Source organism: Dipodomys merriami, unplaced genomic scaffold (genome assembly GCF_024711535.1).
Source record: "Dipodomys merriami isolate MVZ:Mamm:240054 unplaced genomic scaffold, mDipMer1.0.p SCAF_3, whole genome shotgun sequence".
NCBI classification, from domain to species: domain Eukaryota; kingdom Metazoa; phylum Chordata; class Mammalia; order Rodentia; family Heteromyidae; genus Dipodomys; species Dipodomys merriami.
Genome location: NW_027204492.1, coordinates 12,827,329 through 12,899,417, shown reverse-complemented (window position 1 = coordinate 12,899,417; position 72,089 = coordinate 12,827,329). Strand labels below are relative to the sequence as shown.

Here is a 72,089-nt window from a genome sequence, read left to right as displayed (position 1 = left end):
AAGATGCAGCCTTAATTCTCTTGAATATGTTTTTGTTCTTTAATTCAGCCAGATATGTGATTCATTAGCTCCCTGTCATGTTTTGATATGTGGATCAGGAATTGATCAATAGCTGGCAAAATTTAATAAAAGGAGTTCATTTCTGGAGCAACAAGCTTGTTGCCATGTCAACTATCGATCTTCCACTCAGCTGTCAATCACAAAATGGGCCCTGTTAGGCAGGCCCTACTGTCAGCCCATAGGAAACTACTGAGTCTCCATCCTCAAATGAGTTCCTAAAGAGTGGCTTCAGATTTTTATTTGAGAGAATTGCGCTATTACTATTTATAGGAAAGACTGTGCCTCCTCATTTTGTGGGCAACATCTAGTCCATTAAACCTCTGAGAATCTTGTCACATAGCCAGATATGGAATGAAACCCTATTAAAATACAGCATTAGCTGGGCACTAGTGGCTCACACCTATACTTCTAATTGCTCAGAAGGCTGAGACCTGAGGATTGTGATTTGAAGGCAGCCCAGACAAGAAAGTCTGTGAGACTCATCACCAATTAACCACCAAATAAAACCCCTAAAAGTGGAGTTGTGGAGGTGTAGCTTAAGTAGTAGTGTACCAGATAAAGCTAAGAAACAGTACTCAGCCTCTGAGTTCAAGCACCAGAACTGGCACACACATGTGCGTACACACACACACACACACACACACACACACACACACACACACACACACACACACACACACCACAATATTTTATTGCATTCTTTTTGAGTAGGGTTAGGCATATTATAGACTTGGAAAAAGAATGAACAACTTTATTACTATATCATATTTGTGAAGTGTAAATGCGAGAAATTTGTTTACTCTGTGTCATTATGTAGTCACTTCCTAAGTGCGAGAAAGATTAATAGCAGTTATATCAAAGAGTGATCTGGGTCTGTAGTGGGTTGTATAGCATGAAGGCTAAAGGAAAAAGAGGGAGGGGAGCGAATCATAATCAAAGAACTCTTTGAACTTTATGAAATTCTGAAAACTGCTTTAAAGTTAGGAAGTTATCAGAATATTTGAAAATGTCACCAATTCTAATTTGAGGAGTTGCTCTTGCTTTTATTCGAATGGAGACATCAAACAGAGAAATTTTGTTTTCCCATATTGTTACCAAGAGCATAAAGTGCTTTTAATATTTGTTCAAGAAATACATTCTCAAGCACTCATAATTTACATGGCGGAGCTCAGGAATTAGGTGCTACAAACAGAAAATGGTTTTCGAGTCAAACATCTTTCATCTCTCATTAACATAAAGTTACCCTGAACCCATATGCTACAGAAATCTTTGGACATCATCTCTCTCTACCCAGGCAAGACACTCAAGAACCAGGTCACTGGGCTGGGAAGGTGGCCTAGTGGTAGAGTGCTTGCCTAGCATGCATGAAGCCCTGGGTTCCATTCCTCAGTACCACATACACAGAAAAAGCCGGAAGTGGAGCTGTGGCTCAAGTGGTAGAGTGCTAGCCTTGAGCACAGAGGGGCTCAGGGACAGTGCCCTGGCTGTGAGTTTAAGCTCCAGGACAGGCAAAAACAAAGAACCAGGTCACTGTGATTAGAGGTGTACACATTCCAAACAGAACTAGCTCATGTATACAGTCAACTATCATTTTTGTTATTCTTTGGGACAAAGTCTTGACTGGCCTTAATCTCACCATCCTCCTGAATCAATGTCCCAAATCTTGGTATTACAGGTGCACACCATTACATCTAGTCACAATAACTTTTTCACAAAGGTGGCAAAGCCATTCAAGGGGGGAAATGATACCCTTGTAACTAACTGGTGCAGAGGAAGTATTTACTCATATGTAAAAGAGTGGAATTAGAACCTTATTTCATGATGTAGACAAAAATTAACTCAAAACGGATCCAAAGTGTACAGCATTATGTTTCAATATACATATGCCTGAAGAAATTATTACTAAAACTGAGCACCAGTGGCTCACGCCTGTAATCCTAGCTACTCAGGAGGTTGAGATCTGAGGATCGAGGTTCAAAGCCAGCCCAGGCAAGAAAGTTCGTGAGACTCTTATCTCCAATAAACCACTCGGAAAACTGGAAATGGTGCTGTGGCTCAAGTGGTAGAGTGCTCACCTTGAGCTGAAGAGCTGAGGGACAGCGCCCAGGCCCAGAGTTCAAGCCCCACGACCGACAAAAAAAAAAAAAGGAAGAAAGAAATGATTACTATAATCAACCAAATTAATATTTTCATCATCTTTTTCTTTCTTTTTTCCCTCTAGTGTTATGAATTGAACCCAGCCTTCCTCATATCCCTTCTAGGGGGTTTTGGTTTTGGTTTTATTTTTGGTTGGTTGTGAGGCTTGAACTCGAAGGCTGGGGCCTGTCCCTGAGCTTGTTTTGCTCACAGCTAGCACTCTACCACTTAAGCCACAACACCACTTCTGGTTTTTTGGTGGTTAAGTGGAGATAAGAGTTTCACACACTTTACTGCCCAGGTTGGTTTCAAACCGTGATCTTCAGTCTCAGCCTCTAGGATTACAGATGTGAGCCACCCAGCACCTGACTTCCTTCTGTTAGTTTTTTTGTTTTGTTGTTGTTATTGTCAATATCTCTATTCTATTCTCTTAACAAATTTCTACTATGGATACAATATTAATAACTATAAAATTATAATTACATGGTCAACTATATCATTTTATATTACATCATAAAAGCTATATATAATGTACTATTATAACTATAAGATTAGTTATAATCCTCATGCTTTTCATTAGATATGTAGACATATTCATTCTATATAACCTTAACTTTGTGCCCTTTGATCTATGCCCATTTCCTTCTCTCTTGGCTTTTTTTTTTTTAATTTTATTTTATTTGTGAACATCCTGTACAGAGGGGTTACAATTACATGGGCAGGATAATGCATACATTTCTTACCAAGCATTGCAGCCTCCTCCTTTGTTTACCCTTCACATCCCTTCCCAGCCTCCCCCCTCCCCCCCAATCCTCCCCCTCCCCTCCCCCACACCGACATTGTAAAGCTCTTTTTCAACATGACAACTTGTACTTCTCATTGTTGCAACAGGTCCACATGTATCCTTAAACGACTTGTTTTTCCCCACCTCCTCCACAAGTTATACTGACATCACCACCATTCTATTCCATATTTCTTTGCATTTAATCATTATATACAATAAAGATCTTAAATTTTAAAGTCATGTATGTATAAAATGAAACTGTAGAGTATGTCAATAGTCTTATAATTATTTTTTGTACATAGTATATTTCAAGCGCTTAAATCTCTTTATTATTATGAACATATTATTATATGTTACCACCTTAAAATTGGTTCAAAAGCTGGTATGGCTATGCATACCAGTATCTGCAGCACAAGGGAGGCTGAGATAAGAGGTGTGAGAGTTGGAGGACAGCCTGAACTGCATAATAAGTTCAAGGTCTTCTTTTTTTTTTTTTTTTTTTTTTTGTCGGTCGTGGGGCTTGAACTCTGGGCCTGGGTGCTGTCCCTCAGCTCTTCAGCTCAAGGCGAGCGCTCTACTGCTTGAGCCACAGCGCCACTTCCGGTTTTCTGGTGGTTTATTGGAGATAGGAGTCTCATGGTCTTTCTTGCCCGGGCTGGCTTTGAACCGCGATCCTCAGATCTCAGCCTCCTGAGTAGCTAGGATTACAGGCGTGAGCCACCAGCGCCCGGCTTCAAGGTCTTCTTGAGGCATATAGTCAGACTATTACAACAAAACAAAACAAGATACAAAAAATTTAAAAATGGTACTCATTATCTTGCCCATGTAATTGTAACCCTTCTATACAGTATTTTCACAATAAAAATTTTTTTTTAATGTTCAAGGACCTAAACGGAGCAGCTAGGAGTATAAACCTCTTGAAAGAAAATATTGAACTAAAACTTTATGATGTCTAATTTATCAGTAACCTCATGAATATCACCAAAAACAAGGCAACATAAAATAGATAAATTGAAATTCACCACATTAAGAATAAATGTGCTTCACAAGATTCAATCAAGAAAGCAAAATAGAAAATGTACAAAGAGGGAGAAAATGTTTGTAAATTAGGTATTTTATAAGACATTAATATTTACAATATAAATAAGTCTTAAGCTAGATGTATGGCACCAGCCTATAATCCTAACAATTGGGAAGGAGAATGCTGAAGGACTAAAGAGTTCCTGGCTAGCCTGGGCCACATTGCTAAACCCTATCTCAAAAGAACAAATAAACAAAAAGAATTCCAATAATTCAACAACAAGAAACAAACAATCCAATTAAAGAAATAAGGTAAGGCCGAGCACTGGTAGCTCATGCCTGTAATTCTAGTTAGTCCGGAGGCTGAGATCTGAGGATCATGTTTCAAAGCCAGCCTGGGCAAGAAATTCTATGAAACTCTTATCTCCAGTTAACCACCAGAAAACTGGAAGTAGGGCTGGGAAGGTGGCTAAATTGTAGAGCGCTTGCTTTGCATGCATGAGGCCCTGGGTTCGATTCCTCAGCACCACATAAGCAGAAAAAGCCGGAAGTGGCGCTGTGGCTCAAGTGGTAGAGCGCTAGCCTTGAGCTGAAAAGCTGAGGAACAACGCCCAGGCCCAGAGTTCAGGCCCCATGACTGACAAAAAGAATGCAAATTCAAACCACAATATGATACCACTTCATACACTCACACGGGCACATTTTAGTTTTAAAAATAGAGACAAAAAGACCAACTGATGGTAAGGAGTTGAGAAGTTCTTCATAGAATTTTGCAGGGACAGTGCAAAACCTTCTTTCACTGCCAGTGAGAACATAATGTAGTGCAGCCACTGTGGAAAAATAGGTGGGTTCTCAAATGATTAAACCTAGCCAGGCAACTGTAGCTCATACCTATAATCCTGCCTACTAAAGACAGTGAGATCTGAGGATTGCCATTTGAAGCCAACTTGTAGAAGACAAATGTTGTAGATTCTTATCTTCAATTAAGCAGCAAAAAGCTGGACTGGAGATGTGTTTCAAGTAGTGGAGCACCATCCATGATCAAGAGCTCAAGTTGCTAATTTCAAGCCCTAATACCAGCACACACGTACCACCCCCACCACCATCACCACCACCACCAGGACCACCAGTACCACCACCAGCACCACCAGTACCACCCCATCACAATTAAACCTAAAACTATCAAATTGCCTAGTAATTCCACTCTTAAGTATATCCTCAAAAGACTTGAATGAAGGAACTCATTGTTATTTATACATAATGGCATTATTTTCCCTAGCCAAAAAGTACAAAGAGATCAAGTATCCATATCAAGTCATACAACAGAATTTCATTTAGGTTTCTTTATTTTGTCATTCGTAGGGCTTGAACTCTGGGCTTGGGCACTGTCACTCAACTCTTCAGCTCAAGGCTAGTGCTCTCCCACTTGAGCCACAGCACCACTTCTGGTTTTCTGGTGGTTAATTAGAGATAAGAGTCTCATGGCCTTTCCTGCCAGGCTGGCTTTGAACCATGATTCTCAGATCTCAGCCTCCTGAGTAGCTAGGATTATAGGCATGAGCCACTAGCGCCCAGCTCATTTGGCTTTCTTAAGGAAATTTTTATATACACTAAAATATAAATTTGAAGCATTAAACTTTGATTGGAAGAGAAAATAAGCTAATACTGTATAATTAATGATTTCCCTTCTATGATATACCTAGAATAATCAGAATACAGTTTAAAGATAGAGAGAGAAGAGTGGTTTGCAAGGATGAAGGAGAGGGAAATGGAGTGGTTATTATGTAATGAGTACATAGTTTCTGTTTGAGATGATGAAAATTTTCTGTGAATTTATTTCCTATCACTAAATTGTACACTTAAAATTGTTATAATGCATTAGGTTATGCATCTTTTATCATTTAAAAAAACACAATAAATTTGAACACTTGATCTTGAAAAAACAACCGGAGTCATCTGTTACCATGCTATTTTTAATTAATACCTTCAGCAAAGACATATTTCTCCACTTGGCTCCTAGTATCCCATGGTGTTATAATTACCTGTTTCCTTCTCTGTCTTCCCCACTACTATGAGCATCTTGAGGACAAAGGCTATTATTTATGATAATGGAGTGGATTGTGGGCTTTGGAAACACACAGACCTTAGAGCTTATGTCTAAATCTTCTAGTGACTAGTCAGGGAACCTTAAGAAAGTAGCTGAATCTCCTTGTGACTTTCCCCACCTGAAATCAAAGCAATGTTTTAAATGAGGTGATATATGTAACATGCCTGGAGTCATAAATATTTTTTAATCTTAGTTATAATAAATATACTACATTTAATTATAAAGATGAAATGATTCCAATGTATGATAATGAATTTAACAAATACAATTATCTAATGTAATTATCACATTCATCACCTCACACATAATAATTGTGTAGTGGTTGGTAGGTTGCACAGCATGTATGCATTTACCATTTGATAATAGCCAATTTTAATTGACTCTTCCTCACTATATTGGTTGTTCTTTGAGAGATGAAATAGTATCTTAGTAACTGGCCATCAAATATAATAACTAATTCACAGAAGAAACTATACCTATGTGAGGTGATTAAAAAATAAAAAATAAATAAATTAGCCAGGCACCGGTGGCTCACACCTGTAATCTTAGCTACCCAGGAGGCTGAGATCTAAGGATTGGTGTCCAAAGCCAGTCCGGGCAGGAAAGTACGTGAGACTCTTAACTCCACAGGAAGTGGCGTTGTGGCTCAAAGTGGTAGAGGGCTAGCCTTGAGCTGAAGAGCTAAGGGACAGCGTCCAGGTCGAGTTCAAGCCCCACAACCGACTAATTAATTGATTGATTGGTTGATTAATTGGGAACTAGTGGTATTGAAAAAGCAAATGAGAAACTCCCCCAAAAGGAGAGGAGGAAGGAGGAAGGAGATGCAGTCTGGGAGGTGCAGTCTGTTTGTGTGGCCGTTGCCATTAGTCTGGAACTTTTCCTACATGTTTCCTAAAGATTAAAGAAGTCTCGTGTTATTCTGTAGTTAGCAATGGCATTTCCTGTCTAGGTTTCAGAATTTGATTATAGCAATACAGAACGTTGTCTTGGATTTGTCTATTTCTTTGTCTCTCTCCTCTAGACTGTGAGCTCCAGAACAAAAGAGTCTGTCCATTTATCTATGCTTCCCAGCATCTTTAGATGTTTTAACAGAGTTTGGCAGTGCATGTTTAGTAATCTATAGAAGAATTAGTAATAGAATTGGATGCGATGTTGACATTTTACTTTAGGAAAAGATGTTTACCTGGTCGGATGTGCTAATGCAGTGCTTGACTGAGTAGGAATTTGGTGATGTTCAATGTTAGCTATGAGTTCTCTCTGAGAAGAAATCTATAACAAATCACTTCTTATTCAATACCATTTTTATTGCTGTTGTTCGTGGGCCTTGAACTGGGCTTGGGTGCTGTCTCTGAGCTCTTTTGCTGTTAGGGTTCTACCAATTTGAACCACAATTCCACTTCCGATATTTTGGTGGCTAATTAGAGAAAAGAGTCATGTATTTTCCTCCCTGGGCTAGCTTTGAATCATGATTCTCACATCTCAGCCTTCTGGGCAGCTAAGATCATAGGCATGAATCACTAGTGCTGTGGAATCCCAGAAATTAACTGCAGTAACAGGTCAAATTGTGTTAGAACAAACTGTGTGGTCTGACGCCAAATTCCTTTGCAGTGCAGGAATTCAGCTATAACAAATAGTGCTTCACATATGCCATCAATGGGACTTCTGGCCATAAGGAATTTTTGTGTGATGGCATTTCTTCTAACACAAGTTACCTAAACCATTTCAGCTGCTACCTTGATTCCCTTTGAATTCTAAATATCTGAAAATGGATTGTTACTCTGGGTACTGCTTCTGAGTGGATCCTTCCGTTTTAAAACAGTTGGTAACAAAGACAAAATTAAGAAGCACAAAAATGTAAAGTCTTCATTTTTATTTAAAAATGAGATATTTTCTAGCAAAATAATATCTGAACTTCAACGGAGGTAAACTTGGTAAACTTAAATTGTGGTAAAACTTTGAGGAGGTTTATAAACTACAGATAAAACCAGGTGCTGGTGGCTCAAGCCTGTAATCCTAGCTACTCAGGAAGCTGAGATCTGAGGATTGTGGTTCAAAGCCAGCCCGGGCAGGAAAGTCCGTGAGACTCTTATCTCCAATAAATCATTTGAAAACTGGAAGTGGTGTTGTGGCTCAAGCGGTAGAGCGCTCACCTTGAGCTGAAGAGCTGAGGGACAGCACAGCACCCAGGCCCAGAGTTCAAGCCCCACGACCGACCAAAAACAAAACGAAACAAAAAAGAGAGTACAGATAAAAGCCTTTTCATCCTAATGGTACAGCTTCATTTTATCTATGAAGCTTCTTCTTTTGAGGAAAGGCAGTTTGAAATTTCCTCAGACACAGCTAAGTGTGCCAATCCATACAGTCTTCCTGGACCATTTAAGTCTGTTATCACTGTGTTCAGAAATACCATATTACACTAAATTTCATCTTTTCGGTGCCATTGGGCACCTAAAAATAATCTGTTGTTGCAACTATAATAGCTCTTAGATCATGTGGACAAGGCACACACTGGGCTGTATTTTGACAACTCAGTAAGGGGAAGGACACAATCTACTTCCTGGAGGAGTTCTCAGGCTCTTGGGGGGGGGGAAGTTGTGATGTTTTGGGTACAAAATAAAACATATAGCACAACTTCAGACCTGCTAATTGATTCATTTGCAAAGGCAATCCAGTCTAAAAACAGCCTAAGCTCCAAAGGGCAGCTTTTCTTTTGATTCTGCACAATTTCTTAAGAGTGCAGATGAGAAGGACTGCAGTTGAAGCCCAGTGGTATACTGCTTGCTTCCAATGCTCAAGGCCCATTCCAGTTTTGGTTTCCATCCCATTATTGCAGGGGCAAAAAGGGAGGTAAGGTTTCCTACAGATGGACCTTAATCTCATAGAAACTTGAGCCAAAGACTCCCCTGTTATTTTGGGTTCCAATTTTAAATGTCTGAGGATGTCTCTTAAAGACACAGATTTTTTTTTTTTTTTGGCCAGTTGTGGGGCCTGAACTCTGGGCCTGGGCACTGTCCCTCAGCTCTTCAGCTCAAGGCAAGCTGCTCTACCACTTGAGTCACAGGGCCACTTCCGGCCTTTTCTGCTTATGTGGTGCTGAGGAATCGAACCCAGGGCCTCATGCATGGGAGGAGGCAAGCACTCTACCACTGAGCCACCTTCCCAGCCCAAGACACAGATTTTTTAAAAGAGAAAGTTAAGTCTTTACTCAAGGTGACATTGTCCTGGGAGTTTCCCTGTATTAACTCTTTAATAGCCTAACTTTTTGTACAAAAGGGAAAAATCAAGCCTGAGGCAAATTAAATAACTCTCCAAGGTCACATTGCCAGTAAATGGTAGGACTGAGATTTGGACCCGAATTAGGTACTTCTTTTGAAAATGTCCACCTCTTTTATATAAATGTTGAGTTAACAGAAATATACATCAGTATTTCTCCCCCAGGTCAGTTGCCTGTGACTCTCCTGTATGATCCTAGCTACTCAAGAGGCTGAGATCTGAAGATTGTGGTTGGAAAGCAGGCTGGGCAGGAAAGTTTGTGAGACTCTTATTCTCCAATTAACCACCAAAAACCTGGAAGTGAAATTGCATCTAAAGTGATAGTACTACCATACCAGCCTTGAACAAAAAAAAAGCTAAGGGACAGAATCCAGGTCCTGAGTGTAAGCCTCAGTACCAAAGCAATAAAAATATTTCTCCTCCCATTGCTGAGGTAGGACATCTGAGATAGGTATTTCAAATGCATTCAATGTCAGGAAATATAGTATAACTGATCCTTGTGTACAATTAACATGATGAGGAAAATAATACAGAAGGGAAATGACAGAGTAAAAGCCAACTGAGAGGCAACTGACTGATGGGAACACTACCACCATGTGGATATGCACCAAGCCAAGATGATTAAAATACAGTTTCTTTACTAACTTGTATTTTTTTGGGGGTGGGGGGCGGTCGTGGGGCTTGAACTCTAGGATTGGGCGCTGTCCCTGCGCTCTTCAGCTCAAGGTGAGCGCTCTACCGCTTGAGCAACAGCGCCACTTCCAGTTTTCTAGTGGTTTATTGGAGATAAGAGTCTCATGGACTTTCCTGCCCAGGCTGGCTTTGAACCACAATCCTCTGATCTCAGCCTCCTGAGTAGCTAGGATTACAGGCGTGAGCCACCAGCGCCCGGCTTTTTAACTTGTTATGTTAATTAAGCTTTTCCAATCTAATATTTCAACCTGCAAAGGAATACCTTACCTTAGTGTATTAAGATTGAACATTTTACATTAAACAATAAAATAAAATACAGTTCCTGACAACTTGCAAAAGTCTATTGTCTCTGTGGGCCAGACCCAAAAAGACTCAACAACAAAATATCATTTCTCCAAAATTATATGCAAAGCATTTATCTGAGCACATAGTGAGCAAAGCCAAGGACACTAACCTCACTTGGCCAAAACCACATAAATTCACTTGCTTGCCAGGGCAAAGCTGTGGTATTTTTAGAACCATTTATCCTAACCATGCTGTGTGTTTCCTTCAGAAATCTAAAGCAGAAGAGAATCCAAATGTGATGATATTTCCCCTGAGTCCAGTAAGGTGCCTAGTCAAATACTCAACTATATAGGCCTAAATATAGGCCAAAGTGTTATCACCTAATGCCAAAACAGTTTAGAATTCTGTTTCTTAACATATATTTTCAGATTTTTAGACATGAAGAAATACAGTAAACAAGTGTCGGTGGCTCACGCATGTAATCCCAGCTACTCAGGAGGCTGAGATCTGAGGATCGCTGTTCAAAGCCAGCCTGGGCAGGAAAGTCCAAGTCCGTGAGGCTCTTATCACTAATAAACTACTCAGAAAAAGCTGGAAGTGGCACCATGGCTCAAGTGGTACAGTGCGAGACTTGAGCAAAAGGAACTCAGGGATAGAGAAAGAAAGAAAGGAAGAAAGAAAGAAAGAAAGAAAGAAAGAAAGAAAGAAAGAAAGAAAGAAAGAAAGAAAGAAAGAAAGAAAGAAAGAAAGAAAGAAAAGAGAGAGAGAAAGAGAGAGAGAAAGAGAGAGAGAAAGAGAGAGAGAGAGAAAGAGAGAGAAATAGAGAGAGAAAGAGAGAGAGAAAGAGAGAGAGAGAGAGAGAAAGAGAGAGAGAGAAAGAGAGAGAGAAAGAAAGAGAGAGAGAGAAAGAAATAGAGAAAGAAAGAGAGAGAAAGAAAGAGAGAGAAAGAAAGAGAGAAAGAAAGAGAGAGAAAGAAAGAGAGAAAGAAAGGAAGAAAGAAAAGGAAGGAAGGAAGGAAAGAAGGAAAGGACAAAAAGAAAGGACAGAAAAGAAAGAAAGAGAGAGAGGGAGGGAAGGAGAGGGAGGGAGGGATGGAGAGGGAGGGAGGCATGGAGAAAGAGAGAACAAAAGAAAAGAAAGAAGGAAGGAAGGGAAAAGAGAGAAAGAGAGAAAGAAAGAAAGAAGAAAGAAAGAAAGAAAGAAAGAAAGAAAGAAAGAAAGAAAGAAAGAAAGAAAGAAAGAAAGAAAAAGAAAGAAAGAAAGCTATTAAAATTCAAAAGCATGCTGGGATTCTTTGATAAAGTTTTATGTGATTCACACACTTGTATTTTATTTATTGGATGATTATTTTTTGTCAGTCATGGGGCTTGAACCATCATGGGACTTGAATGGTCATGGGGCTTGAACTTGGGGCCTGGGCTCTGTCTCTGAGCTTTTTTCACTTAAGGATAACACTCTTCCACTTTTAGCCACAGTGCCACTTCTGGTTTTCTAGTGGTTAATTGTGCTTGGGCTGGCTTCAAACTGTGATTCTCAGATCTCAGCCTCCTGAGTAGCTAGGATTACAGGCATGAACCACTGATGCCTGGCAAGTTCTCATATCACTTGTCCCAGGTCAAGAAAGCAGTTAGTGACAAAATGTAGGGGTTCAACCCTAAAGAAGGAATTGGAAATCAAAACCTATGTCTGACCATATGACATTTAAGAAAGGAAGAGAATGAGTGCTTGAGTAGTTATTTGAATGCAAGAATTAAGTGCATGATGGGGCTGGGAAGGTGGCTCAGTGGTAGAGCGCTTGCCTTGCATGCCTGAGGCCCTCGGTTCGATTCCCCAGCACCACATGAGCAAAAAGAAAAAATCTGGAAGTGGTGCTGTGGCTCAAGTGGTAGAGCTCTAGCCTTGAGGTGAAGAGCTGAGGGATAGCGCCCAGGCCCAGAGTTCAGGCCCCATGACCGGACCCAAAAAAAAAAAAAAGAATTAGGTGCATGAGATAAAGAAACAAGAGCTAAAGATGTAGTTCAATTGTAAGGAACTTCCTGGAGAGATATTTATGTTAGGTTGGGAAATCAGTCTAAGATGGCACAGAGGGTAGTGGGGGGGGGGGGGGGGTCAGTTAAAACTTTGGAAGAATTCTTCCATTTTGAAGTAGAGCCAGAAAAGACTACCTTTCCCCATGACCAAGTGCATTCATAGCTTGGCTTCCTGACTAGTGCGATTGAGTTCTTGTCCCAAAGACTCTTAGGACCGCCAAGACGATCATCAAGCATGTATGCCAATACTAGAACAGTAATTACTTACTAACTTGCTCCTGGGCACCTTGCCCTGAGAGCTCCAGTGATGGAAAAGGTGCCTTCACGTTTCCTAAGCAAAGCAAAACAGAACTATACCCTTTGCTTCACACAAGGTAGGCACTCCTAAGGTTAGATTTAGTGCAGGCAGGCACACACATTTATAATTCTCTGTAGCTACCTGTGCATAGGTCTTCTAGAAAAACCAAATGAGAACCCAGTAATACACTACCTCATTTACTGATTCACAGTACATTTTTTGGGTACTGGGGCTTGAACTAAGGGACTGGACACTGTCTTTTAGCTCATTCACTCAAGGCTAATGTTCTACCACTTGAATCACAGCCCAACTTCAGGCCTTTTGGTGGTTAATTGGAAATTAGGATCTCACAAACTTTCCTGCTGCATCTAGCTATGAACCATCCTCTTCAGATCTCTCAGCCTCCTGAGTAGTTAGAATTATAGGCATTAGTCATCTGGGCCAGCCTGACTACATTTTAAAGATGCAAACTCTTTGAGGACAGAGCATGCAGAATCTCCAGGTGCTCTGAAACAAGACAATTTGGAGCAGTTTGAGAGCTCCAATTCTGTGACTTACAGGCTGGCAGGAGTTCAGGGGAACCTTCCAGCAGACTTTATTAGTGTCCTAGGCTTCCTGACAGGACAGGATTATGCTTGCAAGGCAGCTCCTTGGGAAGCCAGGCAACTTCCCTGAGTGTTCCCTCCCCATCACCACCTTTATTATTGGACAGACAACAGGAATCATATCCAGTATCCCAGCTGACAGGAGACCCTGGAATTTTTTAGGGCCTGAGGATTAGTTCATTTAACAGTGAATTGGGCTGGTAAGTCTAGCTACTTAGGAGGCTGAGATGTAAGGAGTGTTATTTGAAGCCAGCCTGCATAGAAAAGTCCATGAGTTTCTCATCTGTGATTGACCACCAAGAAACCAGAAAGGAAGCTATGGGTCAAATGGTAAAGCACCAAGCTTGTGCGAAAATGCTAAGTGACAACACCCGGGCTCTGAGTTCAAGCCCCAGTACTGGTACAAAACAAAACAAATAAATGGTTCTTCAATAGTCTATTGGCAAAATTGTATTTCACTCTAGTGACAGTAATATCGACATTCCTAACCCCCAATTCTGAGTTTGGCTCAATGAAGAGATAAATGGTTGTTATTAGTCTCAATTTGAAGAGGAGGAGGAGGAGGAGGAGGAGGAGGAGGAGGAGGAGGAGGAGGAGGAGGAGGAGGAGGAGGAGGAGGAGGAGGAGGAGGAGGAGGAGGAGGAGGAGGAGGAGGAGGAGGAGGAGGAGGAGGAGGAGGAGGAGGAGGAGGAAAGAAAACTCCCTGGGAGGTGACATTTCTGTCCTGAAAACAGCATTTGTTGAAGCCAGACTTCTGTGGCCCACGGATCTCCCATTCAAAGCTGCTCCTCCGATTTCAGCTTTTCCCTTCCAGCATTAGGAGGGGAACTGGAAGACCCGGGACGACACAACTGGGTTGTGTTTCGTGGGGGGCGAGGCCACCTGAATTTCAGAACCCCAGGAAGCAAGTCATTCCGTCCAGTGCCTGAGTTTCTGTGTATGTAAAGGTTTGTGAGGGGAATTTCTTAAAGTGATGTACGTCCAGACAATAGGTGCTAAATAAACAGTATTTTCTTGTTTTTCTATAGCCCGAAAATCCAGGAGATAGTGGGGGGGGCAGGTGGGAGGGGACTTCGATGTGAGTGGAAGAAGATGTTCACAGGGAGGGGTTGGGGAGGGACTAGTTGAACACGGAAATTTAGAAAAGTTACAAGCACAAAGGGCAAAAGGGCCAGTCCGGGCATTGGACAAACAGAACTGCGCGAATGTATGGCTTTTTGTGGGCCCGACTTTGAAGCTCTAGATTGGGGGCGGGAGAGGGGCGTGCCGGGGGTCTTTCGGGGTCAGATGGCCTTCTGTGCGTAGAACTGTTTACCCCAGGCGAGATCTTCCAGGATCTTCGCTGCAGGGAGGGCAGGCGCCACTTTCTCTTGGCCTGGGGTGAGCGAGTGGAGAAAGCACAGACAGCAAGAGTAGCGCGGGGAACCGCAGCCCAATCACCAAGAGTGACGGGCACTCCGCCTTAGAGGAGGGTGGCACCCAGCGGGGCTTAGCCGATCTCAGGAATCTTCGCCTCTCCTTCTGACATGCGTAACCAAAGAAGCCGCTCCATTGAAGAAATGGTTTCTCGGAGCGGGATCGAAGCGATTTATGTGTGGTGCTTTGGAGCCACGCAATTTCACACCCAGATAGCGATGTCAGCCTGGCACCGGGGACAGAGAGGTAGAGCTGAGGCTGGTCGCCCAGGCTCTTCTGGGAGCCGCCTGGGATCGGCCTTGGCTTCTTCGCATTAGCTTGGATCGCTCTTTTGGTTTTGGTTTTCGTTTTTTCCCTCTTCCAGTTCTAACCCAAAATGTTTAGGCTGGGAGTTTTAAAGACGCAGCGGAAACAATGCAAAATTTCGGTATCTTAAGAGAGGGAGGGTGCGGTGCATCCCTTTCAGTCAAAGCTCCAGAAAGGCCCAGCGAAGGGCTGCTGAGCTCCCACCCCACCGGGGCTGCAGCTTCTGAGAGGTCGTCATTCCTGGCACTGGGGGACTCGCTGAGTTCAAGTACTAGAGGGTGAAAAGAGGAAGGGTGTTGCCCCCTGGAGACCCCATGAGCCCCTGAGTGTTATTGCAGAAAACTTCCCTCATTGCTATGGCTCTGGGGACGGAGGAGAGAAAGTCGTTTTAAAGATAGATGGACTGAAAGGAAGTTTTGGGGGAAAACGTATGGGACAAGGGCGAGAAACCATTCCTTTGCCAACAGACTGAGGCTACGTCTATGGGAAAAGTCCAGGACAAGGGCTCTTGGAAACTGAGGTCCGATCAGGAGCCAGAACGGGCTCCATTTCAGTCACTGATTATAGATATTGTGACATCGGAAGCTAGCTTCCTGATTCCTGTAGGAAGGATAGGTGACGCGGTCTCAAGTGTCAATGATTGCACACGCCACCTTATTTTACACCCATGTATTTCTCACCCTTCCAGAGAACAGTTAGATTAAAAAACAATCGGCCGGGTCGCCAGTCCTGGCAGTAGTAAATCTTCTCTGCTCCGATGTCTCCGGCCTTCACTGGGTTTGGCTCAAGAGCAACGGGTGCCCAGCTGAGATGGCAAAGGCGGACTCTGCGAGCCGGGGAGAGCGCGGCTGTCCAGGGAAAAGCTAATGACAGCCATTTGGACAGGGTTTTAGATTTCATCTGGGCTTTCTAGTTTAGCCCTGGAACCCAACGACAAAGACAGGCGAGTATTTAAGCCATCGAAAAACCCCAGCAAGTGCGCTCGCCCGGGGCTCAACTCCAGCCACCTGTGTCAATTGTAGATTGGAGTCAAATCGGGCTCACGTTAAGCCCTCCAACAGAGTTCGGGAGGCCACAGGCTTCTCTGCGGCCCACCTTGTGGCACATGTGTGCATAAGGTTTCTCCCAGCCATGCGTGTTGGCACGCAGACTTGAACTACTTTACAGCTGGATATAGAGACCATAACGCTCACTGCTGATCTCCAGAACCACAGTACAATATAAAAGGATAGGTATCTTTGCTGGAAGCAATAGCTAATTCCCCGAGTCAAAACAAGCTAGTCTTTTTAGGATTTAAAAAAAAAACAAACAACAAAAAAACAAAAAAAATACCACAAATTCATCCGGCTCCCCGGTGCATCCAGCATGGCAAACACTGCCGTCTGATCTCTCGCTCACTGGTATAGCACCGTGGGAGTCACAGCACAATTCCAGGTGCTGTCAGCTAGCTAAACTGAGGCAGAAGAAATCCCCCGCGCCTATATTCTCAGGTGCATAGACTGCCGAGGCCCCTGGCTACAGGCTGGTAAACTTCAGTTTAAAAAGCGACAGCAAAAAGCCCTCCTTTGTGTGGAAACACTGGAAAGGGGGGAGCATGGCCCAACACAGGCTTGCCAGCCGGAGTCCCAAAACCTCGCAGGCAATGGCCGCTAGTACCAAGTGCAACAGGCCGAACCAATTTCCCCCTTAGCAGGAATAGGGGCACCTGTCTTGCACCCTCCTGCGACCCCAAAGGGGCCCACCATAAGCGTCCTGAGCACCAAGGCCTGTTGTGCTTGGAGCAGGTTAATGGTGAATAAAGATGGGGAGCCCCTGGAGACGGAGGGCCACCCCGGAACCTAGCCGAATTGCTAGGGTGGGGTGGAGATTTCCAGTTCTCTTCTATTGAGTGGACCCGGGGCCGTAGTAGGGTGTAATAAGAACTAGGTTTCCTCTCTTTTCCTCAGTTTAGGGTCAGCCTGAAGCTGTAGCCAACACGGAGACACCTTGGAAGGAATTGTAATGAGCAGCTACTTCCGTGCAAGGGAGTGGAGGGGGGGGATAAGCACAAAATCGGAGGAACTAAGCACTGTCCTCCCCCTTCCTTGGGCTTTCTGGATTGACCCAAGCTCCTACCCACAAACCGAGTGCAGGGAGGAATTCGGCAATGGAGGTGGGGGATGGGGCTGTGGTTACTTGGAAATCGAACGCGTGCGCGGAGGGCGCTAGTAACCTGAGTCTAAGGAATGTATGTGGTCGCGTGTATGAGTTAGAGCAGCCACAAAGATAAGAAACCCAGCAAGAGGCAGAATGGAAAAATGAGTTGCACTCGGTGACTATGCCCAAAGGCAAAAAAATAAATAAATAAAATTTTAAAATTTATTTTTACAAACACAGACATCTCACAAAGCGTTCGCTCGTTCATCTCCCTGAGATAGCGCTGTGGCTTCTCTTGGTTCAAGTTCGAAGTAGGAATGGAAACAAAAGCAAGCAAGAATTCCAACGCTGCCTGAAAGGAAGACCACAAAGCCGCCTCCTCCTCGGTGTCTCCCCCGGGAGCCTGGAAGCCAATGTGAGGATCAAAAGCGTCCACATCACCCCAGCGGTGCGCGCCCCCAGTCTAAAGTGGGGCGGGGGGGGGGCGTATAGGCAATTCTGAATATGACAGACACTGCCCACCTATCCTTGCATCCAGGGAACGCGTGCAATAGGTCCTTTCACCCGTGGGGGGGGGTCCTTCACAGAGGTTTACCAGCTTCTACGTGGTCATGCCACCACTAGGCCTTGTGGCTCAGCGCGCCACTAGGCAGGTAAGCGTCCCAAACGGGGATTTGTAGGCCCAGCTCCGCCTCAGGTTCGCCTGTTCGAGGGGACCCATGTGCTTCTCTGCCTGGGCCTTCTAGTTTAGTGCTTTATGAGCACTGCCGGCCTTCGGGTCGTTTCAGGATCCCACGGAGATAGCCTTGCACGGAAAACTAGGGAGTTCTTCCAAACCCTCAGGCAAGATGGAGCCGAGAGAAGGGACAAACTGCGTGCTGAGAACCAAAGCCCTAATCTGACCCAGGGACACAGTGAGACCTGTCACAATAGGGAAGAGAGGCCCCGAAGCCTTCAGACCCATTCAACAGCTCTGGAGAAACGCATGTGTCACTGGAGCCCCAGGGCCCTTACATTTCCTCCCCCCCACCCCCGCCCTGGATGAGGTACAGTGTTAGATAGGCCTCCTTGGGCCGACTTGGCCGGACGGCAGCTATGGTACATTAGGCGATCCACGCCGGCCATAGCCAAGTAGAGGCGATGGCGAGGTCTGGAGAAGTTGCGTCCCAAGCTCGGACCCGGGTGGACGTCGGGGCAACCTCGCGAAATGACGGGCACGTGAAAAAATTGGGGAGGCGCACAAAGCGCTGGCGCCTCGTTAGGGCCAGGCGGGCACTCGAGGAGCCAGGCCTGCACTGTCCGCGGCCTCATCATTTATTTTCATGGACGTGCTGGTAAAAATGCATCAAAACAGGCTGCGGATCGCGGTATAAAAGCACAGCGGGATGAGCTGCTTTCCAAAAAGCATCTCGGTGATTGGCCCGGGCTCCGAGTGATTGACAAGAGCTTAGTTTGGTAAAGGGAAGACACGCAAGCTTTCACAGCGGGATTTCTTTTCTAAAATATATCACACTAGCCTTTGAAAAGCGCCGCACACTATAAGGAAATAGCGTTTCACGGCTCGCTTTATGGTGCGATGACATTTCTTTAAAACACAGCGAAGATCAAAAAAAGAGAGAGAGAGAAATAAAATGTGTTGCAAACACAATGTTTTAATTAGTTTATTCTGCGCGTTTGCTTTTATCTGACGTATACATTGCGGGTTCCCTTTTAATTAAACAGCTCGGCGGCGAGGAGCAGCAGCGGCGAGCTGGGAAGGGAGGTGAGGAAATGCGCTCCTTCGTTTCCCCATTTGGAAAAACGGAAGGGCTGACCAGCCCCCGAGCCTGGCTCGCAGGCCTGGTCCCCTCCCGGCTACAATGATCAGGCTGCGGCTAGGCGCTTCAGGAAAGCAGCGTAGGACCCGAGCGCCCCCGAGGAGCTTGAGACAGGGCGGCGGGGGCGGGGGGCGGTGGGGGGAGGAGGAGAGAAAGCGAAGAAGGTTCCCCACTGGGAATCGAATTGACCGAAAGCCTTCCAAGTAGCTCCGGCGCCGCGCCAATCTCCTGCCCCACCCCCACCCCTCCCAAAACAAAAACAAAAACCTTTGCCTTTGGCGAACGTCTTCGCTGGGCTGCAGGGTACCAACCAGGCCAGCCACCCACCCACAACAGTATCCTCTCTGGGGTCGCTGCCATGGCCCCGCGTTCCCCCCCCCCCACTTCGGATTTCCCACTGTGTCCTCCCCCCCTCGCCCCGTCCTCGATCTACAAAGTAGCAGATCCTCTCCGATTGCAGTCCAGCAGCAAGAGGAGACTGACCAAGCGTCCACTCATCAAAAGTGCACCCCAGATACCGGGAGAGGGGTTCCTCAAGAAAATAACAACAGCAACAACGAAGGAGAAGCTAACTCAGGTTGCACTGAGAACCTACCAAGGCCTGTTCTGACACCATACACGCAGTAGAATGAGTACCTCTTAGGAAGTTCTGAAGTCTTCAGCCTTCTAGCCCCAGCACATAAGTACCCTACCTTCACCCCACCCCACCCCCAAACCTTGAGCCCAAAGAATGTAACTGTTTCAATAACATTTGCAACCTAAGTCCAAAGGGAGTAATTGTGGGTGAATTGTAGCCTTAAAATCTGAGGAGGTGGTTCTTTTTGTTGTTGTTGTTAATTCTGCTGCTAAGATCTGAAAACTCCAAATATCAATCTGACGATTCTGGTGAGACAGGGAGGAGTGGGGAGATGAAAGAGGCAGATGTAGCATCCTAAACAAACCTGAAACCCCACAGCACACCCCAATAAGTGCATGGGCCAGCAGTAAGGCCTCTCCTTTCCTACTTAAATGTGCTCCTACAAAAACAAAACAAACAAACAAACCCCTTGAAACTGAGAGTGAAAGGGATAGACTCAAGGTTTTCAACCTGGAGATGAGGAGTTTGGGAATGCAGCTGAGTACAGCTATTCCCTTGTGGGAATACTTCTTTTCCACCTTTTGCCCAGAGGAAAGTTTCCTTCAGAGTTTTGGGGTTCAAGAAAATGATGCATCTAAGGGTTCATTTTCCTGACATCACATTATCTGACCTTTTCCGCTTGACTCATACATATACTAGATATTACAAATAAGGGAAACCATTGGACCTATGTTTCTTTAGGCCTGGCTTACTTCACTTAATATAATTTTTTCCAAGTTTTTCCATTTCCTAACAAATGGGGCAATGTCATTCTTTCTGATGGAGGCATAGAATTCCATTGTGTATATATGAAAGGAAGGTGAGGAGCCAGATGCTTCAGTGACCGCTTTAGCTCCCAAAGAGGTCTCAAGTGCTGCTTTTCCTTGAGCAAAGGACACTCTATCACTTTTTTCATCACATATTTTTGAACACTTGCATTTGAACATTGAGATTGATGCAAATGTTGAAAATGTATGCTCTTCTGGATCTAAGACTGTGTTTCTCATTGTACCCACTCTCCATATTAATACTATGACATCACTGAATGGACCAGTTAAAACACCAGCAAAAATCCACTTGATAATAGTCTAAATAATTCATTTAACATGTGGTTTCTCTAAATCAGAAAATTCAGTATTACACAGCATATGCATATGAACTTTCTCTATTGTGTTAACCTCAGAGGGCTCTTTTTCTTTCATTAAATTTTTTTTGTGAGGTGCCTACATTATAATAAAAATGAGTGAAAATTAAATGACATGTGTGATGAACACAGTAATGCCAAGCAATCTCCCAGAGCAGTTTGCTTCCCAAGCCTTACACCCAATGTAATAATTTGAATCCACCACAGTGGCTATAGAATGACAATATACTTTAAGAAATGATACTCACATATGGGAATATGTAGCTAGGAAACTTGCTTTCATAGCTTGTGCGCTTTCTCTCTCTCTCTCTCTCTCTCTCTCTCTCTCTCTCTCTCTCTCTCTCTCTTTCTCTGTCTCTCTGTCTGTCTGTCTGTCTGTCTGTCTGTCTGTCTCTCTCTCTCTCTCTCTCTCTCTCTCTCTCTCTCTCTCTCTCTCTCTCTCCACTGTGGAGAACTGTGGACTTGTGGGGGTAATAATAATAATAAGCCTCAGATTGCTACCAAGTGATCTTTAAAGTTGTTTTAAAGAGGTCAGAATAAAAAGAATATTTAATTGAATTATGGATTTTGAAGAGTATATATTGCAGAAGAGAACAAAAGTAGAATATTAATGAAAGAAATCACTCCCTAAATTTAAAAAAATAATAGGAAAAAAAAACTTGAGCTGATTCTTTTTAATTTCCCCAGAAGACAGACTCTTGTATAACAGTTCCATTTGGATATTTGTCCCAACAAGTACCAGTAATACATCTGAATTAGTGAAGGCATAACCAAAAAGAGGAATCTCAAATGAAAACAAAGATGTTTGGGCAATTATCCTCAAAGTGTCAAGGAACGAATGTGGCATTTATGAAATATTTGTTTTAAAACTTCAAATCCCAGCATCTGTTTTCTAGTTGCTAAAATGTGTTGCTGAACTATGTGCAAGGCAGAGTCTCACCATCATTTCCCCCTGCATGGTACCCTAGAGTATTTTATATGTAGCATAAAACTTATAATTTGAGCAATGAAGTCAACTACTGAAATATTGCTTATGTCAATAAAGAGAGTGTTCTGTGGAGCAAAAGGCTCAGTTTCAAGTCACTCTGCAACTGGTACTGCAACTACCTTTGCCCCTATCATTCTCTAACTTTCATAACCTTGAGAGGTCCCTGAAACTTGAACGAAACTGCAGGACACACAAACAGCTCTGGCCTTTCCAATTACTCCAAATTGAGAGGCATTACTTCCCATCACCGAGTCTGAGAGGTTACCTAGGGTAGGAGGCAAAGAAACAACATCATGAAAAAATATGACTGGGGAACAATTCTAGATAAGGACATTCCCCACCCATCCTCAACCCTTTCCCTTTCCTCTAAATGGAGGTCAAGACTAGATCTGCTGGATTGGTGAGAATAATCCTGTTCTTTAAGTAGCTCAGTCTGTTATGATCTTCCAGTGGAAGTTTTACCATTACAAAATCAAATAAATGCACCCAGCCCTAGAATCAAGCCCTAGGATCATTTTTGGCTGGAGTTCCTTGATTTCTTCCACTTTTGACAAGCAGAAAGAGAGGGAGAGAGACACAGACAGACAGACAGACAGACAGAGACAGAGCGACAGAGAGACAGAGACAGAGAGAGGAGATAATTTTTTTTTAAACTGACCTATTGAAATGCTGAGTGGGTAAAGGGAACAAATAGGGATAGCAGCCTAGAGTGGGAATCCCAAGTTTATTTACAAAGCACATCCAGTGGGAGCATTTTAGACATGAGTGGTGATGCCAGAGCCAAGGATGTCAGTCTGGAAAGGCCAGAGGGTGGGAGCAAAGAGGCTTTGGTGGCTACTTACTCTGAGGCACTGATCTATTGCTTCCAGAGCAGAAGTCAGACTATCCCTCCCTCCCCTTCCATGTTGAGAAGGGAGTATGAAACTTAGAAAAGTATACTAGATATTCTCTCACTGTCTAATTGACAATTGCAAAACGATCAGATCCTAACAGGTTGTGTAGGAACTAAGGTTTTTAAGTGGTATGGACAGCAAGGATATGGGGCCTTCCTTTCCTTCAAGGAGACATAAGTTTGTATGTTGCACAGGTCACAGTGGTGATGAACTATATAACCACCAAGAACTTCAGCTAGTGTTAGCTGGCAGTGGAGATTCCCTTGGCTCTGAAAACTTAGATGTCAACATCACTTCAGGAAGAAGAAATAATAAATTTTCCTAAAGTTTAAAGGGATAGTTTAAGTAGTAAGATGAAGAGTAATCTACTGGAATGTTTCTAAGTTACTGAACTACCCTTGGAACTAGACCTAAGTAAGGAGGGGAAAGAATTTTTTGTGTGTGTGCTGCTCCTGGGGCTTGAACTCACAACCTGGGTGCTGTCCCTGAGCTTTTTTTGCTAGAGGCTAGGACTGTATCACTTTGAGCCACAGTGTCATTTCCAGCTTTTTTTTTGGTAGCTAATTGGTGATAAATCTCACAGACATTCCTAGTCAGGATGGCTTTGAGCTGATCCTCAGATCTCAGTCTCCTGAGTAGCTAGGATTATAAGCATGAACCACTCCAGTGGGAAAGAATATTTTTAGGCCATGTTTCTTTCCCTTTCATTTAACAAGAGATAGATAGTGGAATGTAGACAGGGGGTAGAGAGCAGGGGAGGGGGAGAATGTTGTCTGCTGATAAAACTAGTTTCACTCTCCCCTGAGTCCTCAGGGAAACTTGACCTTTAGCCCTGGATGACTTCCCAGGAGTGTCTACATATGTAGACTGAAGGAAATGCATGGAGGTGAGAAGACAGGCTGAGGAATTCCTCTATGGCTCACCCTTGAGGGCCCATCTGCGTTTTCTCATGAAATCAGGCACTTGGGTTTTGAAGTGAGAGACAACAGAGGTGAGAGGTGCAGAAGACTTAGAGGGCCTGGTTAGCCTGAAACTGACAATACTGTAGGACAAAGAGAAGGGAGTCTTGGGTGCACACAGAGCAAAATGGAAAAGGATACCCAAGGCAGACCTGGGCTTCAGATCCTGCAGGGATGGAAAGAAGAATCAGACTGATGCACTGTGCTCAGAGGCATGCAGTGCATGAAGGCTCAAAGACCTTAGTGTACTGGGCCACCATGTCTAGCATATACTCTGGCACAACTAGTGTACCTGGTATCTCTCTGTGTGTCTCTCTGTCTCTGTCTCTCTTCTGATCTCACACCACCTGCTGATCCAACCCCAACAATCTCTCCAGATGACCCCTGGGCTTCTGGAAAAGAAAAGGTATCTCCACTAAGGCACATTAGGCATTTCATACTGGGTCTTCTGGGGCCTTTAGGCTACCCTGTCCTGAAGTTGATTTTTCTACAAAGGGCACCTGTGTGAAATCTTAGGCGTGAATGCTTCTTTCTCTACTCTCCTCTGCAAATGTCATCTGGCCAGGCCCCATTTAGGCTAGAGTCCCACTGGTGTAATAATTCAGCCCATCGAGACCATAGTCCTGAGTGAAGGACTACTAGATAAGCTACAGATGTCCAATAAAATCCAAAGGTCTGATAAAAAAAAATGGAGACTCTTAGTATAAGTACCTTAGATGCCATATGTGTGACATACTTAAGAAAAAAAAAGACAAGGAAAAAATTAGTTGGTTATTTGAAATTCAAATTAAACTGAGTGTCATGAGTTTTATGTTCCAAATTTGGCTCTTTGCCAGCTTAAGCCAGACTCAAAAAGTGAAGCCTAAGCTAATAACACTTAGTGTGAAGGGTAAGGGTTAGAGTAGGGCGTGGGATACAGCTTGAAAGAAAAATTCCTGATAGAATCTGATGGGGTTGAGACAGGGGGAGGAAAATAGAGAGAGTGGGGAAGATATTCCCAAATGAATAAGGCAGTAATTGACAAACTGGGTTGTTAAAAGTAGCTGGGACCCTTTAAATAAACCTGATTTTTATTTATTTGTGGTACTGATTATTGAACCTAGGGCCTCCAGCATGCTAAATGTGTGCTTTACCATTGAGTGACGCTACCAGTTCAACCTAGTTTCATGGTTTGAAGAGAGGAAAGGGCCAGAAGGGGATCTAAAATCTACTGGCTACAAGTGTCAGTCTATGGGACAAAGAATGAGACAATTAGGGGTGAACTCCAGGCGTTGATCAAGAGGCAGTTGAGCAAGGAGGGAAGACATCCTACCACTTCATTCCTGAAAGCCCTTCAGGTCTAGAGAATTGGGGTCACTTCCCTCTGGCTTCCTGAAGACAGACTACTTAGTGACCTCAGGCAGGACTCACATGCCTTGCTTGGTTTGGTGGCTCTGGTTACCCCTCAGGGTTCAATCACGCAGAAAGGGTCAATAAACTATCTATCTCTAGCCAAAGAAGAAAGACAATAAAACCACCCTGAGGGTCATAGGTCACCTAGTCACTGATTGAGATATTCACAACTCCTTTTCCTCACTTCTCTCCTCTCATCCCCTCTTTCTCCCCAGGATTCTTCCTCCCTTGACTGTTTTTAACCTTTCTCCAAAGCTAATGTTATCGTAGGAAATAATTGAAGTGTGAGGTCAAAAAAAAGTAACACTATAATATGCAAAACCAAGCTTGAATATTAGGAATGTTATGGTAGATAAAATCATCCCGTTAAAAATATTTATCCTCAGCTGAGACTAGAGTTCAACGCCTAGGCCAGGGTTCAGCAAACTTTTTTGTAAAGGGCCAAGTAGCATAACCTCCTTGCCATCCTTAGAAGCAGAAAAGGTGATTTGGAAACCAATCTTGGCCCCTGGAGCTATATGAACACAAACGTTAGGCCAGAGTTAGCCCTTACTTTGCAAGCCATAGTTTGCCATTCAAGTCCAAACCAGACATAAATCTAATTCACACCTCCCTCCCCCCAGACCTTAGTGTAATTCACCCCCACATTGTCCTCTTCTGGAGGTAGGGGGGAAAGGGGAAGAAAAGAAGGCCCCATGCTTTGTTTTAATATCAAAATCCTTTCCTCCCATCCTCTCACTAGCAAAGGATTTGATGAATGAATGACCCCAAACCAAGTGCAAAAACAACAGGCAATTTGATTTTACAAAATGTCATTCCTGAACTATATGAAGTGCCTTAGGGGTCTTAGAGAACTTTTTTTATTTCAGGAGGCAGGAGTGTATGCTCTCAGTTTGGGCAAAAGAAAAGATAATTCAGGCAAGAAATGCAGCTTCTGCCTTTCAGTGAAAAAGAGGAAAGGAGAAAGATGGAATGCTGTAACCAGGCTGGACCAGGGAAATAGGGCAGCAGATCTAGATGCCGATGATGGAGTCACTGTTAAAAACCATGATATGGTTCAGAGATGTCTTTTCCAATGTTTTGGATGCCAGATTTGGTCTCAAAGCAGATTAACAAATGAACAAATTTATCAAGATTGTCTAAAACGCCTCTCTACTACTTTAGGAGCTGGGATTATTTGCATTTTAGAATTAACCAAGAATTTAGCAGCTTCAATAAATGTGGAGTCCTAGGTAAATGTGTGTTCCATAGCATCAGGCAAGGCTGGTACCCTAAATCCTTTTTCTTTATCCCATCTCTGGGAAAGGATTTGTAGACCAAAAAATTCAAATATTCTATTGTGTATTTCTGCTAATATCTAGTTCTGCCTCTTAATGCGCACTCTGGGTTTTAAGATAATTTCATCTGGACAGAAAGGGGAAGCCCTATTGCAATGAAACTTGCCCTTCTGTCATCTTCTGGCTCTCCAGAGGCACACTGTTACAGGAAGCTAACCGTATCTTAACATAACCCTAACCTTAACATAGTACACACACACACACACACACACACACACACACACACACACACACACACACACACACACACACACACACACACACACACACACTGTTTGGTGGCAAGACCAGAAACCAGAAGAGCTAGCTAGGATCACAGCTCATCAAGAGCCATTCATCCAGACTTAGCAGCCAGTGCCATTGCCTACTGCCTAGATTTCACTGGATTCCTGCATTTCAAGGGCTCCCTTCATGATCCCAAACTAGATTCTCATAGCTTTAGTTCAACTCCCTGTCTCCCTTCTCCAAGTTCAGCCCTATTTACTCCAGCCTGTGACTCTGAAGTTCAAGTGTATATATCGGTCCTCACAGCCCTGATTGACAAGTACAATGAAAATGTCTCATTCCCGTCTGGTTTGCATTTCATTACATTGTGCAACAATATGCAGAGGACAAAGGCAAAAATAGATTTGTAAAAAAAAAAAAAGGTTGATTAACAATACGCATTTGTTGACTCTATTAAAAATTTAAAGGTATTTCGAGTTTATAAAGTATTTGTGAAATGATGGGACTGTAATGAAAACTCTGATGTAGTCAATAAAATGTGAAGCTCAGCGAGGGATTGCCAAATATGTCTGCAGGTCCGGAATTAAATCGGTCAGTTTAGTCGCTGAAGCCAATTAAAAGCTTGATCTTAGCGTACAAATCAAGAAGAGTTAAAAATGCAATGTTACCCCAGATTTCTTCTCCCTTCACTTTTTCTTAATCACAATTTGCAGTTTTTCTTTTGAAAAGATCTGGAACTCACTCTGAACAGAAGATGGGGATGTATATAAAGAAAATGCCGTTTACCAGGAAAATTTTCACATAATGGTGAGTTTCAAGGACATTTTTCAATGGGAAACACTTTGTACTCCACTGGGGAGAGGCAGGGGTACCAAATTCAGCCTCTCAGAATAATTCCCTTCCTGGATTCAAAGATTCATTTATTGAAATAAATCAGGAAACATTGGCAGAACGGAAATCCGCTTGCTGGGTTTAAAGGGTCTTTAAAATGTTGCGAGTGTTAGATTGCAAGTCTTTTCTAAATACAAAACAGAAGAAAAGACCACAGTGTTTCCCTTGGACTTAAAGAAAATTGCTAGGTCTCTGACTTAGAATAATTTCATATCCACCACAGAAAATATGTTTAGAAAGAAATCCTTCTGGATATTACAATATGTTTATATGTTTTGTTATTTTGAGGGAGCTGGATGGAAGGAAGCTTTGGGTTGTATGAGAAACCATTCCTCAGGGTGTCCTCTTTTCCTCCAAAGATAGATCCCTCACCCCAAAATCAGATTCTGATTGAAAGCTCTGCTGGTTTGACAATGATCATTTTCTGTGATTTTATTTATTGCTTCAGATTTGGACATAAAAATAAATCTTTTTCCTACTTATGGTTTGAACTCAGTGTGAGGGAAAGGATCCCATTATATTTTCTATCCATACAGACATGTGGATATTTAGACCAGACCACATACAACTGGGGGACACATAAAAGAGATTTATTGGTTAATTTAGGATGCCTAATACACATGTAAACCCCAGTAAGCCAAAGCTGCCGAGGGAGTCTTGGTTAGAGAGTAAAATAAGAATCATGACCCGGGTTCGAATGGTCCAACTCTGACCAGCGCTGTGACTGATTTCTTTCTCAACCTGGAAAAAAAAAAAAAACCCGAAAAGATCGAAACTACGTCTCCCCACCCCCTCACCTCCAGACGCTAGGCTGTGTACAGGGAAAACTTTTCTTTCTGGTGTTTTCCTTCTCACGCTACCCCTCGGCTCTCAGACTCATTTCTCTCCAACTCCTCTGTCTCCTCAAGCTGTTCCCCTGCTCTCGTCTAAACCCCAAATCTGGGGAGGAAGGAAATCTGCAAGTTAGAAGACAAACTTAACTTTTTTGTTTTTCTTGCCTAACAGCTGTGACTTGCTTTGTGTGGAGTGGGGGGAGCTTTGTTTTCTCACGCTGTGGTGATTTGCTATACATCTCGAGAGGTTTGCCTACTATGGTGTTGCAAAGTCGGGGTTCTTCCTCCCCAAAGAAGGAAATCTATCCAAATCAATCGAAATGGAATTTGCAATGTCCTGTTCAAGTCCTGTCCTGTTGTGCACAAAGTTGCTAGGCTCGTTCGGAAGGATGGGGGGTGCGGGGGGGGGGATGTAGGACCTCAGCGCCTCGCTGAGCAGCGACACCCCATTACAAACACGCACTCTGGGACGGGCCTGTCGGTTTCGGAAAGTGCTCCGCCGCAGCCGCCGGGGTTTTGGCCTAACTAAACTGCCTCTGGTGTGCCCCTTAACAAGCATTCCCCCCACCTTCTCACTTCTCGGTTGATGATCTAATTGAATTATGCCTTTTTGTTCCAGGGACTACAGAGCACGTGCTGGAGGCAATTAATTATCGGAATGTGACCGCATCCAAACGGACACTGGGTTCCGGGTAGGTCACCGGTGGCAACATCCTCCAGCCTTGTGTTCGAGATTCATCCACACAAAGCGAGCATACTAGGTTCTCGCCCCGGTTCTGCAGTCCCATTCCGGAAGGGCCTCCCAGATTCCCAATTGCGCAAGGTCTTCCCTTAACAGGGCATTCGCCTGGACTCCCCAGAAAGTCTTGCAGTATCTCTGGCTGAACCAAGACTCGACAGCCGCCCCGAGTCGGTCTCTAAACCTCAAGAATCACCCTCCCCAGGAAAATCTAAACTTTTCAAATCAGTTACATGCCCGGAGGCGATGGGGTTTGATGGGAAGTGATGAGAGGTAGAGGTAGAAAAAAAAAGAAGGAAATAAAAGAGGAAGGGGGAAAAGAAAGAAAAGCAAGCCTTCTTCTTTTTTTTTTTTTTTTTGGAAACCTGACTTCAGGGAATTCATTTGCATAATTTAAGCATATTTGCTTTTCTCTGAAATATCCCCACCCCCTCCAAGAAATCCTCTGTTGAGCGACAATGAAACCATTCTTGGAGAGTCTATTTTTCAGTAGATGCAATAATTTAAGTCCGCAGTGAACTCACCTTCCAATCTGGGGTGAGAGTTCTGGATGTGAAGGGAGGTTTGGGGCGAACTTGATGGGCAGGGGTGATTAAGGTAAGATGTGGTACCGGCAGGGTTTTTCCCCCAGCAAACTGGCAAAGAAAGGTGAAGTGTTGGCCAGGCCAGGCAGATTGGGGGGCAGGAAGTGAAAGGCTGCAGTTATAAAGCTCTGCTTGAGGCGCTCTCTCCTGGCGCCTCTGAACTTGATCAGATGTTCTGTTTCCTACAGAGAGATGGCGGCCAGACTGTGAGCGTGCCTCAAGGCGTAGACTTTGGGGTTCTGCCCCGGTTAGGATTTGACAATTACAGCCATCTTTCTCTTTTTTTCCTCTCTCTCTCGGTCTTTTCTTCCCACTCTCACAGTCTGCATTCTTTGCAAGTGTCTTGCCCGACAAAACATGAGTGGATTTATAACCCTGTCTGAACCTGCTCATTTTGTCCAGAAAGACCTTGCACCAGAGGGTAGAGGAGGGAGGAGGAGACTCCAATACACGCCCCTGGAAAGTAACTACTTAAAGGGCAAGTAGTTCTGTAGGTCACTGCGCTTCTCAGGGTTGGAGTTACCAGAGAGCCAAGCCGGGGCCATTCGCTTCCCTTCCCCCCGCTCCGCCACTTTTGCGTTTGAAAAATGTTGGGATTTCAAAGGTGATCAGTCCAGTGATCAGGAAACCACGTTGTTACTGTATGTCTAGTGTGTTGTGTGCGAGTTTTATGGACACAGGCTGTTTTGTGTATGCTTAGTGTTTGTTCTATGAGGGCGTTTACCCCATTGTGTCTAGTTGCTTGCCTGTGTTTGTGTTGTGTGCAGTGCTGTTATTGTGTCGTTTGTGCTCATTGTTGTGTGCGTGTTCGGTGTGTTCCATGTAGGGTGCTATGTTTATGGTGTAGCGATCATGTTTCCTGCTGTGCGCTTAGATTGTGTTGTACATGTCTGGTGTGTCACAGGGCGAATGGATAAGAGCCATTGCAACCGCCACTCTCAAACTAAAGGGGTAGGCTAGAGCCAGACGGAAGTCTAGGAGACCTGCTCGAATTGTAATCGTTTCTCGTAGTTTGGGCCTCAGACGGCTGCCGCCAACTCTGGGCACGGGCAGCGCGCTGGCCCAGCCTGGATTCGGGATCTCAGGGCCATAGGGACTCGCAGGGACGTGCGGGGTGGAAGCAGCGGCTGTGCCTGCAATAGGGAACTGCTCAGCTCTCGCAAGGGTCTGCACTCTGATACTACCTAGGCAGCATATTCTCTAGGTGGCGAGGCGGAGAAGACCCAAGCGGGGCGGGACAGTGAGGTGTCGTCGCAGTGAAGAGGCTCCTTGTCGGGCAGTTTCTTTAGCCAAAGAGGGTCAAGATTGTGCGAGGGGTGCTTCTTAGAGCCGGGACGAGGCCGTGGAGAAGCCCACCTTTGCCCTGCAGCTCGCTGCGTACAGCCTGGTCCCCTAATTCCCTCCAGCATGGCAAAGCCCTGCAGAGCCCCACTCGCGGACTCCCGGCAGCCGCTGCCTCACCTGCCAGGCGGCAAGCAGCTGCCCAATCAGCTGCGGTCGCTCCGTTGCGGCTGCCATGTTCTCAGCTCCGCGCTGCCAATCACTGAGTTGACAGCCAATGGGCGGTCGGGCCGGGGGTCAGGTGACCATAGGCCAGCTGGCTTCTCATTGGCGCGCGCCGCCCGGCCTCCCGCTCGGTTTATGTGCGAGGAGTGAGTGATTGACTTTATCAGTCCAAGGACATACTCTAGAGGCGAAGAAGCTGATACTCGCAAGGCGAGCGGCTAGGTTCGAGCTTGCTTCCTACCCGCTGGCCACGATCTGCCTCCATCGCTTGGCGTAGTCCAGCTTGGAGGCCAAGTACCCTGGGAGCCTCCTGGTCCCGCGGTTCGGCGCTCTGGGGTAGAGGAGCAGTGCCCGGGACAGGATTGGCAAACCCCGCCCTCCGTTTATTATTTTCCTTATTTTCTTTGTGCGCTTCTGTGAGTTTGTTAAAGCAGATCTAGTCCCAGAGTCTGTTTCTCCTCCCTCCTCCTTTTCCCCCACCCTCCCCCCACTTCTTTTTCTTCCCCTCCTCCTTCCTATCCCCCCTGCAGGAGACTCTTCAGCGAAGGAAAGTTGCAGCTCGGTCTCGCCAAGGGGGTCTCCCGGCCGTATCCAACCGCCGCCATCCCTCTTCAACTACGGCACTTTGGAGATCTTCGCCGGAACCCTCCATCACTTCAGTTGAATTGTTTGCGCCCAGAAATCCCCATCTATGACGATGCTCCTGGACGGAGGCCCACAGTTTCCCGGGCTGGGAGTGGGCAGCTTTGGCGCGCCGCGCCACCACGAGATGCCCAACCGGGAGCCGGCGGGCATGGGGCTGAATCCCTTCGGGGATTCTCCCCACGCTGCGGCCGCTGCTGCAGCGGCCGCTGCCTTCAAGCTCAGCCCAGCCGCGGCTCACGATCTGTCTTCGGGCCAGAGCTCGGCTTTCACGCCGCAGGGTTCAGGCTACGCCAACGCCCTGAGCCACCATCACCACCACCATCACCATCATCACGCGAGCCAGGTGCCCACCTACGGCGGCTCCGCTTCCGCCGCCTTCAACTCCACGCGCGACTTTCTGTTCCGCCAGCGCGGCTCCGGGCTCAGCGAGGCCGCCTCGGGGGGCGGGCAGCATGGGCTGTTTGCCGGTTCGGCCAGCAGTCTGCATGCTCCAGCTGGTATTCCCGAGCCTCCGGGCTACTTGCTCTTTCCCGGGCTTCATGAGCAGGGCGCTGGTCACCCGTCGCCCACCGGGCACGTGGACAACAACCAAGTCCATCTGGGGCTGCGCGGGGAGCTATTCGGCCGCGCTGACCCGTACCGCCCGGTGGCCAGTCCGCGCACGGACCCCTATACAGCCGGCGCGCAGTTCCCCAACTACAGCCCCATGAACATGAACATGGGCATGAACGTGGCGGCGCACCACGGGCCGGGCGCCTTCTTCCGTTACATGCGGCAGCCCATCAAGCAGGAACTGTCCTGCAAGTGGATCGACGAAGCGCAGCTGAGCCGGCCCAAGAAGAGCTGCGATCGGACCTTCAGCACCATGCACGAATTGGTGACTCATGTCACCATGGAGCATGTGGGGGGCCCGGAGCAAAACAACCACGTCTGCTATTGGGAGGAGTGCCCCCGCGAGGGCAAGTCCTTCAAAGCGAAGTACAAACTGGTCAACCATATCCGAGTGCACACGGGCGAGAAGCCCTTCCCCTGCCCCTTCCCAGGCTGCGGGAAGATCTTTGCCCGCTCGGAGAACCTCAAGATCCACAAGAGGACTCACACAGGTAAGTGGCGGGGCGGGGGGAGAAGACGAGGGGGTGGGGGGAAGGTAGGTGGGCATCCTGCCACGGGACGGACGTGGAAAGCGAGGGAGAGGGATGCAAGCGAGGGAACAGGCCAGCGCTCCGTTTGGGGCCGTTGGAAGAAGAAGCGCTGTCCGGCTATCTCCACCCCTCACCCTCCCCGCCCAGGGATTCTTCTTTTTTTTTCCCTCCCCTGCCCAGTTGTAACTTCCCCGGGCTCCGTGGTCTCAGAAACTAATTGGAACCTTCTCGCGCCCAGGAACAAACTGGCGCCGCCTCTTTTTGTGTCCCTTTCTTGGTTGCTGTGCAGGGACTCCGAATGTGTTGGGAGCGGATTGCTTACAAGCGACTTAGCTCCGCTCTACAAGCACACATTTCGGGAAGGCAACCATAGAAATGCTAATGAAAACTAACTTTTGGCTACTTCCGCTCTTTTTTTACCCTTGATTGGCACATCTCCTAATTAAATGACGGCTACTTTTGTTGAAGTATTTTTATTTGGAGGTCCAGCTTCAGTTGAGTTCTCTGGGTGGAAAGCTAACGTAGAAAAGGCACCACAGTTTTGTAGCGAGTCCCGACCCTGCTCGGGAAACTGTAGCCCCCCGGGTTTATAGGGGTTTTCTTTTTCCTTACATTAAATAGAACGACTCGGCCTATTAAATAGTGGGATTAGCAAACCCTCTACATTTGAAAGAGGCGAATTAAAAGGTACAAAGAAGGGAAAGTACTGAATCTTCCTGGCCCTGCCCATTGTCCCGCAGGGCTGGTTGTATTGCCTCGTTGGCTGCGGAATGTTCCAGTTTGGGGGAGCCGTGAGCCTAGTGGGGAGGAGCCACAACTTCGGGGAAACTTCCCCGAGGCTTGCAGCTTTCTGGTCCAGGGAGAACAAAGGGATAATCACGTTCGAAGCGGGCCCAGCCCCACCCCAGCACGGGACCACCGCTTCCCAGCCCAGAGGGCTCAAACAACACTCTTTTTCTCCAGTGAAAAGAGATGCCACCGCCTGCCCCAGTGGGCGCCGCTCCGCCTGGCACTCAGTCTTGGGCTGCTGGACTCTGGGAAGCTTCCAAGACCCTCACCGCTTTTCTCCCCCCCCCCTTTTTTGTGCGTTTTTGCCTTTTGCAGGTGAGAAACCTTTCAAATGCGAATTTGAAGGTTGTGACAGACGCTTTGCCAATAGCAGCGACCGCAAGAAGCACATGCATGTGCACACCTCGGATAAGCCCTATATCTGCAAAGTGTGCGACAAGTCCTACACTCACCCCAGTTCCCTGCGCAAACACATGAAGGTAATTACCTCTTTATTAGCGGTCGGCGGTTTGTAAACACTCGACCCGACACCAGGCCGCGGAACGGAAGCGCCCGCGCTGCCAACCCTCTATCCTCCACGTTAAATCCGATTTGCTCCAGCGGTGACACCTTGGACCCATTTTGGGGGTGGGGGTGGGGTGAGGAGAGGAGAGTTGGGAAGGGGGGGGCGGAGAGATCGCGGGAGGAATAATCAATCAGTTATTTACTAGGAAGCTCAAGTCGAGCTCGCCAGGGGTTGAGGCTTCAGTGGCTGCTTCCTCCTGGCTCAGCCTGCGCTGGGAATGTAGAGTGACCGCGCCGAACCCGGGGGAGGGTCATTGATTTGCTCCCAGGCTCCTCATAAAACAATAGGGCGGAGGAGCACGATCTGATTTCCCACACAGTGGTCTGGGATTTTCCCCAGCACCCAGGGCCCGAATGCCCCTCTTCTCTATACCTGCTTTCCCAAGCCGAAAACAGTCTTGGTGAAACCTGGGCCCCTAAAGAGTGACTGCTTATCCATTCCATGAATGGAAAAGCATGTTCTAAATAGCATGACCCAAAGGCAGCGAGTGCTTTGTTTTTATTATTATTAATTATTATTTTTAATAGTGCCAGTCTTAGGACCAAACCTGGTGTGGGCTGAAAATGCTGGGGGGTGGGGTAGGGTGGGGTGGTGGTGGTGGTGGTGGAGAAGGATGTGGGTTCCAGACACCAGTAATGTAGAAATGTAAATGATCATCGTGTTTCTCTCTTTAAGTGGGTCACTGGGCGGTCTTGCTCTTACAGGGCTCAAAATTGGGCTCTTGTTTTTGCTTGCACATTGCCAGTTGGAATTATCTTCATTATAATATATACATGTTAATTTTAGGTTCATGAATCTCAAGGGTCAGATTCCTCCCCTGCTGCCAGTTCAGGCTATGAATCTTCCACTCCACCCGCTATAGCTTCTGCAAACAGTAAAGATACCACTAAAACCCCTTCTGCAGTTCAAACTAGCACCAGCCACAACCCTGGACTTCCTCCCAATTTTAACGAATGGTACGTCTGAGGACAACCAAAATGCATTTTCAAAAGAAAACTGAGACCAATCAGATGGAAATGGAGTTTGAAAGCAAGAGGCCATATAGAGGGCTACATGTTCATTGCAATTGTCCAGGAAGGTTTGGGGCACGATCCAAAAGTAGCCATGCCCTTTTCTCAGGATTAGAAAATATGTTTGGCATTCAAAGGATTTTTTTCAAACAAAATCTTTTCACTGCTTTTTCTGCCCCTTCCTCTTGCTCTTTGTACACCCCATTCCGAAACTCCTTCAGTTCATTTTGACACTTGTCCTGTTTCTTGAGGAAGTTATAGAAGGCTTGGTGGTGGTGATGTTAAACTGATGGAAATTCTTCTTCGCCTTAGTGGTGATTGTTTAAACTCTCACAGTCTTAAACCATGCCAAAGTCCTGTTATGTCTTGAACTTTTCTTCAAAGCATTACACTTGTGAATGTATCTTTGTCTAATGGGGTCGAAACTGTTGTTCAGTAATTTTTCAGGCTGAGGATATGATGTGACTCTACACAGATTGTGACGTTTAGTATACAGTTGCCTTTTGTAATAACTTTTTTTTGTAAATACATATCCGTTGATGCCATATTTATCGTTTGTAATTTAATTATTGCTGCAAGTGCCGGGAACTGAACAATATTTATGGATAAATGTTTTCTAACAAATTCTGTACAGCTTTTGATTATAACTGCTTTAGCATTAAAATTTTATTGTTTTGAAAGAACACAATTTACAATTTTTGAACCACTGACTTTTCTCTTGTTTTGTAACAGCCTCCCTCTCCAAAGAGGAGACGTGAGCATAATGAATTTTGTTTGTTGGTATTTATAACTCACTCAGATCCCTTTTTTAATTGTTAAATTATTTTTCTATTGCCGTAAAAATCCCTTACAGTGTCAGTTTCCATCTGGAAAGACCCTCCTTTCTTTATTTCTAGCTCAGATAGTTGTTTAACTGCGAGTTTAAATGTGTTTGTCCTGGATTTTCGGCATGCAAATCAAATATTACTGATCAATTCAGTTAGTGGCCATGACATCTCAATCTTGTACTTCAAAGACTGAGAAGCTGGATTTAATCATTCCTGCCCTACATATAGAAACATAAGGTAACCTAATTAGTTTTATGTCCCTTAGTTTTTTTTATTACCTTACATAGAAATGAAAATTGCGGCAGGATGCATGTCTGTTCTATCTAGAGATCACCCATATACCTATATATGTTTGTATCTATGACTTATCTAATCTGCCTACCAAATCTATCTCACTCTATTTTCAAAAGATAGCATATCTGGAACTGAGGTGGTGAGCGAGGCCAGTTGAGCAGTGCTTCTTTGTGGTTAAAGTGCTTCTTAAAAGTAACATAGTCCATTTAAATTTTGGAATGGCAAAGGCTGATTTGTTTGCTGTATATAGTTCAATTCATAATAATTACAATTATTCATAATATTTATATGGCTGTGTAATAATTGCAGCAGATCCAAAATCATACTGTGGAAAGAAAAAAAACCATTTGCAAAACATGTTATTTTTAAAGTTCATTATTTGTAGGCAAAGATGTTAAGAGTATTGTTTCCATTAAAATCAATAACAATGAAAAATGGTTGTTTGCTTTTTGATAAAATGTTAACAATCCATTTAATCTTCAGTGAAGCAACTGTTTAGACAAACAGTTCTTTTTACAATGGTCCTTTGGAAAAGAAACTGATTACTATTGGGGTTTGAAGTGGGTTGAGTATTGAGACCTTTTTTTGTTAAGATGCTGTTGGTTATTGAGATACCAATCTGCATGAATAACTGCAAGGTGGAGATAAGAAATTGTAAAGTATTTAGAAATGTGACCAATAGATTTAAGTATCTCTTGCTATTAAAAGGCGAATGCTCTGAGTTTTGGTGGCAGTCAATTTGGATGGATATGTACATATTCATTTTAAATTCTAGAATTTTGTTGACTATTCTTTTGAAGAAATAAAGTCTTGGCACATACTATTTATGTTACAAGATTTTCGTATTTTGGTGCCTGCTTTTTATTCCTCTTTAAATAACTCCAACTAAAAATTGAAATGCTTAGAGAATTTACAAAGATTAAAAGGAACTCTGATTTCCTGGATACAATTGAAGTAATCTGTTTCATTATCTACTGATCTTTGTCAACAGATAATTATTGACAGTTTCTAACTGTAAACTGCTTGGGAGGCATTTTTTTTTGTTGTTAGGAAAGAATGGTGTCTTTTGCATTTTTCTCCACCAATATCCAAGCCTGAATGCCATGAACTGAGGTTGGGATGATGATACAATTGATTACACAAATGGTTATAGAAATTGGGATATGGAGCAGGTAACCTGGTCAGTCTACTCCCTCTCAGACATTGCAGTCTTGACCTTGACATTGAGGCTGCTAGATTAGATTCTTTTTTTTTTTCAGGACTATTCCTTCACTTCGAATCAGAGACCATTTTAAATGCTCAGCAAGTTTTCAGTAAGGGTATATTCCTAATAGTGGCTTTAAATGTGTGCCACTGCAAAATTTAAATCATGTGCGTGTTTCTTTTAACATATGAAATGAACTTAGACAATTTACTGCCTTTGCCAGCTCTAGCTACAACCCAAGTGAATCTTAAATGGGTGGGGTGCAAGATTGACTCAGAAACTTGCGTGCCCCAATTAAAAACGTTGAAAATTTTCATTGTTTCTTAGTTGCTCGAAATTATCAAAAATTGTACAGGAGAGCATTGTGAGTGTCCCAAGAGAAGATGCCAATTAAATACCAATAATGATACGCAGTATCAAGAAATTCTAAGTTTTGCCCTTCAGGATTACTTGTAATTTGGGTACAATACATTTCCTAAAATTATGTTCTATGCTCTTGTCACTTTTGACCAAGTAAACGATTGATTTGGGTTAAAAAATTCACAGATTTTCTTTTTACATCATTTGTCTGTGGGAGTGCATCTTTACACTCTTGAATTTTCAATAAATAACAAGCAATTTTCCCCTAGTCATAAATGTGAAGCTCCGAGCCCAGGTTGGACTTGTAATAATCTACTCATTATTTTCCTTTCTGCACCTGGTAGAACCTTTGTTGAGGTCCATTATGATTTTTTTTCCAAAATGGGTGATTTTGCATTAATTTCTAGTGTTAGGTGGAAAAAAAGGAGGTAGCTGTTCAGGTCCAGACATAAGTGTGGTCGTCATCGTGTTTGGAAGAGAGGGGAGATGAGCCAGAGACAATATTCACAAAGCCTTCCAGGAAAGTTGGGATGTTTTCCTCCACTTCTCTCCTTTCCCCCCTTCTTCCTGCTGGATCTGGATCTCTCTCTCTCTCTGTTTCTCTGTCTCTCTGTCTCTCTCACTCTGTGTGTGTGTGTGTGCGCGCGCGCGTGCGGGTGTGTGTGTATCTGTCTCTTTCCTCTTTCGCGTGTGATTTTGTGCCTCTTCTCATTTCTGATAAAACAAACCAGAAAAATCCTAAGGTGATGTTAAATGTGTAAGTTTCTGAAAGAATGTCACCAGCGAGTATCTCCTGAAGAGGGAGTTCTTGTGTTCTCGTCCCTAGCTGGCTCACATGTCCATTTTGGCTTTGGCCTGGGCCGTAGCCAGGGATGTCTGAAGTCGAGAGTCTGGTATGACTGTCTTCAGGTTGTTTGTTGCTCTATGCACACAAAATTCTCGTAACTACCGGCTGATATTCGGGTGTGGGGAGGAACCTCATTTCCTGAGGTCAATTCTCTCGTGGTTTCTGAGCGCTGACCCTTTGACCTCCACCTACAGGGCCCTGGGCGGCTTTAAGCCCGCGGTCGCCAGGGCTCCAAGGACGCTTCGCGCCCCATCGCCTCCCGGCCTCATTAGGCTCGCGGGTCTGCAAAGCAGGAATCAGCCACTGCCTAATCCGGACCTGGGGTCAATATGAGCCCAAACAATGGTGAGCTCCGAAGGCCAGAGTTTAGCGATAGCCCCAAACTAAGTGTAGGATTCATTTTCCTAAAGCGATGGGGAGGGGAAGCGGGGGAATGGGGGCAGGAGTGGGAGGGTAGTGCTGGGGTGCCCAAAGGCCGATCGCCGCCAGTCTTGGGCTTCTGAGAGTGTCCTGTCTGTACGCCCTCGGTTGTTTTTCCCAGCTCCGGGAATAAAGGGGGGTAGGAAGGCCTGGGGTCTGGTTGGAGCCCGAGGGCCGACCCAAAGGAGGCCGCCCCCACGCCAGGAACGGGCTTTGAAGTGGGTTTTTAGCGCGCACGTGTGAGAGCCAGGCCAGAGCCTGAGCGGGGACCCGCTGGGAGAAAAGAGGAGGCTCCGGCCCTGGCCGCAACCCCTCCCCTACTCCCCGTGGCTCCAGCCTTTTCAAGCCGCGGCTGTAAGGCTCCCCACCCCGCCCCCCATGGCCGCCCCGCGCAGGCGCACTGCAGGCCGCCGTCGAGTCGAAGTTTGCTACGAGGGGGTGGGGGGAAAGAGGAGAAAGCGGCTTGAGTTTGCCAGATCTGATCGGCATCTCCGACTGAGCGGAAAGGGAGGGGACGATAGAACTGAGATGTGGGAAAGAGGGTTGGTTTTGGGGCGGCTCTCCGGTAGCGAACATGGCGGCCGGATACGAACCCCCGCGTAGCGCAAGGGGGGGAAAAATAGCAACACAGACTCTGAGCTGCCTGAATGGTGGCAGCGTGTAAATTCCCTTGTTATTCTTCAGCCTGCACGCCTGGCCACTGAGTGTCGATCGTGGCGGTCGAATGCAAACTTGTTTAAAATAAATCAAAGCAAAGGAAGCCCAGAAGCTTTTTCAGGGTATTGTCGACAAGTTGGCATATCTTCTGGCGGTTTGGCTTTCCCACTAGACTTAGACACAAAATGCACTAAAAGTCGCCTCACCTTCCTGATCCAACCAACTTCAAACCTTTCCCTTTCGGCTCTTTGGGATGGGGCCTGCCATTTCGAGTTGTGGGCTCGTGTCGGGATTCCCAGCACTTTTTAAGAGTGAGTGGACACTTGCCACGCAACTGCAGAGCTGTGAGGAGGGGGACATAAGCACCAAACGAAACACCCAGGCTGACCAGCAGATAGGAGTTATCCGAAGGAAAGTCGAACCCCGCCCGTTGTCCAGATGCCGTTTTCTATACATCTCATTTAAACGTGATCCTGTGGAAATCGGCATTGTCGTAGCTTTTGTGTGCCTTCACACAAAAGCTGTTGGTCTTAAATTCGAGGGTGGGGGTGGGTAGAAAAGAGCCACAATCCCGAAAACTTTCATTCAACTTTGCTTAACCGTCTTAAAGCTCACTTGTGAAAGAACCCGTAGTAGCTCTGGAGCACTGAGTCTGTGCTTCCTGCCCTGGAGATGGACCACGAATGCCCCTTTCGTCGTGTCTTTTCGTTAGTGAAGAGAGATTTAAAACTACAGGTTATTGCCATTCTCCACCTCCAGCTCGGGCAAAGCAGCGGCACGTACTCATCCAGGTTGCTTCCACATGGAGGCCAACTTCCAAGGCAAAGGAATATTCTGGGCTTGTCTAGAATCAATTATTTGTCTCCACAAGGTGTGGGGAAGTTCCAAAGGGCCACCTTCAGAAGGGCCCCAGGTGGGTGGGCAGGTCATTAGCAAGAGTGACCCTCATCTGGGAGAAATCTACAAAACAGTGCCTTTATCTGCAGAGAACAATTGATGGGGATGTCTCCCCTCCTTTTCACTGCACAAAGAAGACGGCTTTGGAGCAAGAATTTGGACTATGCATTTAAGTTGGGCTTTGCATTGGAAACCCCTGGGCAATTAAAATAAGCATGCCCAATAGTATTTTCACTTCTCTTTTCTTATGTGTGATTTCTGCAAGTCAAAGGAGCTGGAGGCTTTTCAGCAATTTGGAAACTTGTTTTGAAATGGCCACCAAACCGATTTTTCTTTTCTTTCTTCTGGGCAAAATTTCCTTCCCAGGCTTACTCCTGCAGTGGAATAGTGTATTGACTTTCTCTGCACCCCACCCCCATCAAAAGAAGCAAATGGATGCCTGCTATATACCTTACTTTTCCCTATTGTAGTTTGCACTCCGAGGTTTGAGCTGTTTTCCGGTTAAATCTCTGAATACCAAATGTGTTCAAAAGGAGAAAAAAAAACATTTGTTACACTAGACAAGCTTTAGCCATTGCTTACACTCAAGGGTTTGTGTCTTTAAGAACCACACAGCCCGGTTTCTCTCTAAAGTTAACTTTAAAATCAAACTAAGAAGCACTCAGTGTTTCCCTTGGATACCTCCAGTGTTCTGTGGGTCACTTGAAAGGGTAAAAACTGGTTGATTTTCATAAAAGTTAGCTATGTGTATAGAATTTCTACAAAATTAGGCAAGTGCTAAATTGGCAGCACTATTATATTTGTTGGAATGATAGCCCCAAAGGGCATACTACTTTTTCTCACTGGAGTTTCGTTTGTCTCGTAACTATTGGACCATTTTGCTTGAAATTCTTAAGTTTTCAGGAAGTACCCAAAGAGGGGATTGTGTCATCAGGCTTCTTGGACTGTTGTTACTTTTGACCTAGGACAATAAATTCTTAGAAAATGAGAGGCCCTCCTGCTTCCAAATATCTATTTAAACGTCAAGAAAATGACTCAATTCTTTTTAAAAAATCGAACATACTAGGCAACTATGTATATTTTTAATCTGGTCACAGTTCAACCTGTTTATCAATCAGTTGTCTAGAGAGAAATGTAAGCTTTATAGCAGCTATAAAAATACCTTTCACCAGATGGCAGGTTTATAACGTTTGATCTCTAATAGGGTATATATAACATCTAGGGTGCTTTATGAAACTACAACCTATGTAAAGACCGTTTAAACTTCAGGTGCTAACAACATAAAAGAAAATCCCATCTTGTTTTATTATAAACTAGCCACTTAAAAATAAAATGTCCAAGAAACATTTTATAACATTTTTTTTCTATAAGAAAATATGACCTGTTTTGACCTATCTGCAGTTCACCTTTTGTTTTTTTGCCAGTGTTGTCCTGCTTGGTATCCGGGACAGGGACAGTCTGTAATTCCTGATGAAGAACTTGACACTGACGTTGGTATGCAGCAACCAGCCCTCCATAACACTACCTATCCTAAATGCAGGGCTAATGCCCAACCTACTGTGCAAGAAATGATTTACTGATGAGGTTTCAAAGAAAACCACATCAATTTGGATGTCTGTTACCTTTGAAGTGATCATTTTTAAGAGTAGTGGCTTCTTCCCTAGATATGAAAAGACTATTTTCTTCTTTGGGTGTATTTCATTCTGTGTTGAGCAATCATTTGTGAGATGGAAAAGCAAAAAAAGCTTCCCCCCCCTCCGATTTAGGATTTCTAAGTGGGAACATGAAGTCTGGCCAAATTCATAATCCAATATGCATCATCTCATGCACTGTTGCCAGTCTTTTTCAAATCTCTGCATTCCACATGGAAACAGGAATACTTGTTAATTTGATGTTTGTGCTCAAAGGCAATACCCAGGGTTCCTACGATTGTAGTTTGACATAAATAAAGGCATTTAAATTATTTCTGTGATTTTTGTTTTATTGGAGGGACAACTATAGCTCCTAAATAACCTTGAGGAGCCTGTTGAATTAATACAATTTGTAGGTTGTTCACATTATTTATGGTATAGATACCTTTTCAGGGAGCAACCAACTTGGGGAAAAGCCCAGTAAACAAACCCCAAGAAACTATTTGGACCTCCCAGTTCTCCCCACCCATCCAGGAGCTCAAGGTCAAATGCTGGATAGGTCAGGCAAGAATTCACAAGCATGGACCATTGGAGTGATTTGAAGGAACCTAAGACAGGAGTTTGTATGATAATAGAGTATTTGAGTATTGCTGTTAAGTGATTTAAACAAAGCAGATACCACTGAAGATAATCTCAAAAGGTGGCATTCAGAGGGGATATTACAACCTTATAGGGGTATTATTCACAAATTCTGAAGTGATCTTGTCACTGTGACCCATGACTTAGCAATAGTTAGAGAATAATGGGATGTAGGAGTTACGAGATGTCATTTCATTAATTAGCTCTAGTGTTAGACAAGATGAGTCATTAATTGATTTTTATAAAAAGCAGACACAACTGAAGATAATCTCAAAAGGTGGTAATCAGAGGGGATGTTACCTTATATGTATATTACTCACAAGTCCCCCTCCCAAGTGGTCTTTGTGACCCATGGCTTAATAATAGCTACAGAAGTATGGAATGTAGATGTTAAAACACAAGTTGCTACTAGTTAACTGTAGTGTTGGAAAAATGAAGACACTTGAAGAAATGTGTCAAACTCCACATAACATTCCTTATTTTCAACTTAACATCTGTACTGTAATGCAATCAGTGAATGGCCATCATTCTATTTATTTGACATGATTATGTCATAATAAATATTGTAAAATTGCAGTTGGGTACAGTACATTCTATTAGATCTTAGATCTAGAGTTCTAAAATTACTGTCAAATAGACTGATTTTCAGTTTTTAACTGGTGAAGGGAAAGGCTTTTCTTCCACTGATTTATTTCAGTTGCATCAAGAAAGAGAAAAACCAGTCAAGAAAGTTGGATTCTTTGACCCTCAGCTTTTTAACTCCTTAAAAAAATGTCCTGCCGGGCGCCGGTAGCTCATGCCTGTAATCCTAGCTACTCAGGAGGCTGAGATCTGAGGAGCACGGTTAAAAGCCAGCCCGCGCAGGAAAGTCCGTGAGACTCTTATCTCCAATAAACCACTAAAAAACCGGAAGTGGTACTGTGAATCAAGCGGTAGAGTGCTCGCCTTGAGCTGAATTGCTGAGGGATAGTGCCCAAGCCCAGAGTTCAAGCCCCAGGACCGACAAAACAATAACAACAACAAATGTCCCATAACAATGTGGATAGACTTTTTTCTTTGCTTTATTTTTCTTTAAAAGAATAAACAGTGCTCTTTCAAATAGGCAACAGAGAATTATAATAATATGGCAGGAAAAAAAAACACCTTGGTAAAGTAAGATACAAAGTTATGTGTGAGCCAGTCACACTGTGGTTATAATACCACTTAGGGTTGTTTTAATGCCTAAACAAGAAAATGTCCATAAACAGCCTGTCACAGTGCAAATTTGACTTCCTTCTTTTTCCCCTTTCAGGTACTTGTTGTTTTGCTGCTTTTGAGTAGTTTTCTTTTCCTTTCTTTCTTTCTTTCTTTCTTTCTTTCTTTCTTTCTTTCTTTCTTTCTTTCTTTCTTTCTTTCTTTCTTTCTTTCTTTCTTTCTTTCTTTCTTTCTTTCTTTCTTTCTTTCTTTCTTTCTTTCTTTCTTTCTTTCTTTTTTTTGGGTCCGGTCGTGGGGCCTGAACTCTGGGCCTGTGTGCTATCCCTCAGCTCTTCAGCTCAAGGCTAGCGCTCTACCACTTGAGCCACAGCTCCACTTCCGGCTTTTTCTTTTTGCTTATGTGGTGCTGAGGAATCAAACCCAGGGCCTCAGGCATGCAAGGCAAGTGCTCTACTAGTGAGCCACCTTCCCAGCTCCTCTTTCTTGTTTTTGTGCATGCCAATGTTGGGGTTTGAATTCAGGGCCTGGGCTCTGTCCCTGAGTTTCTTTGAGCAAGGCTCTAACAGTTGAGCCACTACTCCACTTCTGGCTTTTTTGGTGATTCATTGGAGATAAGTGTCTCACAGACTTTCCTGCCCAGGCTAGCTTCAAACCACAACCCTCAGATCTCAGCATCTTGAGTAGCTAGGAAGGAGTACAGTAAGCCCAGCTTAGTTTTCTACTTTTAATTGGGAATAATTTTATTAAAACATATGGTTTGTTTTGGTGTCCAGTTTTCTGATAATACAAATTTGGAGCATCTAAGAAATACATAATTACTAGGACAACTATGTAGTTTTATGAACAAAGCTATGAATATTTAAACACATATGTTATTAAATGATTGTTTTTCATTATCTTCCAATGAATTCACTTAGTCTTAGATAAAAATAAAAGTTATGTACTTAAAATCTGTAAACATGGCTCTTCAATGTTTTTTTTTTTTGGTGTGTGCTGGTCATGGGGCTTGAACTCAGGGCCTGAGCACTGTCCTTGAGCTCTTTTGCTCATGGGTAGCACTGTGCCACTTAAGCCATAGCTCCACTGCTGGCTTTTTGGTTGTTAATTAAAGACAACTGTCTCACAGACTTTCCTGTCCAGGCTGACTTTAAACCATGTTCTTCAGATCTCAGCCTCCTGAGTAGGTAAGAGTTACATACAAGCTGTGAGCCACCAGCACCAAGCTCCTGCTTTGTTGTACTTGTCTTAAGAGAATGTCCATTTTAATTTTTTTAAAGAACCTGTTCTCAGAAACTTCATGGATAAAAAATATTATTGCCAACAATTTTCCTGTATGTCTCCAATCAACAATAGAAAGCTATTTGTGGTGCAAATAAAAAAAATCATTGCAGCACCTTGCTATCAATCTAGGGCCTAGAGATTGTTTATAAATGATTCACTATTGTTGCCCAGTCAGAATTCACAGGGAAAAACTAGACTTAAATCTTTGCAGCTAGTCATTTACAGAGTATGTAATTTGCTGGCCAGTATCATTCCTTTGAAGACCTTTACCAAAAAGTGATTATTTAACCACATTGAAGTGTGACATCTGATTGGCTGTGTTGATAATCAAAAACAGAGATGTTTCGTTAACTTCTGACCAAAGACACATTGAATAAAGACATTCAGTTAAACAACATCAGTGATTTCAATTGACTCGTCAATCGCCAGTATGTAGCTGCCATCATGTTTTACTTTGCTAACAAGCTGATATCCCTCATCTGATGCCAACAACTCAGGTCCTTCAAACACATGACATGTTTGATAAAGAAATCTTTTCAAAATCATTATGCACTTCAGCATTTGTCTTTTTTCTAGTGTAGCAGCTGGGCATCTGTTCCATCATACCTCTACTCCTTGATCATTTCAGAGCCTTCCATGATTTTTGAGCTTGATTTGCTGTTATCTCAAAAGATGGGAAAATGAACCTTCTTCCATTCATCGTTCATTGTTGAACACTAGAAGACAATCTGTATATCTAAGGCACTCTATTTCACTTTGTGAAAGAGACTAAAAGGAAGCATTTTCACAAAGACCAACTGATTAGAAATACTGTGAGCAAAATTTTGTAGGGGGAAGGAAGGAACATTGAGTCTAGCAACACATTAAGGATATCTTTTTTATTGCTGTCTTTGCTATGGGTTTTGGCAAATTCACATCATTTTCACAATGCCATAAAAGCTTTAAAAATTTACAAGATCTCTTTTCTCTTGAAATACAATGTCCTCTGGTTCAACTGGTAAAAATGGATGCAATTCATTCTTGAGGGACCTCCACTTAACTGTATAATTTACTTATATAAATAAAACTGAGGAAGTATTCATCTTCGGTTTGCAAGTGTCTGAGTTGTATGCTTCTGGCTCTATTAGATTCCTTTTAATTGAATATTGACTAATTGCATAATAAAAAACAATTTTAGCACTGAATTTAAGCCCTAAGGCTGTGATTAACAGTCTGATCACTTTGTATAAGAGAATAGTTGGAATATGCCTACTTGAATATCAGAACGAAGAACAATAACCAATTGTGTATTTGAAAAGAGGAACAAAAGTCTAGAAAGACATTTGAATTAGAAATAAGCCTGTGCTTTTTCTATGACACCAATATTATATTACAAAATAAATTATAATTGATCAATACCAAAGTTTGATATGCAAGTCATATTTTCTGAATTCTATGGTTATGTCTAAGTATTATAAATTGAACATTCATTTACAGTGTAAATATGTTAATTAAAATCAAATCATTCTGAAAAGGTAATTGTGCATTTGTTTCTAATTTGCACTCATTTCTTTAAATGTATGCCTTCAGGCATTTTTGTTAGGTTGGGGGAAGGTTTACCCTGTAGCCTGCATTAATTGAAAGTTTCTTGGCTACACACTTGGAGCAGGAAAGGACCAGTGCTGTGTACAAACATATATACAGGGGTTTAGATTAAAAGCACATATTGAAAGTAGTCTGGTATTCAAAACTAAATTCTAGTAGAATCAGGAAAGAAGCTTTCTTAGCCAAAGCAAACAATAAGAGCTATTTTGATGTTAGAAATGTATTGCAATTGCTATGTTAAGTGTGTATTGAATAACCAATATTTGTGTCTGATTTTTATCCTACTTTCTTTTGCTTTTGTCTTTTTTGCTGTTGTTGCCTAAAATGTGCTCCTGGGTCCAAAATGTGCTCCCACCTCAGTGTGCTGAGTGCTAAGACTACAGGGGCATGCTACTATCCCCAAGCGAATTATGGCTGATTTGTAAATGCATTATCTACAATAAAAGAGATGGGCATTCTCACTGATCCGGAAGTTAATCTTTGTTCTTTTTTATGTCATTTCATGGACTTTTCTCTCTCTTTTTTTAAAATACTGTACAGTACTTTTTTTTTAAAATACTATACAGTATTTTTTGAAAATACTGTACAGAGTTTTCTCTTTCTTATATGGATAATTCAAGCCCCAATCTGAGGACTAGTCCCAGGAACTTCTTTTAACCTTGAAGAAAGTCTCAAGGGTTTTTGGTACATTTCTCCTTTATTCCACCAGGCATTCCAAAACTCAGAGAATAATTATTTCTAATTAAAACCAAAAGATTGCCTGGCATCTCTCTCTCCTCTTTCTTCTCCTCCCCACTTTGTGCACTGTCCCTGTGCTTCTTTTGCTCAAAGCTAGCACTCTACCATTTGAGCCATGGCACCACTTCTGCCTTTTTCTAAGTAGCTTATCGGAAATAAGTAGTTTATTGCAGGTAACAGTCTCATAGACCTTCCTGCCGAGGCTGGCTTTGAACTGCTATCTTCACATCTCAGGCTCTTGAGTAGCTAGGATTACAGGAATGAGCCACCAGCACTCTGAGAGATTCTAATCACTTTTCTCTAATCACTTACCTCTAATTAGTTACCAAAATGCCAGAAGTAGAACTGTGGCTCCAGTAGCCTTGAGCATAAAAAAACAAAGACAGACAGGTGTTGATGGCTCATGTCTGTAATCCTAGCTACTCAAGAGGCTGAGATCTGAAGATCAAGGTTCAAAGCCAGCCTGGGCAGGAAAATCCCTTATCTCCAATTAACTACTAGAAACATGGAAGTAGAGCTGCGGCTAGCACACTAGCCTTGAACAAAATAGTTCAAGGACAGTACCCAAGTCCTGAGTTCAAGCCATGTGACTGGAAAAAAACAAAACCAAACCAAACCAAAAAACAAAGACAGCACTCAGCCTGCTGGGGTTAACTGGGTGCTAAAGAAAATATAAAGTTTGGCCAGGCGCTGGAGGCTCACGCCTATAATCCTAGGTTCTCAGGAGGCTGAGTACCTACTAAGGATTGAGGTTCAAAGCCAGACCAGGCAGGAAAGACTGTGAGACTCTTATCTCCAAAAAACTACCAGAAAACCCAGAGTGGCTCTGTGGCTCAAGTGGTAGAGCACTAGCCTTGAGCTGAAGAGCTGAGGGAGAGCACCCAGGCCCAGAGTTCATGCCCCATAACCGACAAAAAAAAAAAAATACAATTTGTACCTACTATGTGTTTCACTTCACACCATCTCCACTAATAAATGAATGCTGAACGAATACCTCAGTTATTTTTTTGTAATTTAAGTATTTTTACAGTTTTCTGATGGTCATAAGTTAGGTTGACATGTGTGGGCTATAGCTGTGGGTCACCTGTATGAAAAGTTCCCAGAATGAGGCTAGATAAACCAAATCAAATTTCTCCCTGCCAAGACCTGAGTTTCTTTCTTTCAGATAATTGTTCCAAATGATTCAATGTATATGAAAATATTGGAACTACTATTTTAGAGGAAATGACAATGATAAAAATTCCTGCAGCTCTTTAGATAGGTTGGTACAACCTCTCAACTTGTTCACTGGTGATATTTTTAGACTATGTCAAAATTTCCTGCTCAATTAATAAACTTTAAGATGATTTCTTTTGTGAAATATTTTTCTCAATTGTGGACAATCGCCTCATTTCTCTTGACTTAATTTTGCCAGTGTGACTTGCTAACTAGTCAGAGATTCATAAATGTAGATCGAGGAACAAATTGGTATCTACAAGCAGGGGGTAGAATCCTCAGCATGTGTTTGTTTGATTTAACATTTAACTTAAATGCAAAACCTAAGCCTTCGTGTATTTCTGATCATTTCCCATTCATTATGCCAAAAGTCCTCCTCCAGGTTTCTGCAGCTTTCTGTGTCAATGATCATGGCATATTAAAAATGGTAACATTATAAATACTGTGCTGTCTTAACAAATACTAGCACTTCCTGAATCAGAAAATCATGCCCTGGCCTTTTCTATAATGAGTAAGAACAATAATTCTTTCACTTTTCTGTTTCCTTTTCTGTTTCCATTAGACAGACATTACAACAGCAGTAGTTAGAAGAAAAAGCAAAATTTTGCTGTCTTAACTTGTTTTGAGCTTTATGGGTGCTAAAGAGTTTTTTTCCCCATTCTATTAAAAAAAATACCTGTTCAAATATAGCAAGCACAAATCCTTCATTTCGAAGCAGTGCAGTGCTTTCTGCTAAGTCTTTTCAATTCCAACTAATAATGACTTTTTGTCCCAAAATTCCCTTTTCAAATTTTAGCTTACTTTCAACTCACCATTTTATTTCCCTGCAGAGCCAGTGATAATTAAGGGTTCCCTGTTTAACTTCTCAGAAAAGTTTATTCCATTCTTTTCTATTTAAAAAAAAAATTAACTCACAATGTAATCAGATAATGGTATCAACAGTGTTTGATGACCCAATTTCAGAAGCCAAAGGCATGCACACCTTGCCTCTCTTTCTCCAGGTGTCTTGACAAAATAGGCATAGTAACTGTGTATCTCTTTCTTAATCTTTGTGGAGTTTAGGTGGAACCAAGAGGAGCTTGAAAATTACAGAGTGGGGGCAGGGGATGTGGCTTAGTGTTAGACCTCACAATAAGCATGCAGGAGGCCTTGAGTTCAGAAACAAATTGTACTGTGCCTGGAACTAAGCTTCTGATTTAAGATGTTAAGTGCAGATAGAAATGGAACAAATGGACATATATGTTAGTATTTGTTAAGCAGGGCCTCTGTAGGAAGGGGCTGTAGCTCACAGGTAGAGGACACAGGCAGGAGACTATAGGTCCATCTTCAACCCAACCCCCCCTTCACCCCCCTCCCCTGCAAAAAAAGAAGTCGGCCTTTGTAAAGCAAAAATCTCTTTTCAGAACCACACCCCTCCTCCTGATCTCTCTATTTTGCTTTGTAAAGCTCACTCTTATCTCAGTTTAAAGTACTGGTTTTCAAGTCTGAAGTAAACCAACCAAACCTACCCCAGTTAGATAATGAGGAAAATAATGGAAGAGTGAAGGAAGGGTATTGTTAGCAATCAATTATGTTTTGTGTCCCCCCCCCCCAAAAAAAAGCAACTCTATCTTTGACTTTGGGTTTTATTTTTTTTCATTTTTGTTTGAGCCTTAAGCAATGATTTTTTTTCATTCCGCAAACTGTATGCTCAACCCTGTGTTTGTATTTTTGTCTCATCTGCTCTCAAAACAGGCACATTTCCTTTAAACAGCACGTTAATTTCTGTCATGCTGCTTCTATCTTGAGGACAAAGTAAGACAATGTTTACATAAATGCTGTTTGCAGAAAAGAATTGTACAAAATCAGAAAGAAAGCCCCATTGAGTCTGTGGCTTCTGGCTTTTTTAGCACGTAAAAAAGTTAACATTTCCTGAGAAAATTTTGAGTGCATTATTTACTTAAATGTCGTTTGCTAGATCCAGCTCATCTAATATGATTGACTCAACTGGTTACATCTTCAGTTGTGTGGATCCCAATTGCAGACGAATTCTGTAAATCTAACAATTTCTTATACCCTTTTTAGTACTGATTTTGTAGTTTTTCATTGTCAAATTTTCTACTAAAAGTTCCAAAACAATTTTTTGTGTGTGTGCTCTTACTACAGTTTGAACTCAGGACCCAGGCGCTGTCCATTTTGCTCTTTTACTGAATGCTAGCGCCCTACCACTTGAGCCACATCTCCAGTTTTTGCTTTTTTTTTTTTTTTGCGGTTACTTAGACAAGAGTATCAGTGACTCATGCTTAGTCTGGCTTCCAATCATGATCTTCAGATCTCAGCCTCCTGAGTAGCTAAGATTACAGGCATGAGCAAAAGGCACCCAGCTCAAAACAATTTTTAATGCAGCAAACAATGAAATAAATATAGTACATTTGCAATAAATTATAATGTCTGTTGCTTTACTCCAACCTGATATTAAGGAGAATGTAAATATGACAAACCAGAATTTTTTTTTTAGTAGTTTTGGTATTATTTCCACATTCTTAACTACTAAGAGATGTAGATGAAAAGTCAACTTCATAGACTAGGCTTTGTAATTTTGTCCCCTGGATTCTGGAGTGGATTAGAATGGTAGGTGGGTAGGTAATTGCTAATATTGTAAACTGGCCCCCTTCTTACTGGAACTGTCTTCAAGTAGTTTTCATTGGCAGTTTGTGAACTTCCCCAGATTTTTAAAGACTTTCTTTGTGGTTCCATAAAATGCAATTTCCTTTGTCTTTTCAGTTCCTTTTCGGCAGTTTTCAGAATAGGGCTTAAAAGTAAGATAAAAGACCTGATACTTTCCATCCAAAAAAGTTGAAATGACAGGTTTCACTAATTAAAGTGTAACAATACAAAGATTAGCCTTTCAGTGAGGTTTGTATCCAATTGACACAGTATTTTCCAAAAGCCTTAACTCAGAACATATTGGAGTACAACATCTTTAAAATATAAATATTCACACATGGATTTGATTATAACATGCACACCAGACAGAGGCACAGTACAGTAGGGCTTCCAGAATGCAGTAAAATCAGAGCATTTCCCGTTTGAGTGCAAATGTTTTGGTGCTAGGCATTTTACCTCCTAATAGGAAAGACTTTAGGGAGAGTTGCAGGAACTTACTCTGGAGACAGGGCCTACATTAATCATGAATGAGGAAGCTTCTTAAGATCCCCTGGTATCAGAGAAGGCAGTAGCACATATGTGCTTTTAATGCCTGAATTTCCGTCCCTTCAGAGAAGAGCACATAGTCAACCCTGTATTAATAAAGTCATATTCCTTTGTTGTGGTTTCAATACTCCCAATGCATGTGCTCAATGCATTATTGGGACATTAATAATCTTAAGAGACCAAATACTTGCAGCTCTTGAAAGACATTTGATGTGAACCTTTGTTATTAGGGTGGGGGTAGTGGATGGGAAGAGAGGGGCTCTAGGATAAAATTTATACCAATAGTAACTCAATCAAACTTCTGGAGGTATAAAAATAACCAAAGTGCTTTAGAAAATCCAGCTGGAGGAAAGTTGGTGGGAAAGGTCAGGGAGTAAGTAGGAGAAAAAAAGATTCATGCTTGTGTCAGGTTTCAAAAAATTTTAATAGAGATGTATAAATATTTAAAAATTAACGCTTAGCTCTTCATTAAAAAAAAAATCACATGTGGCCGGGCGCTGGTGGCTCACGCCTGTAATCCTAGCTACTCAGGAGGCTGAGATCTGAGGATTGTGGTTCAAAGCCAGCCCGGGCAGGAGAGACCGTGAGACTCCTATCTCCAATAAACCACCAGAAAACCGGAAGTGGCGCTGTAGCTCAAGTGGTAGAGCGCTCGCCTTGAGCTGAAGAGCTGAGGGACAGCGCCCAGGCCCAGAGTTCAAGCCCTACGACCGACAAAAAAAAAACAAAAAACAAAAACACATGTGGCTCAAACCTGTAATCTTAGCTACTCAGGAGGCTGAGATCTGAGGATCATGGTTCAAAGCCAACCCCTACAGGAAAGTCCATGAGACTCTTATCTCCACTGAACTACCAAAACAACAACAGCAACAAAAACCAAACCAAACCAAAACAGCAAAAACAAAAATATAGAATTGGAGTTGTGGTTCAAATGGTAGAGTACTAGCCTTGAGCAAAGGAAGCTCAGGGACAGAACCCAGGCCCTGAATTCAAGTCCTACAGTTGGCACACATGTGCGTGCATGCGTGCATGTGCACATGTATGCACACACATGCAGAAATACACAAACATACAAATACATGCAATTCAATTCTCTCTTTTCCAAGCTTCCAGATTTGGTCCAGGTTTGAATACAAGTTAAATATTTCTTATTTTCCACAAAATTCTGCTTTTAAAAAGTGATTACCATGGGCAGGGAAGGTGGCTCAGTGGTAGAGCGCTTGCCTCGTCGCATGCATGAGACCCTGGGTTCGATTCCTCAGCACCACATAACCAAAAAGAAAAAAAGCCAGAAGTGGTGCTGTGGCTCAAGTGGTAGAGTGCTGGCCTTGAGCTGAAGAGCTGAGGGACAGCGCCCAGGCCCAGAGATCAAGCCTTACCGCACACACACATCAAAAAGTGATGACCAGGGCTGAAAATATCCCAATTAACTCTTGGTCACTTCTGTTTTCATATTTGTTTTGTTATTTTGTGGTTCTAGGGACCAAACCCAGGCGTTATACACATGCCATGCAGGCAAACACTTTACACTGAGCTATATTTCCAGGTCCTAATTTATATATATATATATTTGGTCGGCCGTGGGGCTTGAACTCTGGGCCTGGGTGCTGTCCCTCAGCTCTTCAGCTCAAGACGAACTCTCTACTACTTGAGCTACAGCGCCACTTCCGGTTTTCTGGTGGTTTATTGGAGATAGGAGTCTCACAGTCTCTCCTGCCCAGGCTGGCTTTGAACCGAGATCCTCAGATCTCAGCCTCCTGAGTAGCTAGGATTACAGGCGTGAGCCACCAGCTCCCGGCCTTCAATATATTTATCTTAGGCATTATTGAATCTGAGTGTTTGAACCAGGAAGAAACATATTTTAGTATATTTGAATCATGAGGACATGTGGCTCTGCTCCAAATTAGAATGATCTTGGTTCTAATTTTAAATTTCTATGGTTTTTTTTTTTTTAGAAAAAAGTTTAAACACCTAACCAAAAAGTCCCATGTACAAACACGACTGTAACTCATCAGTAAGTAGAGAAAAGAAGCAAGAATTAGAAGACACAAAAATGTAGATAAGGATGTTGAGTCAAGGTATGTTCATTTTTTAATGTTTTTTTTAATTGCAAAAATTGTGTACATAGGGGTTACAGTAACATGAATAAGGTAATGAGTACATTTCCTATGGAGCATCCTTTCCTTCCCCACCTCCCCAACTCCTCCCTCCCTACCCACCCCCAAGCTGTAAAGTTCGTTTTCAATATAGTGTCTTGTACATCTAAAGTATGTTCATTTTTTAACAATAATTTCTTTTATTGAGATTAGGTGATTACATAAATTTCACATATTTCACAGTATTGTGAGATAATGATACTTAAAATCACAGACATATTTTAACCTTTACAAGGCAGATTGTCTAATGACATGGTCTATGAAGTTTGTGAATTCTATGAGCTTTGACAATACAACTATTTCTTCCACATCAGGTGTTATTTACATTTCTTTCCTTTTGTTTAGTGTAAGCTGTTCCCTCTTTCCCTCTTATTCCTTCTCTTCCCATTGCTGCCTTTGAGTTGCTTAGTTCATTTTCATTTGTGTCCATTGCAGCTGATGGGTCCCTCTGTTGTATGTTTTCCCATTTCCCTCTGATTCTGTGCCCTCCTCCTGGCTTCCCTTAGATGTGTGCATGTGCATATATATATATATATATATATATATATATATATATGTATGTATACACACACACACACACACACACCATATATGTGGTCAAGAACATGGAGTCATTTAGGAATGATATGACAAAATGAATGAAGTCCTTTGTTTCTCAAATCCTGTTTACTTTGTCACTATGTTGATTTTTTATAGCGATTATTTGGTCCTGTATTTTTTTTTGGTTCCACAAATTGTCTTAACACGATCATGCTGGCATTCCTTCTCAATCTTTTTTTTTAAATCAGTGCCCTTCTCTCTTCCTTCTCAATCTTTTTTTTTTCACCAGTCCCCTTCTCTCTTTCATGTCCACCTCTTTTCTTCAGGTTATAATTATTGTTTTATTTGGGTGGTTGTCTTTGCTGGCTCACTGGTTCCCCCTCCATTCTCTTCCCTCATTATCTTTTCAGGTTCTCTCCTTTCTGTTTCACACCCTGATGTCAAATTAATCTTCCTAACACCCAACATTGATCCTGTTATTGCTATGCTCAAGAGACTCCGGTAGCTACTCATTGCTTACCAATTAGGTACATCTGTTTCAGAGCTTCATTTGCAAGGTCCTCTTTACTTAGACTTGATCATAATTTGGCAGTATAATTTTTCCACACATTCTATACCCCAGTTAAGATAGTCTCCTTGGGAGTCATATCAGAGTTGTATCTGGGTGACCCAGCCTTGAGAATCCATTTATATTTCTGAATCTAAAATTTTCATCTAGGATAAAATTTTCATACCAGGATACTGTGAGGCTTGAACAAATGATACAAGACTTACAGTCATTTCTAGAAGCTGTAAGACATTTTACATTATTTCTGTCAACCATTCATTACTGACTTTTCAAGTGATGCTCACATCTAGAGCTAGCTCAGGAGGACCCAAGAAATGCTCAGCGATGTTCAAAAATATTCTCTAAACCAGGCACTGGTGGGTCACGTCTGTAATCCTAGCTACTCAGGAGGCTGAGATCTGAGGATCACTGTTCATAGCCAGCCTGGGCAGGAAAGTCCATGAAACTTTTTTTTTTTTTTTTTGGTCAGTCGTGGGGCTTGAACTCTGGGTCTGGGCACTGTCCCTGTGCTCTTCAGTTCAAGGCTATCACTCTACCTCCAGCAACAGTGCCACTTCTAGTTTTCTGGTGGTTTATTGGAGTGAGATCAAAGTCTCACAGACTTTTCTGCTAGGGCTGGCTTTGAACCGTGATCCTCAGATCTCAGCCTCCTGAGAAGCTAGGATTACAGGCATGAGCCACCAGTGCCCACCCCATGAGACTCTTTATCTCCAATTAAACAACAGAAAACTGGAAGTGGCACTGTGGCTCAAAGTGGTAAAGTACCAGCTTTGAGCTGAAGAACTCAGGGACAGCACCCAGGCCCAGAGTTCAAGCCCCATGACTGACAAAATAAAAAATCTCGTCAAGGCCTGAGTGGCCAGGAGAACAGAGGGAAAACATGAAACATGGGTTGCAGTGCGTTGGAAGGAGACATCCAGTGGTCCAGAATGATGGGCATAGGCTTCTACGAAAAAAGGATTTGAACTAGATAGATTTGAGAAAGGCACATTAACTGGGACAAGCTTGAAATTTGCAGGTCCAGTCTTTGTTTGGAGGTCTGTGCCTCAAAGAACTTCTTCATAAAAACTCTTTGTTTTTTATAATGAAAAAATTGTATTCCATCTGTTTGCTGATGTAAATTGGAGGTAGAAATCTTTCTTTTTTCTAAAGATGAATTAAGCTTGGGTTTAGGCAGATGAAGCTACTGGCAGAGGGTTTTTCACCCAATAGACTATGTAAAGGAAAGAGGGGTGTTTTTTATTTTTTGTCAGCCTGAACTCTGGGCCTGGGCACTGTCCCTCAGCTTTTCAGCTCAAGGCTGGCAGTCTACCATTTGAACCGTGGCACCACTTCCGGCTTTTCCTATTTATGTGGTGCTGAGGAATCGAACCCAGGGCCTCATGTACACAAAGCAAGCACTCTACCACTGAGCCACCTTCCCAGGGCTGAGGGGTGTATTTTGAGTTAAAGGAAAGGTTGTGACAAGGAACTGGGCTAGACCAGGTTTAGTGTTGTCTATACTGGATGAAAGGCAGCCTCAGTATCATGTGAGATTAATTAAGTCAACTTTTGGGAAATGGACTATGGACTCTTGTGATTCTGTGTCTGGCTCAATGTTATCTGGAGATGAGAAGTGGGATTTCCCCCAGAAGGAAATGGAGGATCTCAGTGTCAATTTCTCAGGGGTGGAGAAACTAGGCCAACCAATTTGTGTGTGTGTGTGTGCATGTTTGTGCACATGTGCACACGTGCATATGCATGCATGCATGCTGATCCTGGGGCCTGAACTGAGGACCTGGGTCTTGTCCCTGAGCTGCCTTTTCTCCCCTCACAGTTAATACTCTACATTTGAGCTTTCACTCCACGTCAAGCTTTTTGGTGATTAATTAGAGGTAAGAGTCTCACAGAATTTCCTGCCTTGGCTGGCTTTGAACTATGTTCCTCAGATCTCAGCTTCCTGAGTAGCTAAGATTACAGGAGTGAGTCACTGGCCCTTGGGTTCAACATATTTTTAATTGAAAGGGAGGACTTTCTTCTTCTCCTTTTTTTTGGGGGGGGTCCAGTCATGGGGCTTGAACTCTGGGCCTGGGAGCTATCCCTCAGGTCTTCAGCTCAAGGCTAGCGCTCTATCACTTGAGCCACAGCGCCACTTCGGGCTTTTTGCTTTTTGCTTAAGTGGTGCCAGTAAATCGAACCCAGGGCCTCAGGCATGCAAGGCAAGCGCTCTACCACTGAGCCACCTTCCCAGCCCCGACTTTCTCCTTTTTATGCAGTCACTGGGAATTTGATCTGGAGTCTCAGGCATGGGAATGCCTGACTTCTTTCTTGTCTTCTTTCTTGTGGATTTGGAGATGGTACCTGCTATTAGCATGCTGCCAGGAGTTCAGCTGGAAATGAATGTGAATTGTAAATTGTGAACTAGGAGTTGTGTAAGGTACTACTTCTGTTATATTTATAGTGCTCTCCAAGTATTCTCTTAGGTTGCTTTAAAAACTATAATATTGGGGCTGGGAATGTGGCTTAGTGGTAGAGTGCTTGCCTTGCATGCATGAAGCCCTGGGTTTGATTCCTCAGTATCACATAAGGAGAAATAGCCATAAGTGACACTGTGTCTCAAGTTGTAGAGTACTAACCTTGAGTACCAGAGGCTCAGGGACAGAGCCCGGTTCCTGATTTCAAGCCCTAGGACTAGCAAAAACCCACCACTGCCACTTCTACCATCACCCCCCCCCAAAAAAAAACCCCACTAAAAATCCCCTGTAACCTTGGGTTGGGGTTATAGCTTAGTGGTAGAGCATTTGCCTGGCATGAATGATGCTCTGGGGTTCACGCCCCTGCCCTGCACTACAAACTAGATAAAGAAATAAAATTCAAAATAAATAAAATAGAAAAATAAATAAATAAACAACAGAGCCAGGTGCTAGTGGTGGCACCTCAGCTCTCAGGAAGCTGAGATCTGAAGATCATAGTACAAAGTTAGCTCTGGCAGAAAAGTCCATGAGACTCTGATCTTCTATTAACTACTAAGATGCAAGAAGTGGAACTATGGATCAAGTGTTAGAAAAAGCCAAGTGAGAGCTGAAGGCTCTGACTTCAAGCCCCAACACTGGCACAATAAACAAACAAAAACAATAGAGAAAGGAAGGTGGTGAGAAAATACTTTTGTGTAAATTGGATCTCATATATTATATACTCTAGAGAAAATACTTTTTAAGGGGAAAAACCTCTTTTTATATAGCACTCCTTTGTATAGATACAGACTTATTTAGGGATTTATGGTTTGTGCAGTATGTCTTAGAACATGTCTTAGAAAGTTAAAAAAATATATGAAAGTAGAACTTCTACCACTTGGAAAATTCTAGAATTATGGCTGCCACTAAGGTATGTTTCATCCCATCAGATTCTTCCATATTTCATATCTTGTCAATGAGGAGATGTCACAGTAAAGTGCTACCTTAATGTATATGATTTGGAGGTATCTATTTCCTGAAGATTCTCAACTATCATTCAGAATTACTTTTTAAATATCTTTCAGATATATTAAAAAAAACCCTAGATAGGTTTCCTACCATTTGAGCCTCTTATTATAAGCCTTTCCCACCACCAGGTTTACTTGACCTTGGGTCTAGTGGATTGGAACCCTGAAGTGTGAACACTTACTTCACTTTCCCAGGAGCTGTTAACTTCAAAGCCTTGGGGGAACCATTTGAATGGTAATATTGTTAAGTACCAGGTCTGAGAAACAAACACTCATAAAGTGACTTCTGCCCATCCTTCCCCCACACGAATTATCTCTGTACATTTGTCCGTTGATCCCTAGCTTCACTTCCCTGCCACTCCTTCCAGGGAAAGTATTTCCTTGATTGTTTTACTTCCCCAATTCTCCCCTAGTGAGAACTACATTAGGGGACTGTGCCTTTGGCCTAGCAGATGGGCACAAAGCAACTTTGTTCGAGGTGTGAGTTGAACTTTTCTGAAATTTGAGATCCATTCCTACTTGGATTTGAACTTTGAAGACCCAGAACTAGGAAGTTTCCATAAAAGGTTCAAAACACATAAAAGTCCAACCCACTGATTTGGGCTGACAAGTGGGGCAGGTAAGAATAACTTCACTCAACGGCTCAGGATGGTGAACCTTGATCCCTGCAAAACCTTCACAAATATCTGCTGTCTGTCCCAAGGGTGACTGGAGAGAGCGTGAGGATAAATCACTGCAACCTATCTCCACCACTGGAAAAGCAAATCAAAGCATGGCCTAGTGAATATCATCCTTCATTCAACAGCTAATGTCTGTGAAAGACTGTTAGGTTCACAGCAGTGTGGCAAGCACAAAGAAATATAATTGTAGTGGTGTCTGCAGGAGGCTGGTGCCTGGTGAACACGGTGGTATCCAGTGGAAGCAGCAGTAGTGCCCAGTGGGGGGCATTGGTGCCTGGCAGGGGGTGAGAGCAGGGAATGAGGGAAGAAATGGTATATGCCACATGGTAGCAGACCTGGACAGCTGACAGGGTGAGAGCATAAACACTGGTGAGGTGCTGCTTGGAGCCTGCCAGAAATACTTTGCAAGAAGACAGGGTCCCTTAGGCACAGACAAAAGTCAGGGAAGTGTAGACCTGTGACTCAGTTGGACCCACAGGATGGCAAAGCCTGAGGAAATTCCCATTCTATAATTTATACTCTTAAAGGAGCTTCTACAAACATCTGAATGATTGCATACATGCCAAGTCAAAGAATGGTGAGAAGTGACAAATGAGGAAGGAGTTGGAAGAGTTTGATGTCAAAGCCTTGTGGAAGGCAGTGGAAATAAGGAGTTTCTATTAGTGGTGCAGATTGAAGAATAAGCAGTATTCTTTGAGCTGGGAGGCAGGAAGGGCCACCAGGTAGGATCCTGGGAGTTTCCCCTGAAACCGTGCACTGAGCTAGGCTATGGAAAAAAGTCTGACTGCCCAGCCTGCTTCAAAAATAGCTGGAATAAAGACTGTAGAACGGAAAGAGCTAAAGCCTTTGTACCTACCTAGAACAGAGGAAGAGCTTGTGGGACAGGAGGAAAAACTGTGGGCTGGGAGATCCAGTAAATGGTAAATTCAATAATTAAAGGATTAGAAAGGGATGGATGATTATCAGATAAAGAAGGTGGAAAGGTAGGGGATACAGATCAGTGATTAGGACCTTAGTCTGCTCTGTGCTAGGAATCATCTAGCACAACACACACACACACACACACACACACACACACACACACACACACACACACACACACACACACACACACACACACACACACACACAAAACACAGTGGAAAGAAAAATCCAGGAACAGGAATGATAGCACTGGCTGACAGTTTGAACTGGCTCTGAGTTCAAGAGAATGGAGAGTTTGAGCCTAATTGGAAGGTAGATTGCCAAGAAAAACAAAGCAATCCTTAGCATTGGGATTATATTTTTAAGTAATGCTGACAACACCTTTTGGTTGTTAAAATTACTAAATATGAGCTGGGTGCCAGTGACTCACACCTGTAATCCTAGCTACTTAGGAGGCTGAGATCTGAGAATTGCAGCTCAAACCCAGCCCAGGCAGAAAAGTCTGTGAGACTCTTACATCCAATAAACTCCTCAGAAAAAGCTGGAAGGGCCACTATGGCTCAAGTGGTACAATGCTAGCTTTGATTGCAAAAAGGCTCAGAGACAATACCCAGGCCGCGAGTTCAAGCCGCAGGATTGGAAAAAAAAATTACTAAATGGTCTGGCTTTTTCTTCTGTCTTCCATATTTCTCCCATCCCTCCACAACAATACGACTCAAGTCATTGTTAAATTTCTATGAGTTATTACAAACACATACAGGCTTTCTGTTTTTAACAGAAAGAAGCATGAAATACATATGGTCCAGTATCTTACTTTGATTAACAATATATTATGGAGATATATTTTTTAAACTCTGACCTCGTTTTGTTCAAGGCTAGCACTATACCACACCACAGCACCACTTCCAGCTTTTTCTGTGATTTAATTGTAGATAAGTATCTTATAGACTTTCTTGCCTGGGCTGGCTTTGAACTGTGATCCTCAGATCTCAGCCTCTTGAGTAGCTAGGATTACAGGCATGAACCACCAGAGCCCAGCTTTTTTTTTTTTTTTTTTTTTTTTTTTTACATTTTAGTTGTGAATGATTCACCTGAATAGCTAGGATTACAGGCATGAGCTATGGACACCCAGATATGGATATCTTTAGAATGTCATTATGAACAGCAACACAAACAGCTAATTCTTTGAAAAAATTAACAAAATTGACAGACCCTTAGCAAATCTGACCAAAAAAGAGAGCACACCCAAATAAATAAAATTAGAGATGAAAATGGGAACATCATGACAGAAACAAGTAAGATTTCAAAATATTATAAGGGATTACTTTGCAAACCTTTATACTAACAAATCGGAGAATCTGGAAGAAATGGAAAAATTCCTAGGATTATTGATATACCCAGACTAAACCAAGAATATTTAAATCATCTAAATAGACCCATAACAAGAACTGAAATAGAAATGGCAATAAAAAGTCTCATTCAAGAAAATGCCAGGACCTGATGGATTCATAGCCAAATTCTATTAGGCCTTCAAAGGAGAACTCATTCCAATACTCCTTAAACTCTTCAATGAATTTGAAATTGAAACATTACTACCAAATTTATTCTATTAAGCCAGCATAACCCTCATCCCCAAACCACATAGAGACTTATCAAAGAAAGAGAGCTATAGACCCATTTCTTTGATGAACATTGATGCAAAACTTCTCAATAAAATTTTAGTCAACCAAATTCAACAACTAACCAAAAAAAAAACATACACTATGACCAAAGGGGATTCATTCTATGGATGCAAAGTTGACTCAATTAATGTAATTCAACACATCAACAGAATCAAGGATAAGAACCACATGATCATCTCAATAGATGCAGAGAAAGCATTTGAGAAGATTCAACACCACTTTATGATAAAAGCTCTGGAGAACCTAGGAAACCATGGAACATTCCTCAATATAATATAAAGACTGTATATGGCAGACCTACAGCCAGCATTATACTTAATGGTGAAAAGTTAAAACTATTCCCTCTAAAATCAGGAAGGAAAGAAGGATACCCACACTCTCCATTCTTCTTCAATATAGTGCTGGAATTCCTAGCAAAAGCAGTAACGCAAGAGGCAAACATAAAGGGGGTTCAGATAGGAAAAGAAGAAGTAAAACTTTCCCTCTTTGCAGATGACATGATTCTGTGTTTAAAGAACCCTATAAAGGGCTGGGAAGGTGGCTCAGTGCTAGAGCACTTGCCTTGCATGCATGAGGCCCTGGGTTCGATTCCTCAGCACCACATAAGCAGTAAAAAAAAAAAGCTGGAAGTGGTGCTGTGGCTCAAGTGGTAGAGTGCTAGCCTTGAGCTGAAGAGCTGAGGGACAGTGCCCAGGCCCAGAGTTCAAGCCCACAACCGGACCCTCTCCCCTCCCCCCCCAAAAGAACCCTATAGATTCCTTTCCCAAGTTATTTGAGTTGACCTGAAACTTTGGCAAAGTAGCAAGGTATAAAAAAATTGACCCACAAAAAGCAGTAGCTTTTCTGTATGCCAACACTAAGAAGATTGAGGCTTAAACCAGGAAAGCAACTCCATTTGTAATAGTCTCAAAAAAATACTTAGGAACTATGTTAACCAAAGATGTGAAGGACCTCTATATTGAAAGCTCCAAAAATCTGAAAAAAAGAAGTTGAAGCAGATGTATGGAAATGAAAAAACCTTCCATGTTCCTGGATTGGAAGGATTAACATTGTGAAAATGGCAAGATTGCCCAAAGCAATTTACAAATTCAATGTAATACCCATCAAAATCCCAACAACATTCTTCAATGATATTGAGAAAGCAATCCAAAAATTAACATGGAATGATAAAAGACCCCGAACAGCAAAAGCCAATCCTTAGCAGGAAGAACAGTATTGGAGGAATATCATTACCAAACTTCAAATGCTATTACAAAGTCATAGTAATAAAAGCAGCTTAGTACTGGCACAAAGAATAGGCCTAAGGACCAAAGGAATAGAATAGATGAACCAGCAATGAACTCACAGACCTATAGCTGCCTAATGTTTGATAAGGTAGCCCAAACCACAGGATGGAAGAAATACAGCCTCATTAACAATTGATGCTGGCAGAATTGGCTATACACATGCAGAAAACTGAAGCTAGATCCTTATATATCACCCTGCACCAGAATCAATTCCAAATGGATCAAAGACCTCAATGTAAGGCCAAATACCATGAAAATATTACAGGAAGGGATAGAGGAAACACTAGGGCTCCTAGGCGTGGCTCAAAACTTTTCAAGTAAGATTCAGAATTACAATAAATCAAAGAAAGACTAGATAAAGGGGATTGCATCAAACTGAAGAGTTTCTGCATGGCAAAGGATATAGCTAACAAGATAAATACAAAGTCCACAGAATAGGAGAAGATTTATACTAGCTATGCATCAGACCATGGTCTCATATCTGAAATTCACTAAAAGCTAAAAAAAATCAACCCCACCATAAACAAACCCTCAAAAAACCCCCCAACAACCCCATTAATAAGTGGACTAAAAACTTAAAGAGAGACTTCTGAGAAGAGGAAGTAAGAATGACCAATAGATACATGAAGAAATGTTCAACATCTCTGACCATAAAGGAAATGCAAATCAAAGTTGAGATTTCACCTTTTTAGAATGGCCATTATCAAAAAACCTAACAGATGCTGGTGAGGATGTGACCAAAGGTAATTCTGCTGGTAGGAGTGTAAACTTATTTAACCACTCTGGAAAACAGTACGAAGGTTCATCCAAAGACTAAACATAGAGCTTCCCTATGACCCAGCAGTTCCACTCCTGGGCATTTATTCAATAAACAACAAACAAGGCCACACTAAAACTACCAGCACAACCGTGGTCATTGCAGTATTGTTTACCATAGCCAAATGTCTCTCAGTGGATGAATGGATCTAGAAAATGTGGTATATATACATATTGGCATTCTATGCTTCCATCAGAAAGAATGATATTGTACCATTCATAAGGAAATGGAAAGACTTGGACAAAATTATATTAAGTGAAGTAAGCCACACCCAAAGAAACATAAGTTGCCTGGTTTCCCTCATTTGTAATAATTAGAATGTGCCTATAAATCTACAAGTAAAACTAATGGATGGTAAAAGACAAAAAATTACGCTTGGACATGATAGATTCAACAGGAATGTAAACACTCATACAGTGAGACCAAAGAAGTATATTCTTAGAAGATGATCACAAAGGCTATAAGAACCTATGTGCATATGATCTTATAAAATAATGTTTATTGAAATCAACTCTATGAAAGGGAAACAAGGTATTTTTGTTATTTTCCTTTTCATATGTTTTCTTTGTTGTTGTTTTTCTCCTTTACCACTGTTTTTGATTTCTGTATCTTTTGTTTTGTATGTAAGTTTATGTTTGAGGGAGGGTAAGCCCAGAAATGGTGATTCTGGTAAGCCCAGAAAGGGTGAACTAATGCAGTGATGAACTATACAACTTGTGTGGGAGGGAAGTTGGGAGGGAAAAACTGGGAGAAAACAAGAGAAGACGTGACACTGTTCAGAAAGAAATGTACTCATTACCTCATTTATATGATTGTAACCCCTCTGTATATCACCTATATAATGAAAATAAATGAATTTAAAAAGTGCCCTTATGCATATGTTTTCCTTTTTGTTTTGTTGGTTGTGTGGCTTGAATTCAGGTCCTGGATGCTGTTCCTGAGTTCTTTTGCTCAAGGCTAGTGCTCCATTACTCTGAGCCACAGTTCCACTTCAGGTTTTCTGGCAATTAATTGGAGATAAGAATCTTATGAACTTTTCTGCCTGGGTTGGCTTTGAACCATGATCCTCAGATCTCAGCCTCCTGAGTAGGTAGGATTATAGGCGTGAGCCACCAGTTTCTGGCACCTTCTTCAACCTTTTTAACAGTTATGTAGCAGTCCACTGGATGGCTATGCTATCATTTATTTTACTAGTGCTCCACTGATATGAATTTATGGACGCTGTTTCCAAATATATCTTCTTATAATCAATACCTCAATTTATACTATGTTCATGTACTTGAGCAATTATTGTAGGATAAATTCTGGAAGATAAATTTCTAGGTCAAAGAACAAATGTAAATATTGCTAAATTAACATACCTCATTTGTTGTACATTGCAAAATTACTCTCTACAATGTTAATCTGTTTTAATTCTTCCACTAACAGGTTAATGAAGACCTCTTTGTGGATGTCTGTGGCAATTTGTCAACCTGCTCTTCCTAAAAGTGCAATAAATACTAGTTTGCACCATTGGAAGGGATTATATTAGTCGACAGATCCTAATGAATGAAGGGCTTCTTAATTAAAATAAACACGAAGTCATTACTTGTAAATATATAAACAAGTTGATTATAGCAAGAGACTGAATACTTCTAATAAGCATGTGTGGATATTAAATTAACCATGGTTCACAAACCATCCATGGATGCATGGCTGATTGGAAATAACCACTTCACAGTGCTTACCCGATTTCTCTCTGCCAAATGCCAAATGGTGCTCTTGTTTGTCCCATTATTATGGTTTAATATAACTCATGACGATTCAAACACATGTATGTGTCAAGGAAATGTGTTTTTCTCTCTGGTGAGTATTTAAGCAATTGAAACTTTTTTGTGTGTGCAAGTTCTGGGGCTTGAAATCAGCGTGGGCATTGTTCCTGAGCTTTTCTGCTCAAGGCTTGTGTTCTACCACTTGAGCCACAGCTCCACTTCTGTTTTTTTTTTTTTTTTTTTTTTTTTGGTGGTGGTTAATTGGAGAAAAGAGTGTCCCAGACTTTCCTGCCCAAGCTGGCTTCCGATTTCAATCTTCAGATCTCAGTCCCTTGAGTAGCTAGAATTATAGGCTTGGTGCTAGGCAAGTTCAGGTTCTTGTTTTTCATGTCTTGACACATTTTGGATTGCATCTTGAACATGGTGAATGTTAGTATGATGAAATTCTGGGTCTTATTGGACTTCTAAAGAAAATGTGGGATTGCTCTGTATGCTTTGTTTTTCTTTTCTGCTTTTATTTTAGATGGCCATAGACCTACTTAGATTAAAATTACAAGTTCCACATACTTTCTATGGGTTGTCCTTCCAGTGCCAATTCAGGTTGTAGAGTGTTCCCAGTGCTATGTCAATCTGCCCTCTATATATACCAAGCAATGGCTGGTCTGTGACTAGGCAGTGATCTAACCTGCAGTATACATCTAAAAGTCCCTGGTTTGCAGCTCAGATGTATGCCCAATTACTCTCAAATCACTTTCCAGAATCTCTTCCTCATTCTATCTCTGCTTAGTGATGATTGTTATAAATTTATGGCTCATTGAGGTCCTTCTTCATGGTCCTCTTACCAGGAGACTAGGATATCAGAAAAAAAGATTTATGCGCCCACATTCCCTTGCCTAGTAAAAAGAACACAGTTTTTAAGAGGTAAAAATTGTCTTTGGCATCCTCTTGCCATGTAATGACACTTAAGCGCTTAAACCTTTAGTACAAGTTATTATTTTCTTTTGTAGGTTGTAGGATTTGAACTCAGGGCCTGGGCACTATCCCTGAGGTTTTTGTTTGTTTATTTTTGTTGGTTGTAGGGCTTGAACTCAGGGTCTGGGCAGTGTCCCTGAGACTCTTTGTGCTCAAATCTAGAGCCCTACCACTTGAGCCACAGAAGCACTTCCAGTTTTTGAGTGGTTAATTGGAGATAAGACTCTCATGGGGACTTTTCTGTCTTGGCTGGCTTCAAACCATGATCCTCAGATCTCAGCCTTCTGAGTAGCTAGGATTACAGGCATGAGCTACCAGTGCCTGGCATTCCTGAGATTTTTATTTTTATTGTCAAGGTGATATACAGAGGGGTTACAGTTATATAAGGAAGGTAGTGAGTACATTTCTTGTCAAAATTTTTACCCCTTCCCTCATTTTTCTCCCACTTTCCCTCTTCCCCCCCTGAGATTTTTAACTCAATGCTAGCACTTTATCACTTTGAGCCACAGCACCATTTCCAGTTTTCTGGTAGTTAATTGGAGATAAGAGTCTCACAGGCTTATCCTGTCTGGGTTGGCTTTGAACTGCAATCCTCAGATCTCAGGATCCTGAGTAGCTAGGATTACAGGTATGAGCCACAGGTGCCCGGCTAGTGTAAGTTATTTTACTTAACTTTAAAAGTTCTTTCCTTCCAAGATAGACTGTGATTTTAAGTAATTCAAATTGGTTAGGACCATACTACCTGAGGATCAAGATGTCTTTTGTTCAAACCCTATTTTATTTGCGTCCTCCTGAGTTGCTAGGATTATAGGCATGAGCCATTGATACCCAGCACCACTTTAGTTTTATAGTCATTTTTATATTCACCCTATGATCTTGTCTGTTCCCTATAAACACATTGAGGGGAGGAACTAGGTTTTTAACATATCAATGTGTTTTCTGAACACATATATATGGACCCTTCCCAATATATTGTACACACTCAACAAATATCTGTTGAGTCAAAAAGTAAATAAGCTCTTCCCAGTGGCTCATGCTTGTAGTCATAGCTACTCAAGAGTTTGAGATCTGAGAATAGCTGTTTCCAAGTCAGCTTAGGCAGGAAAGTCCATGAGACTCTCATCTCCAATTTACCACCAGAAAACCAGGTCCTGAGTTCTAGCCCCAGGACTGGTACACACACACACACACACACCTACACACACACACACACACACACACACACACACACATTCAACAATAACAACAAAATCCTAAATTAGCAAGGGGAAGACAAGGTCCTCAAAGTTGATATAAGGATTAAAATGATGACAAATGGATTGATGTATTTATATTAGAACTAACATATAAAAATTAGGTCGGATAGTCCTGTTTTATTTTTCTTTTCCATCATTTCTGGTTTTCTTATAAATTTAGATCCTTCCAAAAATAATAATTATGAAAAGACCACATTTAATTTTCAATGATGAATAAAATGAGACAGCACTTGTACAAGAGTAGACTCAACAACAAGCACTATCAACAAACTTGATCTAATATACATCTACAAAATACTCCACCAAACTACAGCAGAATACATGGTCTCAAGTGCAAGCAGAGTAAAATTAGTAGGACATGATTGTGAAAGTGAAACTGGTAGAGATGGAGTAGTAAATGGGAGAGTATAGGTAAGCAGAGTGATGAGGGACAAATATAAAAGTACATTAAATATATGAACTATATATGAATATATATGAAATGTAAGAAATAGCATGGTCAAACCTACCAAAAACTGTTAAATAGGAGGGGGAGAAAGACACAGAGATTAAGAAAGAGTAATATAAACAGAGTACATTTGATCAAAGTATTTTTTTATTGTTAAAATACTGTACAGAGGGGTTACAATTACATGGGCAAGATAATGAGTACATTTCTTTTTTTTTTTTTTTGGGGGTCCGGTCGTGGGGCCTGAACTCCGGGCCTGGGCGCTGTCCCTCAGCTCTTCAGCTCAAAGCTAGCGCTCTACCACTTGAGCCACAGCGCCACTTCCAGCTTTTTTGTTATGTGGTGCTGAGGAATTGAACCCAGGGCCTCATGCATGCAAGGCAAACGCTCTACCACTGAGCCACCTTCCCAGCCCCATAAGTACATTTCTTATCAAGCATTGTAGCCTCCTCCTTTGTTTCCCCTTCCCTTCCCATCCCCCCCTCAATCCTCCCCTGCCCTGATCAAAGTATATTATATGCATGTTGCAAGTATCAAAATGAAGTCTATTGTGCCATTAGTCTATAGTAATAACTTTTTTTTAACCTAAGCATTGATGGCTCCTGCCTAGAATTCTAACTACTCAGGAGGCTGAGATCTGAGAATTATGACTCAAAGCCTGTCAGGGAAGGAAAGTCCATGAAATTCTTATCTCCAATTAACCACAAAAAAGCTGGAAGTGGAACTATGGCTCAGGTGGTAGAGTGTTAGACTTGAAGGGAAAAAAGAAAGCTCGGGGCAGCACCCAGATTCTGGGTCCAAATCTCCAGAAAAGCACAAAGGAAAAAAAAAGAAATTTAAAACAACGTATAAAATATTAACCAATTATGCTACAAGTTATAAATATAATTGTTATAATCCCATTGGAAATTAACAAAGCAATAGATTTTAATAACTACATTTTTTGATCAGAGCTCTTTGCAGATTTTTAAATGTCTAGCTTCATGCTAGACAGCCAGAAAACCCACTTCCTACTACTAATCCAGCCGAGCACTGCTTAGCTTTTGAGATTAGATATGCTCTGGGTGATTTGGCTGCAAATTACATAGCTATATTATAACTTCTATACTTTATCTGCTACAATAAGTGGCTTAATTCAAGTATATTATCAAAGTAATATACATGAGGTTGGAAAGAAGATTGTTTTAGCTTTTTGATATAATGCTGCATATTTTTCTTTTATATGACACCAAAACATGATAAGGGTTGGTTTCTTAAAATAAGATTGTAATGTATAATTTAAAACTGTATCAATAAGACTATACTCTGTCACATTAAAATCCATTGTAATAGCCACCTTTTAAATAAATCTTTTATTCATGCATAATTTTGTTATTCAAATTGTTGAGGCTTTGTTCTATGGGAATTCTTTTTTCTAGTTCCTGTGTCCCTTTGACATTAGAGTTGTGTATATATTTTTGAACATTTCCTTACTTTAGTTGCTCTAAGGTTTGCCAGTGTCATCTTATATAGTTTACCTCATCCTGCAGTCATTTTTTTAAGGAATCATGACTCTTCTTAGTAGAAAATGACATCTGAAAAAAAGATCTGGAGTCTAGGTTTTCTTGTTGCTATTTGGGCATCTTTTCTCCTAGTCTCTTCAGTTAAAGAGCAAGGGAATGCATTGTATGTATGCTAACCAATATATCTATAAATATTTTTATACTTATGTATGAGTATTTATAATAAGTTAAATATGGAGTTCCTCTGATTACTCTAACTCTAGTTTATTATCACATGTGTCTTTTTAGTACCTTTTCTTCTTTACCACAAACTCTCTGAAGGAAATTTCAATTTCTCTCATGTAATCCATAGATATTACATATATGTTTTACAAATTACTTCTGAATGTGTCATCATTACCTATTAATAAGCTATTTAAAAATGTTCCTCTATCAGGAAATTTTAACAGGCAGGCTTACTTCAGCCATCCTTCTCTCTGTAACCAATGGCTCTAGACTCAAGCCCATTCATACCCTCAATTGGGAGATTCAATTATTTTGTCTGTCTCCAGAGATTCCTCACTGTTTTCATTTTGAATTCTGAGATCCCAAACTCCCCTCAACATATGCACATTTCTGCATCATCTCTATTGTTGAATTTAGGGAAAGAAGACAGCAACTTGTGAAAATTTAGCAAATTTTGTCCTAGGGCTTGAATTCAGGGCCTGGGCATTGTCCCTGAGCTTCTTTTGCTCAAGGCTGGCACTCTACCACTTGAGCCGCAGCATCACCTCCAGCTTTTTCTGTTTATGAGGTACTGAGGAATCGAACCCAGGGCTTCGTGCATGCTAGGCAAGCACTGTACCACTAAGCCACATTCCCAGCCCTGGAAATCTATTTTTACTTGATTGTTCTAAGTGCTTGAAAAAGGAAAAGACATCTAGGAACAGTTTTATGAGAAAATTCTGAATTATAAAGTTAAAATCAGTGACCTGTTTGTTTACTGTATATCTTTCAGGAATATTTAGGATTGTGTTGTGGATGATTGATGGATGTTTACACTAGAAGACATACTAACAACACATTGTTCATTATCATCCTTTAAAAAATATAGCATAGTCCGGCGTTGGTGACTCCTGCCTGTAATCCTAGCTACTCAGGAGGCTGAGATCCGACATGCCTGTAATCCTAGCTACTCAGGAGGCTGAGATCTGAGGATCGAGGTTCAAAGTCTATGAGAGTCTTATCTCCAATTAACCACCAGAAAACTGGAAGTGATGCTGTGGCTCCAGTGGCAGAGCGCTTGCCTTGAGCTGAAGAGCTCAGGGACAGTGGCCAGACCCAGGTTCAAGCATCACATGACAAAAAAATAGCATATATGAGTCTGTAGTTTGAAGATGTTGGTTTTTATTCATGTACAAGAGGGTTTCAGCTTGATGATTTCCATACATTTATATAATGTGGTTTGGTCAAATTTACCCTCTCTATTACTTTTTCTTAAGTCTACTCTCAGTTCTGTTCCTTTTAAACAATTTTTAGTGTATTTCATTACGTATGTGTAATGTACTGCAATAGTATTCAACTCTGATTTTTTTCCTTTCCCCTCCACCCTTGACTTATCCCCCTCCTAAGAAATCTCCCTTTTACAATCATATTTTGTTAATATTACACTTGAGGTGTAGATTAAACATATGAGCAAAACCATGCACTAATTTGTTTTTATAGGTTTGGCTTATCTGACTTCATATTTGATTGATTGAGTGAGTGAGTGATTGATAGGATCTCCTTCTGTAGCCTAGCCTGGCCTGGAACTCAGGCTATGATTGAGCTTTTTGTTTGGGTTTTTTTTAACTGTATTTTTTT

General features: G+C 42.4%; 1 protein-coding gene across 2 annotated transcripts; it reads left to right on the top strand.

The window, feature by feature from the left end:
• The first annotated feature begins 31,260 nt into the window (after positions 1-31,260).
• Positions 31,261-42,691, top strand: Zic3 (Zic family member 3). 2 transcript variants are annotated; one of them, XM_070038899.1, is made up of 4 exons: positions 31,261-31,296; positions 31,605-32,822; positions 33,966-34,129; positions 42,156-42,691. In XM_070038899.1, exons 2-4 carry the CDS (start codon positions 31,766-31,768, stop codon positions 42,309-42,311), a joined length of 1,377 nt encoding a protein of 458 aa, XP_069895000.1. In that variant the 5' UTR covers positions 31,261-31,296; positions 31,605-31,765; the 3' UTR covers positions 42,312-42,691. The 2 variants fall into 2 exon arrangements, with proteins under 2 accessions (XP_069895000.1, XP_069894999.1); XM_070038898.1 differs by lacking the exons at positions 31,261-31,296; positions 42,156-42,691 and adding an exon at positions 35,002-35,511 and having other exon boundaries at positions 31,766-32,822.
• Positions 42,692-72,089: the final 29,398 nt, after the last annotated feature.

Bases quoted from the DNA above. Each gene is read 5' to 3' on its own strand.
- Zic3 (XM_070038898.1), top strand. From the start codon at position 31,766: ATGACGATGCTCCTGGACGGAGGCCCACAGTTTCCCGGGCTGGGAGTG. The intron at 32,823-33,965 runs GTAAGTGGCGGG...TGCCTTTTGCAG, and splicing joins CCACAAGAGGACTCACACAG to GTGAGAAACCTTTCAAATGC. The intron at 34,130-35,001 runs GTAATTACCTCT...TGTTAATTTTAG, and splicing joins CCCTGCGCAAACACATGAAG to GTTCATGAATCTCAAGGGTC.